This window comes from Gorilla gorilla, chromosome 12 (genome assembly GCF_029281585.2).
Source record: "Gorilla gorilla gorilla isolate KB3781 chromosome 12, NHGRI_mGorGor1-v2.1_pri, whole genome shotgun sequence".
Taxonomy (NCBI): domain Eukaryota; kingdom Metazoa; phylum Chordata; class Mammalia; order Primates; family Hominidae; genus Gorilla; species Gorilla gorilla.
This window is the reverse complement of record NC_073236.2, coordinates 129,834,590-129,904,376: the sequence shown is the minus strand read 5'-3', so window position 1 is coordinate 129,904,376 and position 69,787 is coordinate 129,834,590. Positions and strand designations below refer to the sequence as shown.

Sequence of the window (69,787 nt, the reverse complement as noted above, 5' to 3'; positions counted from 1 at the left end):
ATACAGAAAATTAGCTGGGCGTGGTGGCGGACGCCTGTAGTCCCAGCTACTTGTGAGGCTGAGGCAGGAGAATGGTGTGAACCCAGGAGGCAGAGCTTGTAGTGAGCCGAGATCGTGCCACTGCAGTCCAGCCTGGGGACAGAGCGAGACTCTGTCTCAAAAAAAAAAAATAGATACCTGAACCTCCCTCCTCCCCATCCCAGCTTTATCCTCTGGGTCTTCTCCTGTGGTGTGCTGGTAAATGTTTAACAAGCAGCTCTCGCAGGGAATTGAGGGGAGCTCATGTGAAGTGTTTGTCAACATCTGTAGTGTAAATATTCTCATCATGGCTGATTTCAAGCTACCAACATGACATGGCTGAACACGAGATTGAGAAGAAATGTGCACCATCTGTCCAGGAGCGGGTGAGCTAGATCCAGCACACCTGGGTTCTCCTCCCCTGACACGTGACAACCCTGCAGAGACTTGAGATCAGCAGCTCAGATTAGGTGATCAGAAGCATTTTGTCACAGAGACACAGAGTTCTGGGCTGGCTCTTATCTTCAGGGCATCTGGTAGGGTGGAAAGCACTTCAAGTCATGCGCCAAGCCCACGTCCTATTCCCTGGGCCCATTCCCTTCCGTTGAAGTGCTGGAGGCAGAGCTCGCAGCTGAAGACCTGCAGGCGGCTCTCCCTCGTGTCTGGGCATGAGCGGTCTGTGGAGGCAGCAGCCAGGCTGTGTCCAGGTAGCCCTGACGGCCACTGCACAAGAGCAGTGTCAGGTAGAGTCTGAGCGCCCATCGGCTCAGCCCCAGGCTCCATCGGAGGCGGTGGAACGGGCCCTGAGGATGCCTCAGTCCTGGGCCTTAGGGGGAGGCCTTCCAGGTGAAGCCCTGGGGACCAGGTAGCCCTGCTCAGCAAGCAGCCCTGGACCCTACCTCAGCAGCCCTGGACCCCACCTCGGCCGCCCCAGGAAGCCAAGGGGATGAGGGACCAACTCGGGAAATGGTGGGTGAGGCTGGTGGCTCCTGGAAACGCCGGTCACCAGGGCGGCAGCACCGGTCCTCACCCCTCCCTGCCAGGATTTCAGCAGCTCTCAGCCCCTAGGCATGATAGTTTCTTGGGTCAACCAAATAGTCATCTAGGGGTTGCTATGAAGGTGTTCTGTAAGTATGTCACATCTGCAGTCAGCTGACTGGAGTGAAAGGCCATTACTCTCAATCATGTGGCGGGGTAGGGGTGGGAAGCCTTGTGCAACCAGTGAAATGCCTTGAGAGCAGAGCTGGGGTTTCCCTGAGGACAGAGAGATTTTACCTGTGGACTATAGCATCGCCTACTGCCCGAGAGACCCAGGTGCCGCCTGCCCTATGGATTTCCACCTTGCTCAGCCAGCCCCCACCTTGTCTGAGCCAATTTTTAACAATAAATCTCTCCCTCCCTCCCTTCCTTTCTCTGTCTCATCCCCTCCATGTATATGTAATATCTCTTATGTGTCTCATAGAGAGATTTATTGCAAGGAATTGGCTATACAACACACGTACATGCATATCCACGTGTAAACATGTGCACACACACATACACACACCACACACACCACACCCCTATCCTGCAGGTTCCTTTCTCTACTGGGACCCTGCTTGCTTCACCAGGGGTGCTAAGCCCCTGTGTCACCAGTGGAGGTCTCAGCAGCACAAGTCTCCAGGCACAACCCCTCAGCGCCCTGCCCTCAGCCGTGGCTCCAGGGGTGAAGTAGGACCTCAGGGTGTGAAGGCCAGTGCCACGGTTCTTATGGGGTGTGCTGCGGGAACCCTTATCTTCACGAACATGTGAACTGTGCCCCCAGTCCTTTCTGTTTCCCTGAGGGAGGCCTTGGCTTCTGGAGCCCAGAGTCGGAAAAAGTGCCCAGACCTCCTGTGCAGGCTGCCCCACCTGGCTCTCCCTGGCTGTGGGTCCAGGACCTCCATCCTGAGTTGGGGCAGGGAGGCTTGAGACTTGGGGAGGAGAGGGGAGATGCTGGGAGCTGGAAGAGCGTGTGCCCCCAAAACCAGCTCCTGGGGCCTGTGGGCTGTGGCCCGGGAGGAAGGGCAGAGGGCTCGGGAAGGCTGGAGTGGTCCTGCAGCAGAGTTATGGGGACACCAACTGGCTGGTTTTGGGGCAGATAGATGGGACATAGGGGTGAAGTGGCAGCAAGGGGTACCTCTTTCCGTCCTGACATCTTGGCGGATGCTGAGAGGGTGTGGCTTTGAATTTCAAGAGCCCTGATGGTGAGACCCCAGCAAAGGTCTCACTGGGATCGGGGTTCTAAGGCTTAGACACTCGGGCTTCTACAGACTTTGTGACCTTGGTTGCCTGGTTCCAGGGTCCCCCACCGTGAAAGGGAGGACTCTTCCAGGCCCGGCTCTGTCCCTGGGTATCGAGACACAGGGTCTGGGCGAGGACCTCAGAGCCAGGCACTCAGTGTAGTCACAGTGTGGGGCTGCTGCTGCTGTTGCTCTATTCTTAAACATTTATTTTATTGTAGTTCTGATCCCAGGCTGCTGTTGGGCAGTGAACAAACGGCATTGGATTCAGAGTCGGACAAACCTGGGTTCAAGTCCAATCTGCCTCTCAAGCTGTGTAGCCTTTAGCAAGTCACTTCTTCCCCTTGGGCCTCAGTTTCCTCATTTGCCATCTCACCCTTCACAGCACTGATGTTTGGATTAATGGGATGAGGCAAGTGAAAGCACTGTAAATGCCACCCAGGCACGGAGCTTTCATGGGACAGTTGAAACGCAGGTGAAATGAAACTCAGTGTCCTGTTGTCCTCCGACCTTACATTATTAAAGAGAATTTGGCTGGATGCGGTGGCTCACAGCTATAATCCTAGCACTTTGGGAGGCTGAGGTGGGCAGATCACTTGAGGTCAGGAGTTCGAGACCAGTCTGGCCAATGTGGTGAAACCCTGTCTCTACTACAAATAAAAAATTAGTCGGACGTGATGGTGCATGGCTGTAATCTCAGCTATTCAGAGGCTGAGGCAGGAGAATCCCTTGAACCTGGGAGGCGGAGGTTGCAGTGAGCTGAGAATGAGCCACTGCACTCTAGACTGGGTGACAGAGCAAGACTCCGTCTTCAAAAAAATTAAAAAAAAAAAGAGAATTGGTATGTGTGTGCGTACGTGCGCTTGAGTGCACGCATAAACATGACAGGGGTGTCATGGGAACACATATGGGCTGGCTTTGACATTTGCCATTAAAAACATGATCCTGATGAACAACCCAACAAAAACAAATTGGCAAAAGAATCCATCAGACACTTCACAGAGGAAGATACTGTATACAGAAGGCCAAATCAGCACGCGAAAAGCATTGCACTTCATTGGTCATCAGGGAAATACAAATGAAACCCACAATTATAAGCCACTTCGGCCCCCCTAGGACAGTGAATATGACACCCTGGTGCAGCAACGTCATGTGCTGGGGAGGAGTGGGGCAGCCGAGGCTCTTGCACGCCGCCATCGGGAATGCAAGATGGTGGAGCTGCTGTGAAACAACAGTGTGGTGGCTTCTTCTAAAATTAAGAATGGCCCAGCAATTCCGCGCCTATATTTTACCCAAGAGAAATGAAAGCATATGTCCACACAAAAACTTGAACATGAATCTTCATGGCAGTTTTATTCCTAAACATCAAAAACTGGAAGCAACCCAAGTGTGCACAGATGAATGGATAAACAAACGCAGCACCAGGCAGGTAACAATGAGGGTGGCTCATGGGCCCACGGGAGTGTTAGAGGAGCCCCTGCTTACCAGGCCCCTGGTTTAACAAAACAGCACTGGAGTGAATGCACTGGGCGCAGTGGGTGACGCCTGTAACCCCAGCACATTGGGAGGCCGCGGCAGGAGGATTGCTTGAGCCCAGGAGTTTGAGACCAGCCCTGACAACATAGTGAGACCCCATCTCTATGCACACACAAAAATTAGCCGGGCATGGTGGCGTGCACCTGTAGTCCCAGCTACTTGAGAGGCTGAGGTGGGAGGATCGCTTGAGCCTGGACGTGGTGTGCCACTGCAATCAAGCCTGGGCGACAGAGCAAGACCCTGATTCAAAAAAAACCCAAAAAACAAAACAAAAAACTGTGGTACATCCCTACAGTACTATTCAGCAAAACCACATAAACATAAAACAAGAAAGACAGAATTACTGGTACATCCATCAACATGGATTCATCTCAAAAACATGATGCTGGGCAACGCCGCCCCCCCCCCAAAAAAAATAAACAGACACAGAAGAGTACAAATTGTGTAATTCCATTTCTATGAGCTTCTATAATGACAAAAGAGCAGATCTGTGGTTGCCAGTAATTCCAGGGGAGAATTCACTGCAAAGGGGCACAAGAAACAGGATGAAAATGTTCTGGGCCACGTCGGGCGCAGTGGCTCACGCCTGTAATCCCAGCACTTTGGGAGGCCGAGCGGGCGGATCACAAGGTCAGGAGATCGAATCCATCCTGGCTAACATGGTGAAACCCCGTCTCTACTAAAAATACAAAAACAAAATTAGCCAGGCATGGTGGTGGGCGCCTGTAGTCCCAGCTACTCGGGAGGCTGAGGCAGGAGAATGGCATGAACCCAGGAGGCAGAGCTTGCAGTGAGCCGAGATTGCACCACTGCACTCCAGCCTGGGCGACAGAGCGAGACCCCGTCTCAAAAAAAAAAAAAAGAAAAAAGAAAGTGTTCTGGGCCATGAATATGGTGGCAGCGTCACAGGTGTGGACAGCTGTCAACACTCATTGAATTGTCCACTCTAATTGAATGTAGCCTCTTGAGCATAAGTTACATCTTCGTAAAGCTGGTTTTCTAAGCATGATAGCTGAAAGGATGGTGCCAGCCTCCACTCCCTTTCCCAGTGGGAACCATAGCCTTTCCCAAGATGTGCTTATGGTTTCCCAGGGGGGTGCTCCTGTTGCTGGAAAAGAGGTTCCCGATCCAGACCCCAAGAGAGGATTGTTGGATCTTGCATAGGAAAGAATTCAAGGCAAATCACAGAGCACAGTGAAAGAAGCGAGTTTACTGGAGACGACTCTGTTACAGAGTGGGGCATCCTCGGGAAGGAGGAGGAGGAATGCACCGTCCTGTGTTGGTGTAGCTGCTTATAAGAAACTCTAAGGAGGCCAGGCGCGGTGGCTCACGCCTGTAATCCCAACACTTTGGGAGGCTGAGGCGGGTGGATAACCTGAGGTCAGGAGTTGAAGACCAGCCTGACCAACACGGTGAAACCCGTTCTCTACTAAAAATACAACAACAACAAAAAAATTAGCCGGGCATTGTGGCGCGTGCCTGTAATCCCAGCTACTCGTGAGGCTGAGGCAGGAGAATCACCTGAACCCAGGAGGTGGAGGTTGTGGTGAGCCAAGATTGCACCACTGCACTCCAGCCTGGGCGACAAGAGTGAAAATCTGTCTCAAAAAAAAAAAAAAAGAAAGAAAAAGAAACTCTAAGGAGTGGTAATGAAACTTGGAATGTGCAGATGTGCTCACTAGAGGCGGGGCTATTGGTGTTATTGATGACCATTAATCCTTCAGCCTAAGCTTGCTCATCGATGTTATCTTGAAGTAAAGAGAGCTGTATTCTCCAGACATGTGGGCATCCTGCAGGTGTGGTGGGAGACGATATTTTGCTGTTTTAATTGGTGGTTGGCTTAGAATGTGGCTATTTTCAGACCTTGAATATTCTTGTGAGTGCCTAGCTACTCACTTCAAGATGGAGTCACTCTAGTCATGTTTTATTAAACCAGGGGCCTGGTAAGCAGGGGTTCCTCTAACACCCCCATGAGCCCATGAGCCACCCTCATTGTCACCTACCTGATGCTGCCTTTGGGGAAGGCCACAGAGAAGCCTCCAAGCCCAATGAGGGAGTCCGCTGCGGATTTCAGACCTGGCCGTATCCAGAGGCTCAGGCGAGCCATTAGGTCACTGTCTCTGCTTCTCCCATAGTTTTGGCTTCAATCTCTCCTGATGCTGAGAGACTCTGGCCATGTCTGCTAGACCTACAGCCCTGGCAGGCCCAGGGACATCTCGCAGCCAGGGAAGGAAGAGGCTGTGACTCCTGCCAGCCCTAGCAGCAGTCCTGGGAGAGTCCCTGTGGGTCTGGCTATATCCCATGCCCACCCTTCAGCCACACTGTGTCCTGAGGAATGCAGAATTAGGACTGACCCACTTGGGCCACTGGTGGGAGACAGGAGTGGTCAGAGCTCAGTCCCATTTTTCCCATGAGGCCTTTTAGCCCTCAGATGAATTCGTGGATAGAAACAGATACGTGAGCGGAAGAGCTCCGTGCAGCTTCCCTGCAGCCTCCAAACCCCGAGGACCCGTGGGGAAGGGAGGAGAGCTCCAGACGCTTCCCAGCCAAGAGAGCCAGCCTTGTGTGTGGGTCTGTGTATAACGTCTTCTCAGGTCTCCGTGGATATGAAGGGCTGTGTACACAAATAAACGGGAGGAGGCCCCTGTCATAGGCAGAATTCCAAGATAATCTCATGATCTTGGACCCTGTGTAAGCCCCTCCACTTGAGCATGGGTGGGACTTGTGCCTTGCTTCTAACCAACAAGATATGCCACAGGGATGTCACTCGGTGGCCACACTGCTTAGCTGGAGCGTGTCTCCTGTGGCCTGGAAGAAGTGAGCCGAGGTTGCACTGCCCACGGAGAGGGCCATGTGGCAGACCTAGGGGTGGCCTCCAGCCCACAGCCACAGGGAAAGGACAGGTTCCTCCCAGGGGAGCTTCCAGATGAGAACACAGGCAGCGAATGGATCCACAGCCGGCTATGAGGCTTCCAGCAGCAGGCTCTAGGCCAGGCCCAGGCTCCTGCCCTGCAGAAGCTGTGAGATCAGAAATGGGTGTTGTTTTAAGCCACAGAGTTTATGACTATTTGTTACACAGCACAGAAAACCAGTGTACCTCCATTTTTCCTCGTGGAATAGCTGCCATAGGCCCAAACTGGCCCCCAACCCCAGTGTGGTGCCTGCTCAGCCCCTCGCCATGGTCCACTTCAGAAGTAGTGTCCTAAAATGCAAAGGGATTGCCCCGGTTCTCTAGCTAAAGCCCACGAGTGCCTCCTCTTGGTTCTCTGAATAAAATGCAAACTCTTTAGCAAGGCCATAGGAATGGGCCATTGCCCTACTCGCTGTCTGTGTAGGGCTGGGGTGGGAGAGGTCAACTCCCCCCAGGCCCCTCATGCTCCAGGCCCTCCTGATCCATGCATTTTTCCTCTGGATCTCTGTTCCCTCCTCCCCTCCAACACACATGCAAACACACGCCTTCTCCCCTCCCTTTCCCCTCCCTCTTTAATGCTCAGCTCAAGTGTGGCCGGGAGGCAGGGTTCCGGCCCTAGGGGCTGGATGAGGTGTCCGTCTGCCTCAGGCTCCCCTCGCCATGCAGTTCCTCTGGCCTGGCCCCATTGCCTGGTCACATGACTGCCCACCCTCGGATGGTATACTGGGGGTGGCAGCAAAACCTCAGCGTCTCCCAGGACCAGCTCGGCCCGGGGCCCTCAGTGAGGGTCTGTTGAAATGAAATCGTGAAAAGCGTAGGGGGTAGGGGTCATTTCACCCTTTCCTGTCCTCTGAATGAGGAGCGGGCGTGACACATACGCAGGGCAGTCTTGGGAACAGATGCTCCCCAGCCCCCTGGTCTGGACCACCTGGGCACCTGGAACCCAGCTGCCATTTGCTGGAACCCAGGGAGGTGGGTTGACGCCCACATGGGCTGTTTTATCTGTGCTTGCCACCCCCTTGCCAGCATACTGACAACACCCTATCATTCCAGAGAGGGAACCAAGGCTGGGGCCTGCCCCCACACACACACTGGCTGCTGAGACAATCGGCTTGGGTGTGTCCCTCTGCAGGGGAAGTGGTGGTCCTGCCCACCCTGAGGGCCAGGGAGGGGTTTTCCCCAGGGCGGGAGCTTCTTGCTCCCTGGATACTAGACAAAGCCCTTAGTGAGCCCCCGTGAAACAAGGGGCGTCCGGCAGTCCCTTTCCACCTGTCTCCACCCAGAGGAAAACGCAGGGACTGAGACACCCTCTTCCCCTCCCTTCCTGCCCCGCCGCTGGAGCTTTGTAAGCTGGAGCCAGGAAGCCGGAGTGTGGGGAACTTGAAAGGTCTGTAGCCCCTGCTGTGACACCGCTGAGCAGGAAACCGCGTGCGTCCACAAGCAGCCCCAAGGCCTTGTTGTAGGACAGTGGACAGTTTGCTCTCCCGGCTGAGGCTGCCCACCCCAGGGTTCCTGCGGCACCCCACCTGCCCCCGGACACCCCAGCCCCTGTCCCTGCCAAGCTTTCCAGGGTCCCCCCATGCTGGGGTGACAGAGGCAGTCCCCCAGGAATGAGGTACCCCAGCTGTCCCGTCCTCCTATAGGCATAAAACAACCCCCACCCCCGCCACACACACACACAAGCTGTTTCTGCTTTTGGCCCAGTCAAGCCAAAAACTCCCCTGCTCTGGGTGGGGATTGTTGACTCACTGTAAGTGCCACGTTTGTGGAGCATAATCTCTAATTCTTGAAACAACTCAGCCTGGAGCGTTTTATTATTATTATTCCCATTTTATCTTTTTTTTTCCATTTCTCCTAGCCTTGTAATTATTACTCCCATTTTATAGTTGAGGAAACTGAGGCTTCACAATGTTGCATGGCTCCCGGAGAGCTCATAAAGCCAATGAGCTAGGGCTGCAAGTGTGGGCTGGGCAATGACTCCCAGGATGCAAAAAGCCAGGCACAGTGGAATAGGTTGCCACGGAATACACTCGTGAGCAGAAAACATTCCAAACCCAAACCAGAGAGAGTGCGTGTGCATGTGTGTGTACTTTACACACCCAAGAAAGCCCAGCCCTGATCGCCTGCCTTAGGAGGTAGGAGGATGCGAGAGACTGAGTGTCCATGTCCCCCTAGACGCATATGTTGAAACCTTCATCACAGCGTTATGGTATTAGGAGGTGGGGCCTTTGGGAGGTAATTAGGTTGTGCCGGGGGAGCCCTCACGATGGAATCAGTGCCCTTACCAGAGGCCAGAGGGCTGGTGCCTCCCTGCTGTCACGTGAGGACACGATGAGAAGGCAGCCATCTGCAAGCCGGAAGACGGCCCCTGCCTGAATCCGAACATGCTGGCACCTGATCTTGGATTTCCAGCCTCCGGAACTGTGAGAAATCACTGTCGGTTGTTGAGAAGCACCCAGTTTATGGTGTTTTGAGACAGCTGACTGGACTAAGGCAGAATGAAAGAGGGGAGGACTCACTTGTTTCTTCACAGGATTAAACAGGTGAGCAGGTGGATGGAAAGAAGAAGGGGGAGGAGGGAAAAGGGGGAAGGGGAGATGGACAGGGCAAAGGAGAGGAGAAAAATGGACTTTCTTTTTACATACTTTCTGTATTTCTGCTTTCTGTAATAAGGATGAGCTGCTTTTGCAATAATAATATTATAATTTATGTAAAGCACTACATAAAAATATTAAACAAATCTTCCACTGTGCTCGTCACAAAAGCATTAGTTAAAGATCTAACTAGGGAGGCCAGGCGCAGTGGCTCACGCCTGTAATCCCAGCACTTTGGGAGGCCAAGGTGTGTGGATCACCAGAGGTCAGGAGTTTGAGACCAGCCGGCCAACATGGTGAAACCCCACCTCTACTAAAAATACAAAAATTACCCAGGCATGGTGGCGCGTACCTGTAATCCCAGCTGCTCAGGAGGCTGAGGCAGGAGAATCGCTTGAATATGAGAGGCAGAGGTTGCAGTGAGCTGAGATGGTGCCATTGTACTCCAGCCTGAGTGACAGTGAGACTCTGTCTCAAAAAAAAAAGATCTAAATAGGGGATTCCCTCCTCCCCCCACCACAGTCCACCAACACACGACGATGCAGGCCACACACTCACTGGGAGGGCAAGGCTTGGGGCAGGGGCGGCAGGGACAGCGGGCAGAGAGGTCTTTAACTGGGCCAGCTGTGTGAGCAAGACTTGGGCAAGCCCTTTAGCCCCACCCTCCACACTCAACCCCCTCTGTAAAATAGGCTGAGAATACCTACAAGTCTGTGTGAAAATTAAATGAGAGACTGGGTACGTGTGTATGCAACAGCGTCTGGCACACCGTGTTTGATAAATAGCGGCTAACATGATTAACTGTGTGTTCACATTATGTGAATATTCTTAATATTGCTCCTGGTCCTAATACTAAGAATGATAAATTAGGAGCATTTTGTTAATCAAGCCCCAAGCTTTGTTAGCCTTCACAAGCAAATTGATCCTTTACACAGTTTTTTAAGCCCCAAATTTCCAAGTATTGTTTATCGTCTTGCTGCCCCTCCCTGCCAGCTCTTGTTTTTGGTTTTTTTTTTTGAGACGGAGTCTCGCTCTATCGCCCAGGGCACGATATTGGCTCACTGAAACCTCCACCTCCCAGGTTCAAGCGATTCTCGTGCCTCGGCTAGGATTATAGGTGCCCGCCACCATGCCAAGCTAATTTTTGTATTTTTAGTAGAGACGGGGTTTCACCATATTGGCCAGGCTGGTCTCAAACTCCTGACCTCAAGTGATCTGCCTGCCTCGGCCTCCCAAAGTGCTGGGATTACAGCCGTGAGCCACCAAGCCCAGCTCCCCTACTCTTGTATTTTAATGAGCAGTTAGCAGGTGTTCCACCTGAGGGGGCCTCACCCAGGTGCCAGAGGGAGCACAAGGCCTAGGTTTGTGCAGGCACTGGCTGCAGACTGGCCACAGGGCTCTCCCATCCTAGGCCCCTCTGGGACATGCTGGGCACCCCTGAAGGTTAGCCTGCCATGAATGGCCCAGTGAGCTGGGTTTTGGAGTTCATTTTTAAGGAGCTGTTTATACTCGGTGAGACAGGAGCAGCCTGACATGCGCCCAGAACCTCCTGCCCTTGGCCCCACACCGCCCTCCCCACTCTCTCTGCCCTCTCCACACTGTGCTAGTCCCGCTGCCCACTCCTCAGAGGCTCACCCCCAGCTGCCTTTTTGTGTCTGGCCAGGTGCATTAGAGGTCCACCGTTCAGGATGCACCCCTCTACCCCCTACGCCATGTGCTGACCCCAAAATCCTGGGGTGCAGAGCCAGACAGTGGTGAAGACACGCTGGCAGCCCAGGTGTGTGCAGCCCCAGAGCTCTTCCCATCCCCCCACATGCGCGTGGATAGCATGGCTGGGACAGATGCTGGCCTCCAGCCCCACGGTGTGAGGCTCTCTCAGAATACCTGGGTCCTGGGGAGGCCTCAGCCACCATTGCCTGTGGGACTGGCCAAGCCGCTCAGCCTCTCTTAAGCCTGCACTCACCTACAGATAATGATCCCTGCCGGGTGATCATGAGGGGATGGCAAAAGAGAAAGTGCCTGGTAAATGTGTGTGTAAAAGACTGGTATAGCAGCCCAGTGTGTGCCAGGCTCCTAACCCAGGCAGCCTTAGACAGGGGAGGCCAGGCTCTGAGAGCAGATGAAACTAGGGTTCAGCGATTCCACCTGGGAGCCGGGTCAAGCTGCCCTCTGGTGCCCCATGTTCGCTGCCCGGGTCAGAGACACCCCACCTTCCCCCTCAAAAGCGCTTTCTCCAGCAGGGCAAATGCTTCCGCAGCCCCAGTGGTCATGCTACCCTGCAGCCACTGTAGCCCCTCAGGCCTCCTCCTTTTTACTTTTTTAAAAAATTGTATGATTTTTAAATTTTGTGTAGAGACAGGGTCTTGTTATATTGTCCAGACTGCTCTTGAACTCCTGGGCTCAATTGATCCTTCAGCCTTGGCCTCCCAAAGTGCTGGGATTACAAGCGTTAAGTCACCACGCCCAGCCCCAGGCCTCCTCCTGAGCCAAGAGGCTGGGGCCTCCAGGTACCAGCAGGGCCGGAGGCCTCAGGAAGGCCCTGGTAAAGGAGCTCCCAGAGCAAACAAGGTGACCAGCGTGCAGCACACAGGCGGGGAGTGGGGCTGTGGGGCAGCCCCTGGGGAGGCTGCACAGAGGAGCTGTTTCCCGCTGCCCCTTCCCAATGCCAGAGCCCATCAGGGCCGACACTGCTGCTGCCTGTGGGCAGGACAAGGTGAGGGGCACTTCCTGAGGAAGAGGGGCTTAGAGGCCCTCTCCCCGGACCCTGGGCCAGCCTCTGGGGCTGCCATCTCACAGACCCTTGATGTGGGGGCATGAGCTTCAGCGTGACTCCCTGGCAGGCGCCATGCGCTCAATGAGCTGATCTACGTGCTGAAAGGGAGATAGCAAGCCAGGCCTGAGCCCTAGCTTCAGGACTTCTGGGGCATGGCTTGGGGCAGATAACACAGGCAACTTTGGCAAGAAGTAAAGAGGGACTTCCTGGACATGGGGGCTGTTGCTCTGTACTAGAATGGGCTGCCAGGTGATGTGTTCCAGTCGGGTGGCACTGATTCTCAAGGAGAATCGCTTGAACCCAGGAGGTGGAGGCTGCAGTGAGCTGAGATTGCACCATTGCACTCTAGTCTGGGTGACAGAGTGAGACTGTGTCTCAAAAAACAAACAGGCCAGACTGGGCGGCTCATGCCTGTAATCCCAGCACTTTGGGAGGCTGAGGCGGGCAGATCACCTGAGGTTGGAAGTTCAAGACCAGCCTGACCAACAGGGTGAAACCCCGTCTCTACTAAAAATACAAAATTAGCTGGGCATGGTGGCACATGCCTGTAATCCCAGCTACTCGGGAGGCTGAGGCAGGAGAATCGCTTGAACCCGGGAGGCGGAGATTGTGGTGAGCCAAGATCGTGCCATTGCACTCCAGCCTGGGCAACAAAAGCAAAACTCCATCTCAAAAACAAACAAACAAAAATTGCAAAAATAGTACACAGTACCATGTACCCTCCACCCAGTTCCCCCTAATGTTAACGTCTCGCGTACGTAACCGTGGTACATTTGTCAAAACTATGAGATTAACATTGATTCAATACTATCACCAACTGCAGACTTTCGTTGGATTTCACCAGTTTTCCATTAATGCACTTTTACTATTTCCAGATCCAGTCCAGGGCGACCAGGGTGCATTTAGCCATCGTGCCTCCTCCGATGTGAGATGGTTTCTCAGTTCTTTCTCGGTTTTCATGACCTTGGCCCTTTTGAAAAGCAGTGACGAGGCATTTTGTGGGTGTTCCTCCATTTGGGTTTGTCAGATGTTTTTTTCATGATTAAACTGGAGTTCTGCATTTTTGGAAAGAATAACATGGCGATGAAGGGCCCTTCCCATCATGTCATATCAGGAGTAGGTAATTTCAACACAATTTATCACTGGTGATATTAACCTTGTTTCTTGATTGAAATGATGACTGCAAGGTTTCTCCACGGCAAAGCTGCTATCTCCCTTTCCATACTTTATTTGTTAGAAATGTGTCACTAAGTCCAGCCCACACTCAAGGGGAGGAAAATTAAGCTCCATTTCCTGGAGGGGAGTTCTCTCCATATATTATTTGCAATTCTTCTGTACAGAACTGTACCTTTGCTTCCATTTGCTTATTTACAATGCATTTTTGTTATCTCCTGTCCCCTCCCTCTACGCTGAGTGGCTAGGTGAGCCCCTCCCCTGGGGCATGTGCTAAGGGAGAGCTCCATCCCTGTGCTTTCTCCTTGCATTTCGTGAACTATACCATAATCATTACTTTCCTTGTGAGCTTCCTTACTAAGGGACAGTTTTTAAAAAGTCATTTATTTAGTAGTCACTGGCAGGCACCTTTGTCAAGTATTTTTCTGAGCATGATCTCATTTTACTCCCATGATGTCCTGTGGTTATAGTTTCCATCCCCATTTTACAGATGAGAAAACAGGCTCAGAGAGGTTAAGCTACTGGCCCAAGGTCACACAGGAACTGTGTCACACCCCTCTCTCCCCAGTGCCCAGCCCAGTGGCTGGCAGCATATCCGGCTTCAACAGGAACTTGCTTACTGAAGAGCAGCCCACACGTGAATGGGCATAAAAAAGCAAAACAGCAAACTCCCAGGTGGTTGTCCATCACTGCCTCTGGGAGTTGAGCCTATAGTCAGGGAGTTCAGTGAGTTCAGTCCAGGGTCTTGCCCGCTCCTGCCATGGCCCAACACCATCAAACAGTAAGAGGGGTCCTTCTTGTAGTAGAGCGACAGCTCCCACTTTTTCTTTTTCTTTTTTTCTTTTTTATTTTTTTTAAGATGGAGTCTCACTCTGTTGTCCAGGCTGGAGTGCGGTGGCATGATCTCGGCTCACTGCAGCCATCACCTCCTGGGTTCAAGCGATTCTCCCACCTCAGCCTCCCAAGTAGCTAGGATTACAAGTGCACACTACCACGCCTGGCTAATTTTACCCACTTTTTCAAGTTCCCACACAGCAGTGGTAAACTGGGGAGAGGGCAGCTAGGGTTAGGGAAAGGAATGACGATTCCGTCCAAACTGTGAGTGCCAGATGATTGCAGACAGGCTGACTGTGCTTCTCTCAGCTCCCCATGCCATGCAGAGTGACCCAGAGTGACCCAAGGAGACCCAGCACGGATCTGTGAGTGACACTGAGCCAGGAAGGTGTCCAGGGAGGGGCTGCAGACCAACCTGGGCACGAGGCCTCTTTCTAAGCCCACCCTGGTTAAGTGCTTTGCCAGTTTCTAGGTGAGGATCAGCCTCAGCCTGCACTGGGCCTACTCAGTAAAGGTTTCCACGGTCTTTGGATTTGGAGCCCCCAGTTTAGGGCAGAGACAAGTATAAACTGACCAAGCAATAGAAGAGATGCCCACATGAGGACTCCTGGGAGGGGCACTGACTGCAGCCTGGGTGGCAGCTCCTGGGCAGAGGGGGAGCTGCTGTGGCTACGGAACAGGCCAGCAGGAGGAGCCAGTGGTGATGATTGCCCTGGTGCCAGGAAAGCCCCTGGCAGAGGGCCTGGCCTGTCTGGGGAGGCTGGTGACTCCTGGTTCCAATGTGCTCAGCTCTGAGCCAGAGGCTGGCCTGCCTCAGATGGGGCATTTCCTTCAAGTGGTTAAAATTCGTTTTTGTGCTGAGTCAGGAAGCTAGCCGGCTTGGGCCTCCCCACCTCCAACGCTGAGTGGCACACAGTACCAGTCATCAGCCTAAGCAGAGACCTGGGTAAGTGCCCCCTGGCTCTGCCCAGGGGACAGGAATGACAGCAGCATCCCAACAGATTCCTGCTCAGGCCCCGCAGGGATCCACACCAAGTCACCCTGTGAGATGTTTCTCCACTGGTCACTCTGTCAGTGCCTTGAGCTCCTGGCCTGGCTGGCCCTGCTGCCCTGTCTGCACTGGTGCCAGCACTATGCTGGGTCACTGGGGAAGTCGGGCTGGCAACATACCCAGATGCAAGCAGTTGGCTGAGCAGATGGGCTGGGTAGCCACGAGGACCCTTGGAAGGCTGCCCTCCCAGGCCAGTCGGCGGTTTGTTCTGTTGCCCAGAGACATGCTGGCCTCCTGAGGCTTTCTTCTGGGGCTGCTCCTGGGGCACTCTGTCCAAGAGGTGGCAGGGTGGCACTGCAGTGTGGTTCGGGGCGGGACTCAGCGTGAGTCTGGAGGCAGGGCATCTAGTCATTCCTCTGCCCACACTTTGAGTAACTGGGACAGGCTGCTTCTGTTCTCTGTGTCTCCATTTCCCTTTCTGTAAGATGCAGAGATTGGACTAAATCAGTGGTTCTCACTGCCGCGATTCCTGGACCAGTGGTGTCAACAACATCTGGGAACTTATTAGACATGCATATTTGGCCAGGAGCAGTGGCTCACGCCTGTAATCTCAGCACTTAGGGAAGCCGAGGCCAGCAGATCACCTGAGGTCAGGAGTTCGAGACCAGCCTGGCCAACATGGCGAAATCCCATCTCTACTAAAAATACAAAAATTAGCCGGGCATGGTGGTGGGCATTTGTAATCTCAGCTACTTGGGAGGCTGAGGCGAGAAAATTGCTTGAGTCCAGGCGGTGGAGGTTGCAGTGAACTGAGATGATGCCATCGCATTCCAGCTTGGGTAACAGAGCAAGACTCCGTCTCAAAAAAAAAAAAAAAAAAAAAAAAAAAAAGACATGCAGATTCACAGACCCCACGGAGATCTGCTCAGTCAGCAGCCAGTGGGTAGGCCGGGCAATCTGTGTTTTAACGCGCCTTCTGGGCTCATGCTGGAGAACCACTGGCCTGGACAAAGGCCTAAGTTTCTTCCTAGGCTTATTTCAATTCACTGGGCACCCACCGCATAGGAGGGTGTTGTGCCAAGAGCTGGAGAACGCAAAGGCAGACGAGGTATGACGCTGGTACCAAAAGGGCACCTCTGTTTCCTGGGCGGCTACCTCCTATCTGTCCTTAACACCCAGCTCAAATGATGTCTTCTTTGGGCACTGTCCCAGACCAGCCCTCCCACCAGTTCCTCAGACACGAGTAATCGGGTCCCACCTCTTCCCCCAACGCCTGTGCCAGCACGGCTCTTGGTATATAGGATGTACCATTGTTTGTGAGTCAGTTTCCTGCTGAACAGTAGGGACGGGAAGGGCCGAGGGTGGCTCCTGTTCCTCCACGGTCCCACAGCCCTGAGCACCAAGGGGTCCCGTTCCCCAACATAGACTGTACTAGCCCAGCCTCTGGAAGGCCCCTGCCAAGTGCCCATGTCCTCAAAGAAGCTTTCAGGGCCCACTACACCCATAGCCCCATTCTGGGGCTTTCCTTTGGCAAAAGTTGCAGATTGGGCCATGTGGCCCCTCTACTCTGAGCCTAAAAGCCTAAGCCAACCTGCTTCTCCCTCTTGGGAGGTTTGAAGACGTGTCGCACAGTGAGGTTGTAGCCCAGCCTGGAGACACAGAAAGAAGGCCGAGTGCAGCCACTGAGGCAGCCAGAACCACGCAGCAGGAGGTGTGTCCAGTGCGGGGAGGGGTATGGCAGCCACAGCAGGAACAAAGTGCACTGGCCTCCTCACCCTCCCTGGAGTGATGGGACTCAGCACCCCCTTTTGTGCCTGGTGGGAACTGCCCACAGCCCCCGACTCTGGGCCAGCTTACAAGGACTCAGCACGTGCTCTTAGCAGCCCCTTTTCCAGGGGCAGGCAGTTGGGAGAAAGCAGCACTGGACCCGAGCTGGAGGGATGGATCCTGGGCCCTCCACTCACTGGCCAGCAATGACGGACAAGTGGCTTCACCTCTCGTCCCTCAGTGACTTCATCTATAAATGGGGCTGAAATCAGGGGATCAAAAGGCATGAAGAGCTAGCCCCTAGCATGATACTTGGCCTACTTTTGGTATTTAATAAACGTCTTCTGACCTGGTCCTCCTTCGTACCTCAACCACATCAGACACAGCGTCATGATGATTTTTCCCCTGAGCGAAGTGGCTTTGTGTGAAGTTGCTAGGCCTGAGTTTCCCCATCTAAAATACGCAGGTTGACCTAGATGATCTGTGCCTCAGCTACCCCTACAGACCTCTCTGCTCACCATCGTGAGTGCCCCTACCAAAGGGAGACAGGGGCCCTGGGGTGTTGGGAGGAACAGACACTCAATTTCCAGTCAGGCATTGAACAGGTCAGTGGATTAGTGGGTCTGTGATTCATTCATCCATCCATTTTGTCAACCATTTGTTAGGTCATTTGTCAACCAGACAGCCCGCCCAGTGGCTGGTCAGCTCACAGCATATTCTGGTCCTTGTACTGCCTCCAGCCCAGTAAGCTCAACCAAAGAGAAAGAGAACAGAAGAATGAGAATAAACAAACTCCAACTGCCCACAACAACACACTGAGTGAAAGAAGCCAGACCCCAAACTGAACATACTGTATGATTTTCTTTGTATTATAAAAGTGTCACACACACAAAGTGTCAGTACATCCAAAATCAACTGACGGTGTCAGAAGTCATGATAAGGATTATCCTATGCAGGGGATCAGGGAAACGGTAAGTAGTGACTGGACGGCAGCTCAGGGGCTTTTGGGATTCTGGTAATATTCTGTTTCTAAATCTGGGTGCTGGTGACACAGTGTGTTTGCCTAGTGAAAATTCACTGAATTGTACATTTAAGTTTTTACACTTTCCTGTATCTACGCTATGCTATAGTTCAATAAAAATTTACCCCAAAAAATAATAAAAGAAGAAAGAAAAGAAAAGCAAGAAAAAGCAAGGAAACGCACAGAGCAGTTAACTCAGCAATTCCAGTTCTAAGAGCTGCTTATCCTGTAGTTATCCTCCCAGGTGGGCAAATGATGGAGGGGCATGATGTTCCTGGAAAACTGGAAACCTAAACGTCTTGGTTATTCAACCAGAATGTTAAATAAACAACACATCCATATGATGGAATATTACTTAACCATTACAAAGTATGAGGTTGATCACTATGTACCAATTGCAATAAGCCCTAAGACTGAAAAGTCAGTAAGTGAGCCCAGGAGGTATAGAGCACTACCCTCTGTAGCAGCAAGCGTGCATAGCCACAGGCTCTCTCTGGAAGGACACAGGAGAAAGTGGTGGCATTCTGGCCTGCAGGCTCACGCTCTCCCCTTAGGGGATGTTATCTGTGGCCACATCCAGTCTGCCTGCCAGACCATGCTCTTCCCGAGGGTCTACGGAGCCTGGTGCCAGTGGTCTTAGCTCAGTCTCCAAGTGAATGATTCGCAATAGTCTGTAGCTTACAAATTGCCATCCCTCTGACTACGGGCAGGGCCAGAATCAGGGGTTTGGCAACGACCACAGCCTGTCTGTCCATCTGGAAGATGGGCTAGATGTGCGCAGAACAGGGGCTCATGGCTGAAGAGGGCACAGTTCCCACATGCGCCTGCTGTCCAAGGAGCAGAAACAGACCCTGGGGCAAGAGAAGCCAGAGTGCCAGTTCAGGGAGAGCTGCTGCCGCCTTCTGTCCTGCAGGAAATAAGACTTGGCAAGGTCACACCGGCAAAACAAGGATTTGTATCCAGGTCTGACTCCAAAGCCCAGGCATGCTGCCTTCTGCAGAGGCCAATCAGGGAGGGCTTCACTGGGGAGTCATATGCAGTCTTTTTTTCTTTTTTTTTCTTTTTTGAGACGGAGTTTCACTCTTGTAGTCCAGGCTAGAGTGCAATGGCATGACCTCGGCTCACTGCAACCTCTGCTTCCTGGGTTCAAGCGATTCTCCTGCCTCAGCCTCCCGAGTAGCTAGGATTACTGGCTAATTTTTTTGTATCTTCAGTAGAGACGGGGTTTCACCATGCTGGCCAGGCTGGCCTCAAACTCCTGACCTCAGGTGATCTGTCTGCCTCGGCCTCCCAAAGTGCTGGGATTACAGGCGTGAGCCACCGCGCCCGGCGGTCTCATGCAGTTTTGCAAAGTCAAAGCAGACGAGGGTTGGCATGTTCCATGCAGAAGGAATGCTGTCTAGAAACAGAAGAGAGTGGCGTGACCTTGAGAGTACAGGGTTCTGTATTGGGTCAGTGGGGGCAGGAAGGCAGCAGGGAAAGCAATTTGGGAAACTGGTCAGAAATGACGCAGGAAGTGCTGGCTGGAGCCTGGCTACAAAGACTCATGGGTTCCTGGCCATAGAGCCTGAGGTCAGTCCTATAACTGTTTGGATTCCAACTGACGGCTTGAATACAGGTTCAGCTCCACCTCTGCTTCCAGAAGATCATTCTGGCAGTGAGGTGAGGGCAGATCGTAGGGCGTCTGGCTGGAGGGAGGGAGACCTGTTGGGAGGCAGTGGCAACAATTCAGGCGAGCAGGTGGTGGCCAGGACAAGGGCTGGCGTGGGTGACATAAGAGTTTGAGAGGAACTGAGAAGGAAGAAGGGCATGTAATTGGCGGAAGACAGCAACTGTGCGAAAGGGAGGAGGTAAAGGTGACGCTCAGGTTTCTAGATCAAGGAACAGGGTCTCCAGTTGTACCCTTCACGGAGGTGAGAAATCCAGATTTGGCTGGAATCCGAGTTCAGTTTTTTGTTTGTTTTTTTGAGACTGAGTCTCTTGACGCCCAGGCTGGAGTGCAGTGGTGCGATCTCGGCTCACTGCAATCTCTGCCTCCTGGGTTCAAGCGATTCTCCTGCCTTAGCCTCCTGAGTAGCTGGGATTACAGGCGCCTGCCACCGTGCCAGGCTAATTTTTGTATTTTTAGAAGAGACGGGGTTTCATCATGTTGGCCAGGCTGGTCTTCAACTCCTGACCTCAGGTGATCCGCCCGCCTGGCCTCCCAAAGTGCTGGGATTACAGGCGTGAGCCACCGCGCCCGGCCCTGAGTTCAGTTTTTTTAAGGACACAATTAGAGGTGCTCACGGGATGTTCAAGCAGGGAGGCTGGTAGATACCTTCGATTCGCTCGTTCACCTACGTGGACGAATTAGACAGCCAGGCTCCCTGGCCTTGGTAGAGTCCTTCTGGTGGGGAGACAGATGATAAACAAATAACTGAAGTAATGGAAAAGGGGCAGTTCAAGAAAAGTGTTGTGGAGGAAGAAAACAAGAAGGCCCGCCAGAAGGGGACTGGAGGTCGGCCCCAAGGGTGCGTCCGCTAGAGGCCTCTCCAGGTGGACTGCGGGTGAGAGTAAAGGGGGCATCTGGGGGAAAAGCATTCTAGGGAACAGCAAGTTCGAGGACCTGGAGACGGCAGAGGGGCTGGTGGGACAGGCGCCCAAGAGGAGGCCCAGGCTGTCCCTCGGGGGCGTGGGGAGAGGCATGGGGCTGGGTCCCTGCAGCAGCTCACAAGCCACAGTGGGGAGCAAAAGCGTTACGCTGAGTACAGTGGGAGCCACTGAAAGGGTTAAAGACCCCTGGGGGTGCTGAGTGGGAAGGGGCTCTGGGAGCTGGAGTGGACGCAGGGAGACCAGTTATAAGGCGAATGCAGGAGTCCAGGCAAAAGAGAATATTCCAGTGTGTATCTTAAGACTTAACTTTTTACACACAGAACACCCTGCGCCCCTCTCAGAGCCTCCGGGGTCTTCATGCGAGCAGTTTATCACGGTTCTTTCGTCTTAAACCCTCTTACTGTTTCAGCAAACACCCTCTCAGCCTGGTCAACCCCTCTGCCCAACCCGAGTGGGCCCCGAAGGAGCAAGTGGGGACCAGAGTCCTGCTCATGTGAGTGGTGGGGCCCGGCCTGTTCCCCTGAGACCAGGCTTCTCTCGCTCAGAGCAAAGCCCCGGGATGCTGGGATTCTCTCTCTGCTGCCGCTCCCTGGATGGAGCTTTTAAAAAAGGAGGATTCCTCACTGCGGCCTCTGCCCCTTACACTGAGCGCCAACCCGCATCACAGCTCAGCAAACGCGCGCGCAGTGAACAGACGGAGGAGGGGTGGCTCCTCGCTGAGCTGAAGGCTGCGGCGACGCAAATAAACAGCATGGTTCCTGCTCTCCACGAACCTGGCGCTGCAGACGTGGGCAAACCACACCAAGAAACGCGAGCAACCGAAATATAGGGAGAAAAAAAAAGGTGCCCTGGACAGCGGGCTAGATGTCTCCTGCAGGCTCGAGAACTTCCCGGAGGGGGCGGCGTTTTCTCGGGGCCTGGGAAGAATGGGCGGGTTTCAGCGGGGGCCTTCTGGGTGACTGCCCGTTTCGGCTTCCCCTGACCCCGTAACAGAGCGGAAGAGGCCCAGAGACGCCAGAGGAGGGGCATCAGCGGGACACTCAGGCCGAGAAGCTCTGACTCCCGGTGTCTGCAAAAATGACCGGATGCAGAAATGTCACCTAGAACCGGCCAGCTTTCCGACCTCTCCGGTCAAGGACGCATTCCTAAGAGACGAAGGGAGAATGACAGAAGTTAAAAACAAGCAAACAAAAGCCGGGTTGAGGTCTCTAGGTGGGTCTCCGCTACCGATGGATTCAGCCGGTGGGGCTGCAGGAGGTTCCTATAAGCGTGGTCCCCTCTCCCCGCACCGAGTCCGGCCCCGGCCCTGGGATTTCCCCAGCCGCCGCCGCCGCACCACCCCCTCCGCCCCCGCCGCCCCCTCCGCCCCCTCCGCCCCCTCCGCCCCCTCCGCCCCCTCCGCCCCCTCCGCCCCCTCCGCCCCGCGCGCCCCTGGCGCCGCGGCGACCTTTCCCTTACTTTCCAGGGCCTCAGGCCCCGCCCCTCGCTCCGACCAAAACACGTGCCGCGTCCCGCCCTGCCCGATCACGCCGCGGCCAGGCTCCGATCACGCGGCCCCCCACGGCGCTCATTGGCCGGCCGGGCACGGGCCGGGCACGAATTGGCTAGTGGTGGCCGGCCCCGCCCCGGCAGGGGCGCGGTGTATTTTGGTTCGCCTCCGCGCCCCGCCCCGCCGGCCGCTCCCTCCGCGGCCGCCCCGCCCTTCCCGCGCCGCGAGGGCCGCGCCGGGGCAGAGCCGCGCGGGCGGGCGAGGCGCGTGCCGGCCGCAGGAGCTCCCGGTAGCCGCCGCCGCCGCCCGCAGCCCACGTGCGGCCGCTGCTGCGCCCGAGCTCACACCCCGCGGCCGCTTTGTTGCTCCCGGCCGGCCTGCACGATGCACACGCCGGACTTCGCGGGCCCAGACGACGCGCGCGCAGTGAGTGGTGGGGCTGCCGCGGCGGGACTACTCGTCTGAGCGAGGGGCGAGGCGGGGGAAGGGGTGCGGGACTCGCGCGCCTGTGAATGCGGGAGGTGGGGCATGCGGTGCTTCGCTGCGGCCGCGCCGGTAGGGGCCTGGGCGGGCTCCGGAGCCGGGCGGGGCGGTGGCCGCGAGGAGGGGGCGTGTTCCCCGCGCAGCTTTGTCTTGCGCTTCCTGGGCGGCCCCGCCCCGCTGGCCCCGCGGCTATTTCCAGCCATGACGTCACCCCGGTCCTGTGAGCCGGACGGCCGTTGGGCGGGGGAGCGGCTGGCGGGAACGCGGCACGCGGCCTTGGGGGCGGGGCAAGAGCTGCTGGCGGGAACGCGGCACGGTTCTGGGGGCGGGGCAAGGTTCGGGGGCGGGGCACGCGGCCGTGGGGTGGGGTAAGAGCGGCTAGCGGTAGTGCCGCTCGGCCCTGGGGGCGGGGCAAGGTCTGGGGGCCAGGGCAACGACGGGAGGCGGGAGCGCCGCACGGCCTTGGAGGCGGGGCAACGCCTGGAGGCGGGAACGCGGCACGCGAGCGTTGGGGGCCCTAAGCGTCGCGACCCGGGGGCTTCGGGGAGGTAGCCGTGGACGTGGGCAGAGCGCGGGCCTCGTGGTGTGCGGGCACTGTGGGCCGGGCGAGCCCCTTCCCGCCCGTGTGGTGAGCCGGCCTCGGCGCCCGGTTCTGCGACATCACAGGGGGTTTCGTGGCGCAGCCTGCGGGACAGAGGCCGGGGATTTGAGGTGGCCTCGTCTTGTTTGATCTCGGGGAACCCCGGCAGACGGAAAGCTTTGATGCTTTGGTGCATGGCAGATTGAGAGGAAACGTGTATCTTCGTACATTTAAAGTTTCCTTTCCTTTTTTTTTTTTTTTTTATACGGAGTCTCGCTCTATCGCCCAGGCCGGAGTGCAGTGGGCGCGCGATCTCGGCCCACTGTAACCTCTCTGAGAGGGAGGGATATTACTCTTCTCAGAGTAATATCACCCTCTCACCCCCGGATTAGTTTTCTTTTGGAAGAGATCAGCTCATTCCAGCCTCTTCCCTCCTCCCCTCCAGATTAAAGAGACGGTGAGGGGTCGGGTGCGGTGGCTCACATCTGTAATCCCAGCACTTTGGGAGACCGAGGTGGGCGGATCACCTGAGGTCGGGCGTTCGAGACCAGCTTGACCAACATGGGGAAAACCGCTCTCTACTAAAAATACAAAAATCAGCTGAGCGTGGTAGTGGGCGCCTGTAATCCCAGCTACTGGGGAGACTGAGGCAGGAGAGTCGCTTGAACCTGGGAGGCAGAGGTTGTGGTGAGCTGAGATGGTGCCACTGCACTCCAGCCTGGGCAACAGAGCAAGACTCTGTCTCAAAAAAACAAGGCCGGGCGCATGTAATCCCAGCACTTTGGGAGGTCAAGGCGGGTGGATCGCCTGAGGTCAGGAGTTGGAGACCAGCCTGGACAACATGGTGAAACCCCGTCTCTACTAAAAATACGAAATTTTCTGGGCGTGGTGGTGGACGCCTCCCAGCTACTCTGGAGGCTGAGGCAGGAGAATCGCTTGAACCCGGGAGGTCAGGAGTTCAAGGCCAGCTTGACCAACATAGCAAAACTCTCTTTCTACTAAAAACACAAAAATTACCCAAGTGTGGTGGCGGGCACTGCAGTGAGCCGAGATTGTGCCACTGCACTCCAGCCTGGGCAACTGAGACTCCATCTCAAAAAGAAAAAAAAAACTACAAAGAGATGCTCTCCGGGGTCACGGCAGGTTGGCTTCTTGTCACCACCTGCTAGCCTTGGGACAGTAACAGATGACTTCCACTCCCGAATCTGTGGCGGGAACTGGTGGAATCGCCATGGGCCCTACCTGCTTGGAATGCTGGAAGCCTAGGGGGAAGGCGCCAGAGTCCCTGAGAGCGTCTGTAGGAACACTGCTTTGGCGGCTTTGCCGCCTCAGAGAGCCATGGTCAGGGCGCCACGGCCACTGGCAGACCGACGAGATGGCCTCAGTGTTAGCTCCTCCTCCCTGGGCAGCTGCTTTACCCCAGCCACTGTTTGGCTTGAACCTCAGGAGTTAATTTTATTAATCATTTACCCAAGAAAAATATGAACTTAGTAGCCCTTTTTAAGAGTCAGGATTTTTGGTGGCAACGTTTGCCAGCTTAGTTCTGTCTTTGAAATGTTGACTTAAAAGCCGAATTGTCATGAGCATTCCTTGAATGTCTTTTACTACAGCTCGGTGTTTGTTGCTATAGACTATTGCATGTGCATTACATGCCTACTGTAGGCTTCTGATATGCATATCCACATCCCATCGTGGGTGGCCTCTATATTTCCCCTGCACTGAGAAGCCGTTGTGTTGTGTCGCCTTTAGGTTGACATCATGGACATATGTGAGTCCATCCTGGAGAGGAAGCGGCATGACAGCGAAAGGTCTACTTGCAGCATCTTGGAGCAGACAGACATGGAAGCTGTCGAGGCTCTTGTTTGTATGAGCTCCTGGGGTCAAAGATCCCAGAAAGGTGACCTGTTGCGGATAAGACCCCTCACGCCTGTCTCTGACTCTGGGGATGTCACCACCACTGTGCATATGGATGCAGCCACACCCGAACTACCAAAAGACTTCCATTCTTTATCGACTCTGGTAAGAGGAGGTGGGAGGGAGGAGCATTTTTGTGAAATGACTAGAGTAGCTGAACTCAGTGTGTTGAAGAACTTGTGAGAAGATTCCCTGGGATGCTGGCAAATAAGTTGCATATCCTCTCTGTGTGGGTCTGAAGGAGTAGAAACTCTTCCTTTGGCCAGGCATGGTGGCTCAAGCCTGTAATCCCAGCACTTTGGGAGGGCCAGGCAGGCGGATCACGAGGTCAGGAGTTCGAGACCAGCCAGACCAACACGGTGAAACCTCATCTCTACTAAAAATACAAAGTTTATCCGGGTGTGGTGGCGGGCGCCTGTAGTCCCAGCTATTCAGGGGTCTGAGGTAGGAGAATCGCTTGAACCCGGGAGGCGGAGGTTGCAGTGAGCCGAGATCGTGCCACTGCACTCCAGCCTGGGCAACAGAGCGTGAGACCCCATCTCAAAAAAAATAAAGGAACAAAAAAAGAAACTTTTCTTTCATTTCTGAAAAATGTGCTCTTTCTATGGATGGATCATACCTTGCTAGCTACGTGGTTAATGTCCGTGGGATGAAACCTACAGATTAATGTGAGAAAGTGAAATTTACTTCCCCAGGGAAATCTCGGGGTGAAGCTTAGGTTCTCCTGCTGACCCAGCCTAGTGTCAGAATATATCGGTAGCAGCTGGAGAAAGCATGTACTTTGACATCAGATTGCCTTCGTTGGGTGGCACTTCTGCCCTCCCGTGGCAGCCGACTCCTTAATGTGAGTTCTGTGAGTTGGGTGTAGTAAGTCACTCTTGCTTTTTGGTTTTTTAATTTGCTGCATCTGTGAAAGTACTTGGAAAAATTGCATCTCAGCTTGGAGAAGTTGAGAACTGTAGGTCTCTAACAGAAGTGGAAATTGTGATTGTCCTCGGCTGGAAGCTTGCTCTGAAAGAAGAGTGTAGAAAGCAGATTTGGAGAGGGATGGGAAGGGCCTGTGGGTTGTTGGGAGGGTTGCAGAAGTGGTGGGCCTGGCGGCCAGGAGCTCCTCTCAGAGTTCCCTGCATTGGGCTCTTGTGTAGTTTTGGGAGAGGTAAAACACTGTGGGAATAAGCTGAGAAAGCAAAAGTGCTCCATGCAGCCTTGAAACCCACTGGGATGTTGAAAACAGGGTTAACTGAGTGTCTAGATGATTCTGTGTAAAGGTATTGGAAGCATTGTGATGAATTAAATCCCTTTTAAAATTTAAAGCAACCTTTTCGCATGGTACTTTTTTTTTTAGTGCATAACTCCTCCTCAGAGCCCTGATCTCGTGGAGCGATCGACAAGGACACCTATTTCTCCCCAAGTAACAGATTCCAAAGCATGCACAGCCACGGATGTCCTCCAGTCCTCTGCTGTAGTGGCCAGAGCTCTGAGCAGGGGCGCGGAGAGGGGCTTGCTGGGTTTGGAGCCAGTGCCTAGCTCTCCCTGCGGGGCCAAGGGGACTAGCGTGATCCGACACACTGGGGAGAGCCCTGCTGCCTGCTTTCCCACCACCCAGACTCCAGATTGCCGGCTTTCTGACAGCAGAGAAGGAGAAGAGCAGCTTCTGGGACACTTTGAAACTTTGCAGGATACACATCTCACGGACAGTTTACTCAGCACTAACTTGGTGTCCTATCAGCCCTGCTTGCACAAGTCTGGTGGCCTGCTGCTCACTGACAAAGGCCAGCAGGCAGGGTGGCCTGTTGCAGTTCAGACTTGCTCACCAAAGAATTATGAAAATGACCTGCCTGGGAAAACCACTCCTCTGATTTCTGTCTCTGTCCCTGCTCCCCCTGTCCTTTGCCAGATGATCCCTGTGACTGGACAAAGTAGCATGTTACCAGCTTTTTTGAAGCCCCCTCCCCAGTTGTCTGTGGGGACTGTGAGACCCATCCTAGCTCAGGCTGCTCCAGCGCCTCAACCTGTGTTCGTGGGACCTCCTGTGCCTCAGGGAGCTGTGATGTTGGTCCTGCCCCAGGGAGCCCTCCCTCCGCCTGCTCCCTGTGCAGCCAATGTCATGGCTGCCGGGAATACCAAGTTGTTGCCCCTTGCCCCTGCTCCAGTGTTCATCGCCTCTAGCCAAAACTGTGTCCCTCAGGTAGACTTTTCCCGAAGGAGGAACTATGTTTGCAGCTTCCCAGGTTGCCGGAAGACCTACTTCAAAAGTTCCCACCTTAAGGCCCATCTTCGCACTCACACAGGTAAGCGCTGGGGCAGGTGGGGCATCGGGCACACCAGACCCTGTGGTTAGGAAGCACACCTTGAGCCGCCTTTGGCTGGGAGGGGATCATGAGAACCCCTGGCGAAGGTGGAAGTGTGGCTTTTTCTTTGGTTCTGAAAAGCCCACACAACCTTGTAAGGGTGGGATTGTTTGCACAGCCATCAGGAGTTTGCATACAGAGCGCTCGCCCTGGAAGATAAAATGTTACAGTATAGGTCTGTGATTGTGTCTTTTGGTAGCTTTTAGAGTGACTCACGGTGCCCCCTTCTGTTCACATTGCAGTAGACGTTTCATGCTTTTTTTTTTTTCTTTTTTAAAGAAAACATGCATTCATTCACATTTAGTAAACGTATCTTACCAGTGTGACTTATGTTTATGTGAGAAAAGGTCTGGCCAAACTATAGAAAAGTTCAAATTCTAAAATATTTTTTAAAAGAGTATAGTTTTCTTACCTCTGAGAGTAGTTTTTAATTTAAAGTAAGTCACACAAGAAACTATGCTGACCTAATGATCTCTCTGTTGTCTAACCAGCTCTGTCCAATATAATTTTCTGCAATGGTGGAAATGTTTGTTGTCTGTCCATTAGGGTAGCCACTGGCTGCTCACACTTGAAGTGTGTGGCTAGTGTGCCTGAGGAACTGAATTTTACATTTTTTAGTATTTGAAGTTTAAATAGCTCCATGGGACCTGTGGCTGCCCTGCTGCCCAGCAGTGGTCTGAGTGTTGCTGGATAGACAATCGCTTCAGTAGGTGAGGGCACCATTTCTCAGGTGTTCTGTGAGTTTGTGTTCTGTTGCTCTGATGGTGGTAGCCTCCACGTGTAGAATAAAGTGCAGTCTGGTGTTCAGACATTATAAGAGGAAGTCTACTACTCCATTCTACTGAGTGGCTGCTTGCTTTGAGGATAAGGCCAAACTTGGCCCATGAGGTACTCGCCTCTGCCCATTCAGAAACAGCCTCCCTAACATTCTATGTCTGGTTCCATATTTCCACCCTTCCCCCTTGGCCCTCTGCCCATCTCTACTTACTGAAACCCTCTGAGGGCCTTCCTAGGATTAGTTATTAGATTGTTTCTTTATCTTTCTTCTTCGACCCTAGTGGTTTATTGTAGGTCTTACTATATTCTCCCTTTGTTTTTTAGTTAGTTGTATATCTCACCTGGATATATTCCTGGTGCTTGATAAAAGGGCCTGACACTAGTCAGTAAATGAGGGTTGGTCGTTTGCATGGCAGATGGACGTGGGGCTGTGTCAGGGAACGGGTGTTTCTGAGGGGAATTGACCTGCCTGCCTCTTTTAACGGGCTTGTTGACTTGGTGAGCTCTGCATTTCACCGGGACTCTCCAGGGGAACTTTGCATTACACCAGAGCACAGCTTCCAAATTTTGGAGGTGACTGAATGAGGTTTTACCGTTTATTTGGTTTACCTTGGTAGAAGTACCGACAGAATGACCTGCAGTGATTGAAACAAGTTGGTTCCATGTTTCCTAAAGTATTTCCAATTCAATAACAGGCCTTGTACAGGGGCTCATGCCTGTTATCCCAGCACTTTGGGAGGCCAAGGTGGGCAGTTCACGAGGTCAGGAGTTTGAGACCAGCCTGGCCAACATGGTGAAACCCCGTTTCTACTAAAAATACAAAAATTAGCTGGGCCTGCTGGCGCATGCCTATAATCCTAGCTGCTCAGGAGGCTGAGGCAGGAGAATCACTTGAACCTGGGAGATGGAGGTTGCAGTGAATGGAGATTGCGCCATTACACTCCAACCTGGGCGACAGAGCGAGACTCTTATCTCAAAAAAAAAAAAAAAAAAAAAAATTGGCCAGGTACTGTGGCTCATACCTGTATTCCCAGCACTTTCGGAGGCCAAGGCAGGCAGATCACGAGGTCAAGAAATTGAGATCATCCTGGCCAACATGGTGAAACCCCGTCTCTACTAAAAATACAAAAATTAGTTGGGCTTGGTGGCACGCTCCTGTAGTCCCAGCTACTTGGGAGGCTGAGGCAGGAGAATCGCTTGAGCCTGGGAGGCGGAGGTTGCAGTGAGCCGAGATTACGCCACTGCACTCCAGCCTGGTGACAGAGTGACACTCCGTCTCAAAAAATAAAAATAAATAACTGTAAGAGTTCTGAAGAATCCCCTTGTGCCATTTTGTAAACTTGGAGTTTTCATGAGAAGTAGAAACTGGGTAAGTTTGCCTTGGATAAGATCACTTTTTATATATATTTCTGCCAACCTGAAAAATATTTAAATTGGAGTAAGGTAGAGTGAATAGATACTACCTTTTTTTTTTTTTTTTTTTTGAGATGGAGTCTTGCTCTGTCGCCCAGGCTGGAGTGCAGTGGCGCGATCTCGGCTCACTGCAAGCTCTGCCTCCCGGGTTCACGCCATTCTCCTCTCCTGCCTCAGCCTCCTGAGTAGCTGGGATTACAGGTGCCAGCTACCATGCCTGGCTAATTTTTTTGGTATTTTTAGTAGAGACGGGGTTTCACCATGTTAGTCAGGATGGTCTCCATCTCCTGACCTCATGATCCGTCTGTCTCAGCCTCCCAAAGTGCTGGGATTACAGGTGTGAGCCACCATGCCCGGCCGGTGCTACTTTTTTTTTCTTTTTTGGACAGTCTCACTCTCGCCCAGGCTGGAATGCAATGGCGCGATCTCCGCTCATTGCACCCTCCGCCTCCCAGGTTCAAGTGATTGTCCTGCCTCAGTCTCCGGAATAGTTGAGATTACAGGCACCCACCACCACACCCAGCTAATTTTTGTATTTTTAGTAGAGACAGTTTTGCCGTGTTGGTCAGGCTGGTCTCGAGCTTCTGACCTCAGGTGGTCTGCCCGCCTCGGCCTCCCAAAATGCTGGGATTACAGGCGTGAGCCACCGTGCCCAGCTGGATGCTACATTTTTTATTTTTATTTTTTTGAGATGGAGTCTCCCTGTGTCGCCCAGGCTGGAGTGCAGTGGCGCAATCTCGGCTCACTGCAAGCTCTGCCTCCCGGGTTCACGCCATTCTCCTGCCTTAGCCTCCCAAGTAGCTGGGACTACAGGTGCCCGCCACCACACCCGGCTAATTCTTTGTATTTTTAGTAGAGACGGGGTTTCACCGTGTTAGCCAAGATGGTCTCGGTCTTCTGACTTTGTGATCCGCCCGCCTCGGCCTCCCAAAGTGCTGGGATTACAGGCGTGAGCCACTGCGCCTGGCTGGATGCTACATTTTTAATTAATTTATTTTTGTTTTTTGGTAAAGATTGGGTTTTACTTTGTTGCCCAGGCTAGTCTGGAACTCCTGTGCTCAACTGATCGTTTCCAGCCTCCCAAAGTGCTGCGATTATAGGTTTGAGCCGCTGTACTTGTACTTCGCCTGATTTATTTTTAAACATATTTTGAAAGATTAGCTTGAAATCTTTGGGTGCTAACATAACTGCATCTTAAGTGTGGGAGGAATAAATGCCTTTTGGAGGATTTCTTGACCCAAATCATCCAATTCCAGAGTAATAAGATACCACTTTCTTCTGAGTTTGATGAACACGATTTTAAAATGACATGAATTAACCCCTTGAATAAGGTGCTTAGCGTTTCCTTTCTCTTTAATATGTATTTTCTCACCTCACAGGGGAGAAGCCTTTCAACTGCAGCTGGGATGGCTGTGATAAAAAGTTTGCTCGTTCGGATGAGCTGTCACGCCACCGCAGAACTCACACAGGGGAGAAGAAGTTTGTGTGCCCGGTGTGTGACCGACGTTTCATGCGCAGTGACCACCTGACGAAGCATGCCCGGCGCCACATGACGACCAAAAAGATCCCAGGCTGGCAGGCAGAGGTTGGCAAGCTGAACAGAATCGCCTCTGCAGAGAGCCCGGGGAGCCCACTGGTGAGCATGTCAGCCTCTGCCTGAAAGGTCCACTAGGACATCACTCATGGGGTTTTTAAAAAGCCTCTTTCCAGGAATGGAACTGATGGATTCCTCTCCCACTGCCTCACCCAAAAAAAACGGTCTTGGTGGCCTAGGGGAAGATCGGGGAGCTGATTTTGATGAAAGTATGTTAATTTTTCTTTTTCACTTGGGACCCTGTTCAGTATCTTTTGTAGTTTCGGAAGTTTTTTTGTTTTGGTTTTTTTTTTAAAGAAATGGTAGAAAATTTGATAATCTGAATCACCAGCATTCAAACAAATATTTAGGCAATAAAGTTTACAAAATCTGGATTTTTACAACCTTTTCTATTGATGTTTTGTAGAAATAAGACAGGGTACTAATTTTTATACTGGTTTTTAGAAAAATATTTATATTGTTGGTGCTCAAATCACCAATTTCTAGCTAGATCATTTTGCAGCCTTCTTTTCAGTGTTTAATAACAAAGTTTTTTCTAATGGCCCTTCTTTTAGTAAACTCGACATGTTATTCCACCACAAAAATCACAAGTTATCTGGCCTTTTAGATCTTTTTGGAATCGGACCTGCTTGAATAAGGACCTCTTAAAAGGGAAAAATAAATTTTGCAGTCAGCTTCTTCATAACGTTTTCAAGGAAATTCTAGGCAATCATTCCTGTCACCAAAGAACTAGAATTTTGGTTGACTGGAACTAGTGAGCTGTGTCCATGGTGTGTCATGAAGGATGTACCCCAGAGAGTACCATGAGCCACTGGGCAGATCCCAGGGACCAGTACTTGCTGCAGGATCTAGTCTGTAATAGTCTTGGCCATGGCTCTGCTGAAAGCAAACCATTCAGTTTCTTGTTTGTACCTAAAACGCCAAAAAAGAAACACTCAAATCCAGCCGCTTTGTCAATTGTCAGTTCTGACTCCTTTTGCTGTGGCCTTATCCATACTATATTGTGGGTAGAGTAACTTCTCAGAAAAAAAGGAAATGTCTGTATTGGTTGGATGAAACTCCACCAGAGCACAGCTTAGCTGGGGCGAGATGCATGTGAAGGCAGGCAGTGCCAAGATTCCGCTTCCTTTGTTTGCCAAATACTAGAAACGCAAGGAAATGCAAGTTACGCTAAACGGCAGTAATACTACCCAACTGCCTTTCTGTTCATTTTGTTTGAAGGAAATTGTTTTGACCAAACAGAAAATTACTTGGAATGGTGTGTTTTACAGTCTACCTAGAAAATAGATGGACAACATTTTTCAACTGTATGAGCACATAGATAACCGAGAGAATGTGGCTGCCTGTGTTCAAGAAGCCACTGACACTGGTTTTTGTTAAACATTGGAAGTTCAGGCAATGGAATAAATGTAGGAACATACAGAATGTTGCACTAATTTGGTAGCCTGGGAATTTTTTTTATTGTGCAGTATGTATTTAAATTTTGTCTATGTTAATTGCCAGCATTTACCTTTATTTAAATGATGGTAAGGTGGAATATTGAATAAAATTAGGTTTTGTGTTTTGTTCTTTGTAGTCTGATAAAATCTCCACCTGGTCATTCATTGTGTGTGACTTGATACCCGTTAACTTGCCCCTTAGTATCAGCTGTTACTTGACACAAATGTGTGTGTTTTTCAGAGGTTTTCAGTCTGGACACTCACTCCATAGGTGAGTGTCGTGTCGTGTCGTCATGAGACAGCACAGTTGTCTCATGTTGTGCACAGTTGGTGTTTCCTCACCACCCAGTCCTTTCTCCTGCTCATCAAAATCAGCATACACATTTTTGACTGTACACACTATAAATGGCATCCAATGTGGATATTTTTCTTAATTGTGACATGCAAAGTAGTGTGAGTCCTGCCAGTATGCTGGTGGATAAGGTCTTTTGAGTATTTGGTTGATTGTCACAGCATTCTCCAAGCAGTGATACTTCTAAAGAAGAGATACATGTTGAAAATGGTTTTAATTTACACTTCCATTTCCTGATTACATTTGGAAATACTTTGTGTAAACCATCCCCCTTCCGCCTCCATTTGTCTGTTGAAAGATTTTAAGTTGGAAACAGTTCCCGTCTGAAAACTCTTCTGAGAACCACAAACCTTGTGTATGGATTTGGCATGGAGCCCTCAGCTGGCGGCTCTGGGTGCTGACGGCCGCTGGAGAGGGGCTCCCCTCGTGCACTTTATTGCCTGGGCAGTTTTGCTTGATCTTTTGTGACTTTGAGCCTTTTAAGTAGTTTGAATGAAAAGACTTAAAATGTTTCATAATTACGTTTTATGTAACAGACTTTGACATTATTTAAATGAGTATGTGTAATGTAACTTTTCTCTTTGAATCATATAAAACTTGATTTTAAATTGGATGTGTGTCCTGTGTCATTTAACTGTGCCTGGTGGCCTAAGTATACCTAGAGACTTTTTGGAAGAGTCTATAAAATTCATTGTGTATTGGCCCAAACTAAACTCTCCTCTTGTTTTCTGGAGTTTTATTCTGTTTCTTTGGGTTCTTTGGAGGGTTCTTTCTGAAAAAAATGTGTGAAGCGAGCTGGGTATGGTGGCTCATACCTGTAATCCCAGCACTTTGGGGAGTTGAGGCAGGAGGATTCCTTGAGCCCAGGAATTCGAGGTGGCTGTGAGCTATGATCACACCACTGCACCCTAGCCTGGGCAACAGAGCAAGACCCTGTCTCAAAAAGCCAACATGTGAAGTGGCCACTCTGGCAGTGGGTGTGGTCCAGACAGACCCAGTAGTGTGCCGGGTGACCCTGTGGCCGTCAGTGCTCGTGCCCTTCCTGTGCCAGGGGGTGGCTGCAAAGAGGTAGAATTGAAAGTGGTTTTCCAGCTACTCTGGAAGAAGTGCTTGGAAGTCTCTTCCATTATTTCCTTCCACCCCCGGCCCAGGATTGCAAAGTACATCATGGAGCCACAGGCTTCACTCTTCCTTCTTTTCCTTCCCAACTCTTAAAACTAAAGGCTGCCATATATCCTCAGAAAACACAGCCCCTGCCCACCTCAGAAAGTCTGATTTGTCCCCAGGGGGTCCAGACCCTCACCGCACAAAAGGTCTGATTACGGAGCCTCCTTCTAGAGGGAAGTATTAGAGCCGCAAGTGTGATTATCCCTCTCGTGGCAACTGACAAGACTTTTCTCCTGCCTTGTTATTGCCAGAAAGGAAAAAGGAAAAAAAAAAAGCCACGGATTCTCTCTTCCGTGAGGCACTTGGCTACGCTTCTTCGACAGCTTTACGCTCTCCCATGTGCTCACACGTGCACGAGCGTGCCCCACTCCTGGGAACAGAGAATGCTCTCACGGATCCACCAATCAATGTCAGCAGCAGGTGTCCAGGCAACGTGTGTGAGTGGGGACAAGGGGCCCTAGGTCTTTGGAACAGCAGAGGAAAGTGTCTTAGAAAGGGCTGTCTCAGGGAGGCGCAGGGAGCCTGAACCAACAGCAGCCGAGGGAGGAGGTCCCTGCCTGGGTGAGGCTAGGAGCCCACGGGCCCGCGAAGAGAGACTTGGGAACACACATGTCAGGAGGAGGGCAACAGCAGGACTCTGCTCCTTCCCTAAGAAAACACACCCAGCATTTCTCAGAGCCAGGGCTGGACAGTGTTTCCTCAGTTCCTGCGGCTTTGTAGCATCTTCGAGGAACTCTCATACTACAGAAGCCAGAGACACATGGCCGGGTGTGGTGTCTCACGCCTGTATTCCCAGCACTTTGGGAGGCAGAGGCGGGCGGATCACAAGGTCAGGAGTTCGAGGCCAGCCTGGCCAATATGGTGAAACCCCCGTCTCTACTAAAAATACAAAAAAATTAGCCAGGTGTGGTGGCACATGCCTGTAATCCCAGCTACTCGGGAGGCTGAGGCAGGAGAATTGCTTGAACCTGGGAGGCGGAGGGTGCAGTGAGCCGAGATCGCGCCACTGCACTCCAGCCTGGGCAATAGAGTGAGACTCTGTCTCAAGAAAACAAAAAAAGAAACCGGGAGACACATTTGTGGTCACTTAAGATTTTTCCAGACAACAACGTGTGTCATTTTTGCCTTTGAGGTGTGTTTCTTTCTGCCTCCATTCCAGCCACAGTCCTATCCTGGCAGTGAGCAAATCCCACACGCAGTTCTGAGCAGGACGCTGAGGCTCAGCTGCAACATGGGGCAGCCAAGAAGATGCCTGAGGAGGTGCCAGGCACACAGGAGGCACTGGGACAGACTCAGGCCGGGCTGCAGCGACGCCCACCCCTCTACTTCCAGGCACAGCCCCTCCGTCTCACAGGACAGAGACAGGGCCGGCTCAGTGGCTGGTACACACTGCTTTATTTGTTCTTTTTATTATTATTTTTAAGTTCACCTACAGCTGCAGTACACACACACCTCTTTATTTGGCTAGCTGCTATTCAGAAGACACTTCCTGAATTCAGGAAAAATTTTTTTAAAAACCTGAGAACAATTCCTGTGACTTCTTAGCTTTGATGAAGTACATTTACTTTGACATTGATATAGCTTGTAACTACTTTTGGAATTTTTTTCCCCTAACACTTTGATCTCATTAAGGGTATCACACCTTTTCCACCAGAAAATACAGAGGTATCATCTTTCTTGGAAACCAATTGAAAGCGTCCCATTTTAACAAAATGACATAAAATTACAAACATTTACATGATTAAATTCAAAGCCTGATCCATCTGGTGCTAAGAAATAAAATGTTAACTTATTTTAAAAGATGTATTTTGCATTATTAAAATATAGTAACGACTTCCATCTTTACATCAAAAGAAACGGGCTTGCATGAGCAATGGCTCCCAGCTCTGGGGAGGTTTTGAGCCACGCCCTTGCGGGGGCCGCTCCAAGCTCCGACTTCAAAAGTTGGAGTTTCCCAGCTGCGAACAGCTGGTCAAAGGCACTCTCAAAAGTTCAAGGAAATGCCCGTTTGCGGATGGCCGCAGCAGGCCTGTGGGTCTGGGGACAGCGCCAAGGAGCTGGCCGTTGGTTCCTGAGATGCTCCTGCTCTGCGGTGTTCTAAGGACATGCGAGCTGGAGCTCTTCTCCGGAAAAAGAAAACGCTGGGGAGGCCTCCGTGTGGGCGGGTCAAGCCAGATAACCAGGCTTGTACTGGCTTCAGCAGAAGCCGCGCTGTTTCCTCCTTCCCCCTCTATCTCCTTCTTTCCCTTCTGTCTCCTCCTTCCCCCTCTGTCCTGATGCCCTGCAGGCTGCTGGGGAGGAGCCTGCCGCCTGCCTCCTGCCTCCCTAGACCGCTGTTCTCCCCACAGCTCTCCCCCGGAGCTGTCCCCCAGCAGGCCACACCTGGGCCCAGGCTCCAGACCTGCCCGCCCACACAGGAGTCCCCTCTAGCCGGAGCTCCGCCCCCTGTTCCCAGGGCGTCCTGGACAGGTCAGTTTTCCCATCTGTCAACCAGGAACATTCCAAGGCTCTTCCTGCCTCACTGCTGTGGTTTCCCACCTTCCACCCAGGCAGGAAGAGAATTTAAAAGCCCCGCAGGCACTGGCCAGGCTGCCTGTGAGAGGGAGAACTGGAAAGCCAGTATCAGGCAGACCCTCTCCCGGTTGGACCTGGGCGCTGGCTCCCCGCAGGGAAGGCAGTGCTGTGCCTGGGGCAGGGGAACAGCAGTGGCAGCAGTTCCAGACTGTCAGAGCTGGGGAGGGCCTCCAAGAGCTGCCAGAGCTGATTTTCCAGAGAGGGAAACTGAGGCCCAGAGAGGCAGTGACGAGCTCTACCTCCCACTGCAAGGCAGATCAGAGCTGGGCTTCTCGCTCCTCAAAGTGCAGTTTGGGCTTCGGAGCTCGGGCCTGGGCTGGGAGCTGGTTAGACGTACAGAACCTCAGGCCCTGCAAGTCAACAGCACCCCCAGGCTGCTCATTAGGGAGTTAAAGTTGAGAAGCACTAAGCTGACCCGGCCACCCCTGGAGAGATGGGCCCGAGACTGAGGGAGCAGCGCGGGTGCACCTTCCACAGCAGAACCTTCCGGAAGTGTTGTGGCGCGGATGCCAGGAGGGGCTCGCTTGTGTCGCCTAGTCCTCGTGAGCCCTCCCCACTGAGGAGAGCGGGCAACCAAGAGGGGCACGCATTTCAGGCTCCAGAAGAACTGGGCAGGCTCCCCGCGTTGGGGAGGAGGCGCCGGCGGCCCAGGCCCACGCACCTGTGGGTCTACACAGCTAATCGCCCTCACCAGCAACCATGACCGCCAGTGGCTGGCCCAGGTCAGCACGGTCTGAAAGTGGATTTGAAAGGTCAGCTTTGAATATCCGAGAGCGACTGCGTTTTGGAGGTGGTTCAGCTCCTGCTAGAGCTCTGGGCAAGCAGAGCCTCCGAGGCCTGGCGGGGGTGGAGCATGCTGTCCTCAGCGGCAGTACTCCCGCTCGATGCTCGTCATCAGCCCCTCTTCCGAGTGGTCGTAGGAGATGGCTGCCGGCCTCTCGGGCTTCTTGCGTCCGCTGCCTGGGGCTCTGTGGGTCAGAAATGGGACAGGGCTGTCAGGAGGCAGGATGGTGCGTTCACACTCATTTCCCCTGGCCACCACAATGGCTCCTAGTGGGCCCATCCTGAAACCCAAACCGAAGTCTTTGCCCTGGGACACCCTGTGGCTCTCTCGCCCAGCACATATCCACCAGCAGGCTTCTACTGCGTCCGCTTCATCTCCCACAACGCTGAGCCCTCGCAGAGTGGAAGCCAGCACCTGCCCTGGTTGAGGGAGGACGGGCTCTGGGGTGGGAAGACTGAGCTTGAATCCCAGCTCTGCGGCTCACCCGCGCGCCTCAGGCAAGGCCAGTGCGACTCCGAGCCTCGGTGTTTTTTCTCAAGCACATAACTCTATTCATGAGTCGTTCTGAGGCATAAGATAATGCATGGGCAGCATGTGATGTGGAATCGAGCACACCACAGCCTTAATCAATGGGAATCACGGCCAGGCGCAGTGGCTCATGCCTGTAATCTTGGCACTTTGGGAGGCCCAGGTGGGCAGATCACTTGAGGTCAGGAATTCGAGACCAGCCTGGCCAACGTGGTGAAATCTCATCTCTACTAAAAATACAAAAATTATCCGGGTGGGGTGACGGGTGCCTATAATCCCAGCTACTCAGGAGGCTGAGGCAGAATGGCTTGAACCCAGGAAGTGGAGGTTGCAGTGAGCCGAGAATGAGCCTCTGCGCTCCAGCCTGAGTGACAAAGTAAGACTGTCTCAAAAAAAATAAATAAAAAATAAAAGGGAATTACTGTCATGTTGGCTGCTTGCCGACATCGGTCCGTGCTTGTACCCTCTGGGGTCTCACAGGAGCTGCTCATTTTGGGGAACCACACGTTCAGAATCCCGCCAGTCCCTCAGCCCACCTGGCAGCCCAGCTGAGAGGGACCGAGACCAGAGCTCCTGCTGCCTGGGTTCCAGAAAGCGGCTGCGCCAGCCTGGACCCTGCTGGCTTGTCCTGCTCTCCCAGACCTTCTGGACTTTGTGTGGACACCTGGGTGGTGCTGACTGCCCCCGGACCTGCCACGGTTGTGTCGAAATGTGCAGACCTTTGCAGGAGGCAGTCCCGGGAGCCCAGGGCAGGGCATGAAGCCTCGGTCAGGCTGGGTGCTGCCTCCTGGAGATGCTGTCTCGGAAGGGGGTGTGCAGGTCTGCAGCTGACAGGGTCCAGGAGAGGCAGGCCAGCTGCCCACAGCCAGGTGTTGGACACTGCCCTCCCAGTGGCCAGCCAGGGACTCTGGGCAATGGGAACACCGCCAACTGCTTTGCCACTTGCCAGACATTAGGGCGAGCCGCCCCCCATTTCCTGGCCTGGTTCCCCCTCTGCGAGCTTGGGGGGCTGGGCTGGATGGACTTAAATGTCCCTCTGACTACTCCCACTGATGCTCAGAGCACAGCCTCCGGGTCCCCGTCTAGCTCTCTGGGAACTCAGGGCAAGAGCTGGGCTCCTGGCACAGCCACTTGACTTCATCCCTCAGGAAGGATCGGCATCTAGCAGAGGGCCTCCAGGCGTCCAGGGGACACACTCCTCCCATGTCCTGGAGACGTCATGCCCCTATTGACCAGCTGGCTCCAGGGACTGTACTTATTAGCACCGCCCGCGGCCAGTGCGCAGAAACAGCTGCGTGGTCACTGTTGATGCCTGCAGGGCTCTTGGCACACTGCCTGTCTGTGAAAGCACTGAAGGCAATATGTGTTCCTTGCAGCCCTGAGACACAATGGAAATGCAGATGTTCTGGAGCCAGGCAGATCTCACCTGGCTCTGCCACGCAGTCGCTATGTGGCTGTGGGCAAGGCATGTACCAGGCCTCACGCCCCTGTGGATAAAACCCAGCAGCTACTCCACGAGTCCAGCCTGAGGGCTGGACCAGGCGCCATCTGCGGTGTGTCTACCACAGAGCTGGGCGCTAAGGAAGCACTCAACAGAAGTCGCTGCAATGCTGTTAGTTTCACAGTGGCTCATGCCTGGCCTGGCGCAGTGGCTCATGCCTATAATCCCCAGCACTTTGGGAGGCCGAGGCAGGTGGATTGCTTTGAGCTCAGGAGTTCGAGACCAGCCTGGCCAACATGGTGAAACCCCATCTCTACAAAGAGTACAAAAATTAGCCAGACATGGTGGCACGCGCCTGTAGTCCCAGCTACTCAGGAGGCTGAGGCTGGAGAATCACTTGAGCCTGGGAAGTGGAGTTTGCAATGAGCTGAAATTGCGCCACTGCACTCCAGCCTGGACGACAGAACAAGACCCTATCTCAAAAAAGAAAAACCAAACAAACAAAAAAACAGAGTAAGGGACCAGCAAAGCACCCAGTACAGAGGAGAGACCCGGCCACTGCCCTTCCTGTTTCCCACCATCCTCCTGGGCTCATCTCCCCTGAGGATTGTTGGGAAGAAGAGGAATGGGCACGGGATGCCCAGACACCCTCAAGGGCAACAGGATCTCCTGGCCAACAGGAATCCCAAGCAGCACTTCTGGACCTGGGGACCCCCACAGGAATAAAAGCCCCTCTGGGCTCACCAGGCAGCCCCCTGCTTGCCTGTGGATGTGAAGCTGAGCCCTGGGGGAGGTGGCCGTCCAGATTCACACAGCCATTCTCCTCACTCGTCCTGTCTCACTCAGCACCCGACATGCCCTGTAGGTGGAATCTTGGGGAGAAAGGAGAGCAGGGACTGGCGCAAGGGAAGCTGACAGGCAGCCCTGGGGCTGGGGTGGGTAGGACGCAAGGGAAGCTGACAGGCAGCCCTGGGGCTGGGGTGGGTAGGACGGTAGGCAGTCCTGGGTCTGTGAGAGGTCAGGCTCCACTGGGCTCCACAGCCACCCCTGCCCTGTCTGCCTGGCAACACTCCACCAACACCGTGGGGCAACTTGTGGGGCTTAGAGAGCCAGGTGGAGCCATAAGCTCTTTCTTTCCCCTGCTTGGGTGGGAGCACACAGATAAAAGGGAAAAATTGATCCTAAAGGGATTCTTGGGAAGTCTCACCACTCTTGAGGGAGTCAAGAAATGAATTTTCGTTTAAATTCTCATTCACTGTCAGGTTTTCCATCAGCAGGGACTCCTAAAGTCATGCTTTTTTTTTTTAGACAGGATCTTGCTTTGTCACCCAGGCTGAAATGCAGTGGCAGGATCACAGCTCACCATAGCCTCCACTTCTCAGGCTCAAGCCATCCTCCCACCTCAGTCTCCTGAGCAGCTGGGACCCCAGGCATGTGCCACCACGCCTGGCTAATTTTGGTACTTTTGTGGAGACGAGGTCTCCCTATGTTACCGAGGCTGAAAGTCACAAATTTCTTAAAAAGAAAAAGACCTTTCCAAGGAGAATCACTCCAAGAAAAGAAACCAATACGCTTCTCCAGAGAGAACAAATCCATTGTAATTGGGCCTCAGAAACCCACGTTAAATGAGGCAAGAACATTTGTGTTATTCTTTTGGGTCTAGAATTTTCTCTTTTTTTCTTTTTTTTTGAGATGGAGTTTTGCTCTGTCACCCAGGCTGGAGTGCAGTGGCGCACTCCGTGATCTCGGCTCATTGCAACCTCCCCATCATGGGTTCAAGGGATTCTCCTGTCTCAGCCTCCCAAGTACCTGGGAATACAGGCAAGTGCCACCACTCCCGACTAATTTTTATGTATTTTTAGTAGAGATGGGGTTTCGCCATGTTGGCCAGGCTGCTCTTGAACTCTTGACCTCAGGTGATATGCCCACCTCAGCCTCCCAAAGTGCTGGGATTATAGGTATGAGCCACTGCGCCTGGCTGGGTCTAGAATTTTCTAGAATCTGCCGCCTCTCCAACGTGGGGAAATACTGCCTTGGATCTCAGTTTACTCACTAGGAAAATGGGGAGGAGTAACCTCTCTCACCAATACCGTAATGTGTCTGGCCCAAGGCCTGGCTTACAGTGGGTATTCAACAAGCATTTGCAGAATGAACAATAAGTGAATTTCAGCAGCAGTTGCAGACAGAAGTTTCTAGAACCCCTATGTTCCCCTCCATGAGCCCCTGGGCTTCCACTAGCCCTTCCTTACAGACTTCAGGTCAGGATGGCCCAGCCAAAAGCTCAGGGAGGCAGCGACTTCCTCCGGCACGGCTGCTTCCCTCTGCTGCTTCCGCAGGGCCCTCCCGGGGGAAGGACCTGGCGTTGTCAGGATGGTCAGGACTGGGGTCAAGGCCCACATGCCCCAGGCTGACATTAAACAATCCTGTCAATAAGCGTCTGTGAAATGCTACCATGTGCCTGGAGCTATGAGGGCCCAGAGGCGAATCTGATTCCTTCTGTGATGAGGCCTGGAGAGAAGAGAGGGGACAGGGCAGGACCACATCACGTGGACCTACTACAGGAGAGGCCACATGTGGGAGGGGCTGGGAAGTTGCACCATGCGGGAGGAGGGACACTAGTTTCACCAGGAAGGGGATAGAGTATGAGGGGCAGATGTTTAAACTGTGCTTTGAAGGGTTTCTTCTTCGATATTTTATTATGAAAAATTTCAAACATACTGAAAAGTTAAAATTTATAGATTCAACAATTAAGTTCAACTTTGCTATATTTACTTTATCACATACTTATTTACTTCTTCATCTGATTTTCTGATGCATCCCAGAGTCAGCTGCAGACATTAGCACCTCCACCCTGAAACACCGTTGGAAGGACCCTGCCTGGGAGGGCGAGGGTGACACTGGAGGGAGGAGATTGAAGGGCGGGACACTGTTGCAGCCACAGGGTGAGGCACTGGTACCCAAGAGCTGCACGCTGGGGGGCTGAGACTGGCCTGCAGGGTCCACGGCTGCCACGGGAGTCAGGTGTGAGCCGTGGGCAGCAAGAAGCACAGTGGGTACAGGGCAGATGCTGCCAGCCCTGACCCTGGGGCAGGACTGCTGGGACCTGGGGCTTCCTTCCTGGTGGGAGCACGGTGCTGGAGGGGCTGACAGAGCCCTGGGCACTCCTATGCCCAGCACAGCACTCAGGGAGGCTCCCATTAAAGTATACTGAATGAAAAGGCTGGGTGCAGTGGCTCACGCCCATAATCCCAGCACTTTGGGAGGCCAAGGTGGGCGGATCACCTGAGGCCAGGAGTTTGAGACCAGCCTGGCCAACTTGGCGAAACCCTGTCTCTACAAAAAATACAAAAATTAGCCGGGCAGGGTGGCTCGTGCCTGTAATCCCAGCTACTTGGGAGGCTGAGGCAGGAGAATCGCTTGAACCCGGGTGGTGGAGACTGCGGTGAGCCGAGATCGTACCAGTGCACTCCAGCCTCGATGACAAGAGCAAAACTCTACCTCAAAAAAATAAAAAATAAAATAAAAATAAATAAATAAATAAGTATACTGAATGAGTGACGTACCACTGGTGAGTGGTAGTAACGGAAATGTCGGGGGTGTCCTGGAATGTGCATGTGTAGAAGTCAGAAGAAGTAATAGCTAATTAGTTCATGGTAGGATTTAATCCTAAATTCCTTGGGCTGATGGAAACTCTAAAGTCCCTGCTGACAGTGCAGGGGCAGAGCTGCGTGGGCATCATCCTCACTCCTCACTACCTCCCCATCTGCAGCGGCTTCTGACATTGCCCAGAGCCGGCCACAGCATTCTACTGGGAAGCAATGGCCAGCTGTTTCCACTCGGCATTCAAGGCGCTCCCAACACTTTAATCCTCCGTCCCCAATTCCCTCCTACCACCCCCACCTGTCCACACAGTGTCCCAGGAGGCTCTTTCCTTCCTCTCTCCTCGGCGAACTCCTGTACGTCCTTCAAGCTGTATTATTTTTATATTTTTATTTATTTATTTATTTTTTTCTGAGACAGAGTCTCCCTCTGTCACCCAGGCTGGAGTGAAGTGGCGCGATCTTGGCTCACTGCAACCTCCACCTCCCGGGTTCAAGTGATTCTCCTGCCTTAGCCCCCGGAGTAGCTGGGATTACAGGTGCGCACCACCGTGCCCGGCTAATTTTTGTTTTTGTTTTTGTTTTTTTGGTATTTTTTTAGTAGAGATAGGGTTTCACCATGTTGGCCAGGCTGCTCTTGAACTCCTGACCTCAAGTGATCCGCCTGCCTAGGCCTCCCAAATTGCTGGGATTATAGGCGTGAGCCACTAGGTCCGGCCCCTTCAAGCCATCTTAAACACCAGTTCTGACCTCCCCTGGAGCTCGCTGCTTGCATTTCCCGAGACCATGCCCCTCCCTGGCAGGGCCTCAGACCCAGCCCCTGCACTGCAGCCCTCAGCACCGCTGTGGGGCTCAGGGTAGGACCTCCCAGTGTCTGTTAAATAAGCGAGTTCAGCAGGGTTCCTGTCCTGAAATCATTTGTAATTAAGGACAATGGCTAACATTTCCAACCTTTTTCACTCCCACAATCTTACCTGACAATCACCCACTCCCAGTGACCCGTTACCACATTAGCTGGAGGTCAGCAAGCCAAGGGGGTGACCGGCCTGGGGTGGAAGGACATCCCTGGAGCAGACAGACAAGGCCTGGGCTCTGGGGTTGGGGGATTTTAAAGGAGGAAATGAGACCAGGCTCCTCGCCTGCTACCTTCAAGGGTGTTCAGCGTGGTTCCCTGGTAACATGCTGCGGAGCTGCAGGTGGGCCCGCTGCTGGCCCTGGGCTGCGAGTTCCTTAAGGGCTGTGTCTTGTTCCTAGATCTGGCCACAGCGCACAGCATGGCACCTGAATATTTTTGAATGAGTTACGGCACAAATAGGAAATGGGTTGGGCATGCCCTGGTCTGATCTAGGTCACGACCTTTTTTAGGAGGAAGAGCAAAGCTGCAGTGAGATGGTGAGCCTTCTGCAATCTCCTTGACAGGACCTTCCCTTGAGGGCTAGGGCTTTGCATTTAGAGGGAGCTGCTTCTGGAAACCTCGTGAGGACCTGGAGGAAAGTGGGGGATAGGAGGGCTCTGAGGCTGGCTGGAGTCAACAAAAAGAACCTGTGGCTTCTGGGAGAGATGTGCCTCCCTGGTACTTACTCAGAGACACTGCCGCTCCCCGGGTGGCCCTCTGTGCTCTGCTCTGCGCACACCTTGAGAAAGATGAAATGAAGAGACATTCAAAGATTGTCAACAGTGCAGCCTGCCTAAGGCTTTGGCTTTGTGTGGACAGACGATGGCCACCACTTTCAACCCAGGATCCATAAGCTTCGGAGCGGAAAGGCTCTCGAGCTGTCAAGTTCCATCCACTCATTGCACAGGCAAGAAAACGGAGGCTGCAAAAACAAAGCGACTTGGAAAGCTCACACACAGAGCAAGTGGCAGAGCCAGGGCCAGACTTGCTGCCTCCCAGACGGCCACCCATGTGAGGGTTGTCTCTCACCCCCAGGGGTCATGTGACCTACTGCCACCTAGCACAAGGACACCCCGTGTGTCACCTCCAGGGATCTTGGGACCCACCGCCACCTAGCACGAGGGCACCCCGTGTGTCACCTCCAGGGATCTTGGGACCCACCGCCACCTAGCACGAGGACACCCCATGTGTCACCTCCAGGGATCTTGGGACCCACTGCCACCTAGCACGAGGTCACCCCGTGTGTCACCTCCAGAGATCTTGGGACCCACTGCCACCTAGCACGAGCACACCCTGTGTGTCACCTCCAGGAACCACGCGACCCCGACCCCACTCTAAACATTGCCCAGAACCCTCTCCCTCCCCCACTGAAGTGCTTTCTCTTCATAAGGCAAGGACGTGTCTACACAGCATGTGGCTGCCGTGGATTCTATGGTCCGACAGTCCACTTGCCTACCCGTGCAGTGCCAGAACCACCCTGTCTCATTCCTGGCATCAGGCAAGCCTGGCTGTCCGCTAAAGCATGTCTTCCCAGCTTCTTTCTTTTTCCAAGAGAGTCTTGGTGATTCTTGGCTATTGGCACTTCCACGTACAGGTGCTCCTCGGCTTACAATGGGGTTATGGCCCGAAGAATATATTGCAAAGTGGAAAAATCCTGTGTTGAATCATCAAAATCAGGGACCATCTATACATGTATTATAATCAGCTTGTCATATTTGGGGGAAAAAACCTTGGGGATTTTTCTAGGGTTGTATTAAACTATAGATCATTTTAGGGGGACTTATAGCTTTACAATAATGAGTCTTCAAATTTATAAATAGGGAATATCTATTCATTTAGGACTCCTTTAGTGTCTTCTAAGAAGTTATCATTTTCCCTATAGAGATACCATGGATATCTCTTTTTATTTTATTTATTTATTTTTGAGACAGAGTTTTGCTCTTGTTGCCCAGGCTGGAGTGCAATGGTGCGATCTCAGCTCACTGCAACCTCTGCCTCCCGGATTCAAGTGATTCTCCTGCCTCAGCCTCCTGAGTAGCTGGGATTACAGGTGCCTGCCACCACACCCAGCTAATTTTTGTATTTTTAGTAGAGATGGGGTTTTCCCATGTTGGCCAGGCTGGTCTTGAACTCCTCACCTCTCAGGTGATCTGCCCACCTCGGCCTCCCAAAGTGCTGGGATTACAGGCGTGAGCCACCGTGCCCAGCCAGCAATGTTATCTTTTTAAAATAAAATTTTCTACCTGCTTGATGCTTCAGAAATGACTGAGATATATACATTTAAAAAAAATTCTTTTCTTTTTTTTTTTTTTTGAGACAGGGTCTTGCTCTGTTGCCCAGACTGGAGTGCAGTGGCCTGATCACGCATCCCTGGTCTGAAACCACTTCAAATTAAATCTATACTTTGAAGTATTTTGGACCACCCAGGTGATGAGAATTTAGGCTGCAAACATAAGAGGTGCCTGGGTTGAGCTTACAACTTCCTAGAGTTTGCAAGATCTTTCTGTTCAAAGGAAAAAACTTTTGGGTAAATAGGTGTACACGACTACAAACAAACCCACTCCAACTGCATGTGCTAGTCAACCAGTTTTTGGTTCATAAATATAAATGGTCATAAAACGACTCACAAACATTTAAAGGGGGAGGGCACATGAAAGAATAATCAAGATGAACCAGCTAGGCGTGGTGGCTCACGCCTGTAATCCCAACACTTTGGGAGGCCGAGGCGGGTGGATCGCCTGAGGTCAGGAGTTCCAGACCAGCCTGGCCAATGTGGTGAAACCCCATCTCTACTAAAAACACAAAAACTAGCAGGGCGTGGTGGCGGGCACCTCTAATCCCAGCTACTGGGGAGGCTGAGGCAGGAGAATTGCTTGAACCCTGGAAGCAGAGGTTGCAGTGAGCTGAGACTGCACCACTGCACTCCAGCCTGGGTGACAGAGCAAGGCTGTGTCTCAGAAAAAAAAAAAAAATTAAATTTTAAAAAATTAAATAAATAAAAGTCTCCAGGAAGGGATGAGCAGGCGGAGACAGGCCACCTACAAGAAACCAAGAGTCAGGTGGCCTCACCTGTTCATCAGTGACACTGGAAGCCACCGTTATAATGGCTGCAAAGGTATAAGGGAAAGCTGTTTTGAACTCGGAATTTTAATTCCAAATAAACTATTAATCAGGTATTAAGAAAATGAAGATATTTTCAGACATACAAAGACTTAGAGTTTATCTCCTATTACGCTTTCTGGAGGAAAAAAAAATTATTTTTATTTTGTTGTTGTTGTTGTTGTTGTTGTTGTTGTTGTTTTTTGAGACGGAGTCTTGCTCTGTCACCAGGCTGGAGTGCAGTGGCACAATCTTGGCTGACTGCAACCTCAGCCTCCTGAGTTCAAGCGATTCTCCTGCCTCAGCCTCCCGAGTAGCTGGGACTACAGGCGCGTGCCACCACGCCCAGCCAATTTTTGTATTTTTAGTAGAGACAGGGTTTCACCATGTTGGCCAGGATGGTCTCGATCTCTTGACCTCATGATCCACCCGCCTCAGCCTCCCAAAGTGCTGGGATAACAGGTGTGAGCCACTGTGCCTGGCTGAAAAAAATATTTCAAAAAAAATTTTTTTTAAATCATAGAAGATAGAGGTTTCATGAGCCTAATGGAATTAACCCAGGAATGCAAGGCAGGGGAAACTTCGGATAATGTGTAATAAGGCCAGAAAGCAACCTGTCAATGTCCAAAGTTCCCATGACATAAATTGAGTGATCAGAGTAGCTGCTCCAAATATCTGAAGAGCTCATGTGTAAATAGGCCACACTTCTTCTGCCTGTCCCGGGGCTCAGTGTGTGCCCACTAAAGGGAGGTGGGTTGTGTTCAACACAGAGGACTAAGTCAGAGCTGCCTGTGATGAAGAGGCTGCCCCAGGAGGCAGTGAGATGCCTGTCACTGAAGCCAGACAGAGGCTGGGTGATCCAACAGCTCATGCCCCCTTATTAGAATTCAAAATCAAGGCCAAACACACACCCTGAAGTCACGCACTTCTATTTCTAGGGTCACTATGAACGCTCAGCAGGTGAGGAGGGGGAGGGCAAGGGTAAGAAGGGATCGCGACAACAGCGTCTTCGCGCTCCCATCTCCTCACCTTCCGGGCCTTGGTGTACTTGGTTCAATGCCAAGGAGCTCCCCAGGGTTCTCCCAGCCCAGCCCAGTACCCTCTGACGGGTGTGGCTTTGCCTTGACCTCTATCGCTGCAGTCCCCGTGCTGAGATGGAGAACCTGTTTTTTTTTTTTTACTTTTTTTGAGATGGAGTCTTGCTCTGTCATCCAGGCTGGAGTGCAGTGGCGTGATCTTGGCTCACTGCAACCTCTGCCTCCAGGGTTCAAGTGATTCTCCTGTCTCAGCCTCCAGAGTAGCTGGGATTACAGACGTGTGCCACCACACCTGGCTAATTTTTGTATTTTTAGTAGAGGTGGGGTTTTGCCATGTTGGCCAGGCTGGTCTTGAACTTCTGACCTCAAGTGATCCACTCGCTTCAGCCTCCCAAAGTGCTGGGATTACAGGTGTGAGCCACTGCGCCTGGCCTATTTATTTATTTATTCGAGACAGGGTCTTGTTCTGTTGCCCAGGCTGGAGTGCGGTGGCCTGATCATAGCTCGCTGCAGCCTCAACTCCTGGGCTCAAGCAACCATCCCATCTCAGCCTCTTGAGTAACTGGAACTACAGGCACATGCCACCACACAAGGCTAATCCTTGTACTTTTTGTAGAGACGAAGTCTCCCTATGTTGCCCAGGCTGGTCTTGTACTCCTGAGCTCAAGCGATCCCCCTACCTCAGCCTCCTAAAAAGTGCTGGGATTACAGGCATGGTGAGCCACCACGCCCAGACTGAGAACCTTTTTTGTTTGTTTGTTTGTTTTGTTTTGAGATGGAGTCTCGCTCTGTCATCCAGGCTGGAGTGCAGTGGCGTGATTCGGCTTACTGCAACCTCTGCCTCCCAGGTTCAAGCGATTCTCCTGCCTCAGCCTCCTGAGTAGCTGGGATTACAGGTGCCTGCCACCACACCCAGCTAATTTTTTGTATGTTTAGTAGATACAGGGTTTCACTATGTTGGCCACGCTAGTCTCGAACTTTTGACCTCAGGCCGTCCACCTGCCTTGGCCTCCCAAAGTGCTGGGATTACAGGCGTGAGCCACCGTGCCCGGCTCTGAGAACCTCTTAAAGCTAAGGCAGGACATCCAGCCAAGCCCAGGGCCTGTCAGGGTGGACACTGAGCTGCCTGCTGCTGCCCTTCTGAAAGGGCAGCGGGACCCTTGCAGCAGGGGGCTTGGAATGCCTGGCGTAGGGACCTGACTTTGCGGTGCTCACTAACATGAAGACACTGCAGCTTCAGGGCAGCCTTAAGGATGGAATGCCATCCAGTGCGTGAACGGCCCCCAGAGCGGATGCAGGAGGAAGCAATTTCCCTGATGGCTCAGCCTTGCTGTTTCTGTTGTTTTCACCTGTGTTTTTCTCTGTGCCTGAGATTTTATTGCGTGGCCCTTTATCTGTCCAATTTGTTTAAGCCTTGAACTTACTTTCTCAGATGGAAAAAGCATGAGACTCCCAGAATACACAAGCTTGCTGAAGCAGCGAGGAGGAGCTGGTATGAAAAGCAAAGACACAGCAGCCCCGATGGTGGCTCCAGCCTCCTGCAGACAGGGGCTCCTCCAGGGGGCTGCCTCCACCTGCAGATCACTGAGACACCTGGACGGACGTCGGGAACCGGCAGCGCCTGGGCTGGGGCCCTGGGAACTGAGCTGAGTTCAGGACCAGTGCGTGTGTGTGCACCTGTTTGTATGTGTATGTTTGTGTGCGTGCGAGGGGTGTGTGTCATCCCTTGAGATTCTAGGGGGGCTTTGGAAAGACCAAACCACAGCTAAACAAGAAGCAGAAAACATATGAGACTGAAGCGAGTAAGATCATCTCTTAAAGTTTTTGACTCTTAAAACCAAAGTTTTTGTGAAAATTAAAGTTTCAAAGGTTACTTTTTTTTTTTTTTTGAGACAGAGTTTCACTCTTGTCGCCCAGGCTGGAGTGCAATGGTGCGATCTCAGCTCACTGCAACCTCTGCTCCTGGGTTCAAGTGATTCTCCTGCCTCAGCCCCCTGAGTAGCTGGGATTACAGGCATCCGCCACCACACCTGGCTCATTTTTGTATTTTTAGTAGGGCTGGGGTTTCACCATGTTGGCCAGGTTGGTCTCGAACTCCTGACCTCAGGTGATCCACCTGCCTCGGCCTCCCAAAGTGCTGGGATTATAGGCGTGAGCCACCGTGCCCGGCCCAAAGGTTACTTTTTAGAAAATCCACTGCATATTTACCAAAAATAAAATATACAGTGGATTTCTTCTCCTGAAAGAGTTCTTCCATTAACTCTCAATTTTTAGCAGCTTAATATGTATGTATGTACACATACCAGTTATATGTGTAATTGGCAGAACAATTCCATTCCTTTTATTCCATCGTATGGATACACTTCCCCCTTCCTCTTTAAGAATTATCCTTCTTTGAAGCCCAGGTTTGGTTTGTTTGGCTTTTCGGTTTTCTTAAGGAAACTTGAACATGTACAGTAGAGAAACTCCTACAACGGCTCTCCTGGACCTGACCCAGCTTTCACAATTTTGCTTGTCTCGTTCCGTTGCTCACCACCAGAGGGCACTGTTCTCCCCACACAGAGGCCAAGATCCCAGTGCCCTGGGGAAGCTCCACCGCAGGGCTTTGCAGGCAGCAGAAGCTGAGCAGTGCAGGTGGAGGAGCGGTGGGGGAGCGGGGCAGGCAGGCTGTGAGTCGGAGAGTGGTGCGGGTGGGCTCTGCGTAGGGGGGGATGGCGCAGGTGGGGTCTGCGCGGGGGAGCAGTGCAGATGTGTGGGAGCAGTGCAGATGTGTGGGAGCAGTGCAGGTGGGCTCTGCATGGGGGGCGGTGCAGGCTGGCTGTGTGGGAGTGGTGCAGGTGGGCTCTGCGATGAGACCTGTCTTGCATGGCTAACATGACAAGGATGTGACAAGGGGCTCTGGGAAACCCCCCCAGCTGTGGGCTGCCAGTCCGGGGCCCGTCTCCACTGGGAAGGCCTTGCCTTGAAGGAGGTGTTTCCAAAGCCACAGGGAAAAAGGCAAGGGAGACCCAGAGAGGCTGTCACTGGACTCAGGGTCTGAGAGACTTGTCCGTGCTAGCAGGGTGTGGATTGCGGTTGGCCTGACCTGCAAACAGGCACCCTCCCACTCCTTGCTGGGCCCCAAAGTCCTCTGATGTAAATAAGAAGGTGGGACTGAACCATCTGTGAGGTCCCTTAAGCTCAAGTCATCTCGGAGTTCAGCAATAGAAAGAAATGACAGCAGTCTGGCCATTTACTATCAAGAAACAGAGCTTGGTGGGAATCGGAATGGGTGGCCTTGGGCAGGGGGCTGCTTTCCCTGCTGGGTAATGGGCTCACGGCATTTAGGGGCAGAAGGGCCTGTGTTGTGCACAAACCACTGCTCTGACCCTCCTTCCCAGAGTCTAGTTAGGGTCTGCCCCAGCCCTATGGGACTCAAAGCTCCAAGGTTAAGAGCTCTTGGTCAGCATCTCTCGAAGAGTGCATGAGCCGACATCGTCCTTTCCACCGCATTTCTACACCCTGCCGTGCCCAGTACTCAGCAGCAGCCACCACAGCCTCTCATCAGGGCAGGAAACGTGAGGCTGTACTCCTGACCGTGATGCAGCCAGGCTTCTAATCACCTACAGCAGCCAGCAGCCAGGGACCATGAAGGGAGAGAGCCTCTGAGGCTGCCCGCTCCTCCCCCGGGTCGAGGCACTGGGCTTCTAACATCTTTTAATCCTACTCTTTTTATAGAACTCCAGAGAGGACAATTATTCCTTCAGTTTTTGATGTTCATGTTCTAGGCTTGGCATCCTTCCCCACCCATCCACACGCTCTCCCTCAGCAACTGTACCCTGGTATGGCATCAGCCACTATCCAAATGCTGATGTCCACGAAATGACAGCTCCAGCTCCAACCACTTTTTGCAGTTGACAGGAATTTCGGACAGCCCACGGAAATTATCCACCTAGGACTCAAAACTCAACTTGTACAAAACTAGGCCCATCCCGTTAATAGCATTCTGAATCTTCTCAACTACACAAGCAGGGAATCTTGGAGTCTTTCTAGAAACTCGCTTTCCCTTGCTTGTCAAACTCAGTGGCTCACCTCACCTCCTCCTCCACCTCTCACCTGGATTCCTCCCTTACCTGGGCTCCTGCCCCCATGCAGTCTCCCCCAGTACAACCTCCCCCGCCACTGTGGATCCTTCTATTACACAGGCTGGGAAGACACACAAGAAACTGAGAAGCTGCTTGTCTCTGGAGAGGGGAGCTGGGGAAAGAGCTGGGAGGAAGGGAAATTTTCTTTGCAATGCATGTTTTCAATGTCCCCTCGTGTGCCTGTGTATTACCTCTTCTAATTTTTAAAATAAACATTTAAAAATGATGAAACACAGAAAACTTCGCCTAGCTCCCCACTGCCTACATGACAGTTCAACCTCTTAGCCTGGAATCCTGTGAAAATGTGACCCAAACCCGTCTCGTTGGTTTCTGCTCTCCGACATCGCCTGGCTGAATGGCACATAAACTCCAGGCTGTTCAAAAGCGCTTCTGGGCTGGGTGCGGTCGCTCATGCCTGTAATCCCAGCACTTTGGGAGGCTGAGGTGGATGGATCACTTGAGGTCAGGAGTTCGAGACCAGCCTGGCCAACATGGCGAAACCCCGTCTCTACTAAAAATACAAAAATTACCTGGGCATGGTGGCACATGCCTGTAGTCCCAGCTACTCAGGAGGCTGAGACAGGAGAATTGCTGGAACCCGGGAGGCGGAGGCTGCAGTGAGCCGAGACTGCGCCACTGCACTCCAGCCTGGGCAAGATAGAGTGAGACTCCATCTCAAAAAAAAAAAAAAATCGCTTCTGGACCTCTGGAGTTTTCTACACATTGTTTCCTCTTTATGGAAAGCTCCACCCTTTGTCAACCGCTGGAACACATTAGTGATCCTTTAGAACCAACTCAGACACCAGATCCACTTGAAGACTTCTGCCTCGGGTGGGATTCCCACGCCTCCACATGTGCAGACTCACTGGAACATGCCTTTACAACATGCTTCCACGGGAACTTGCAAACGTGCATTTACGCACCCCTTCCTAACACGGTTATGAGCTTTTTGGGGGTCCGCACCATCCTTTCTTCTTGTCCCCTGGATCAATTGAAATATCACTCATTGCCATTTAAATTTGTGTTCTTTGCTACAGACTTGAACGCAGGCAGATAGTCACCGTCTTCAGGACAGTGACTTTGTTTTGCCGCAAGTCCATTAAGTTACCCATCACCTTGACGTCCTTCTGTGGAGGTGCCGTCCCGCCAGGCACTCACTGTGACTGCTCTCTTTACACCGTGAGTTCCGTAGCAGCTGCATGCCAAGATTACTGTAAAGTCCTGGCTGGGGTAACAGGCAAGAAAGAATTATCCGGATGCTCCATGGCTACAGCAAATGGAACCTTTCCAAAAATGGTGGATGACAGAGTCCCTCAGCCTAAGGAGAGGACACTATTGCCTGAGACTTTCTTGCAAAACAGAAAAATTCTCAGATAACGTACTTCCCTTGACCTTGAGTGACCCAGGTTTATAGGCAGAGGGAGGAAAACAATCTGAATTACCACTGGCTAATAAAAATACTGAATCTGGCTAGGCACAGTGACTCACGCCTGTAATCCCAGCACTTTGGGAGGCCAAGGCAGGGGGACCACCTGAGGTCAGGAGTTCAAGAACAGCCTAACCAATATAGTGAAACCCCATCTCTACTAAAAATACAAAAAAATTAGCCAGGCGTGGTGGCATGCTCCTGTATGTAGTCCCAGCTACTCGGGATGCTGTGACAGGAGAATTGCTTGAATCCTGGAGGCAGAGGTTGCAGTGAGCCGATGCACTCCAGCCTGGGCGACAGAGCAAGATTCCATCTCAAAAATAAAATAAAATAAAATTAAAATTAAAATACTGAATCTATGTCTACTTGATTAAACCAAAATTTCTTCTCCAAGGGTTCCTTCAAATTTCACGAGGGCATCTAATGCTCAAAACCTCCTCTTATCCAGCCCATTCTGGGACTAAGATTTTCTGGTGAATTCCATGTCCAGCAGCGCCATCCCTACCGCCATCCACTACTGCTACGCTGTAAAAAGAGCCTTCCTACAAGAGCTGACTGCACCGCACTCCTTGTGTCCTATTCTCCATGAATTCCAGCCCAAGGCGCCTCCCACCACTCTCCGACCCATCTCTCACCAGGGACCTTGAGACCTTCGAGTGGCTCAATTCGACCACCAACTCTCAGGCTTCCCACATATATCCCACCAAGCAGCACGTCCAGCAGCTGAGCACGCCCTCCGTCCTAAGCACCTTCCTCCCTTGGCTTCCGGATGTTCTCTTGGTTTTCTCCCCTTTACTGGCTGTTCTTTAGGATGCCTCTATCTCCTCAACCTTTGAACAGCGTGCTCAACTCCTGGCCTCGTCCCACGTTAGTTCACATACACGAAGCTCCCAGGACAGAGCCCGGTGCCCATCCATGCTTCCTAAGCACATGCTGGTAGCATCATCACTGGTGATCCCATCTAATCTCATGGGTTTAAATCCTCCCATGTTCTAATGGCTTCTAAACGAACTCCAAACCTGACCTCTCCCCTGAATGCCAAACTCTTAACAAAGATCTACTCACTTGACATTTCTGTTTGGATGTCTGACAGGCATCTCAAATTTAACATACTGAAAACCAGTTTCCTGGTTAATGACACCCCAAACCTGCCCCTTCCACATTTTCTGTGTCTGTTCACGGCAGCTACATCCCTCCAGCTGCTCTGGCCAAGAACTCCTGGTTCACCTTTGATTCCTTTCTTCCTCACACATCCCAGTCACCCCACTAGCGAGTCCATAAGCCAACTGCCCCTCACCACCGCCCGCCAACCTGGTCCAAATGACCCCACATCTCACTTGGATGACTGCAGAAGCTCCCCTCCCCCAGCACAACCCCAGCTTCTGTGCCTGCCACCACCTCACTCCCCCTTTCTTCACTCCAGCGAGACTCTGTCTCAAAAAACAAAAACAAAAACAAAACATAATATTCAGAATGATGATTCAGGGATAAACAGACCGTCTCTAAGACATTCCCAGTCAACAGTGGTCAAAATTTTTAAATGTGAGTGCTTAAAAGAATAACTTTCACTTGAGTTTGATGTTCTTTTATGAAGAATATGTCTCTCCTCCAAAATGCTAGACAGTTATGAAGCTATTAAAGGTTTCTTTTCCTCCTTTCTTCCTAAAGAAACTAAAAGTAGTGTTATTGGCTGGGTGCAGTGGCTCACACCTGTAATCCCAGCACTTTGGGAAGCCAAGGCGGGTGAATCACCTGAGGTCAGGAGTTCAAGACCAGCCTGGCCAACATGGTGAAACCCCGTTTCTGCTAAAAATACAAAAATTAGCTGGGCTTGGTGGTGCGCATCTGTAGTATGCAGGCGTTACCTGAAAATAATGAATTGGACCCAAGGGCTCCCTTCCGTCTCGAATAATCTGTGATTCTAGGATTCATTCATTTATTCAAGAAACATTTATGGTGCAGAAAATACATACAGTCGGCTGGGTGAGGTGGCTCACGCCTATAATCCCAGCACTTTCGGAGACCAAGGTGGGCGGGTCACCTGAGGTCAGGAGTTTGAAACCAGCCTGGCCATCATGGCAAAACCCGGTCTCTTCTAAAAATACAAAAACTGGGCGTGGTGGCAGGCGCCTGTAATCCCAGATACTCAGGAGGCTGAGGCAAGAGAATCGCTTGAACCTGGGAGGCACAGGTTGCAGTGAGCCGGGATCACACCACTGGACTCTAGCCTGGGCAACAGAGTGAAACTCCCTTTCAAAAAAAAAAAAAGAAAGAAAAAAGATACACACAGTTCACACCCAGAAGGGCAACTGCAGCTGGCTGACCTCCTCAACAATTCCTGAAACCATCTCCTCTGCAAGCCTCTCACCGCCACTGCCTCGGTTCAGGACTCGGCCACCTGGACCATTGCAGACTCCCCCACCCGCTCACACAGGTGGTCATGTTATCCCTAGTCTGACTCTGTCCAGTTCATCCTCCCCACAGTTGTCGGTGTGACGTTCCTAAAACACAAACTGTCAATCCTTACTTTTCAGATACCCAGAACTTTCATAGTAATCCAAACTCGCTAACATGGAATACCCCTGGCATGGCGCGCTGCAGCCTGGCATACTCTCCTAAGACCTCTCTGACCCATGCCCTGGGCACCAGCTGCCCCAGCCACCAGTGACATTAGGCATGAGGTTCTCTCTGCACAGAACTTGCTGCCTGGATCACGTCCACAGACCCTTCCAGATTCAGGACAACTTCCAAATTCATCCCTTCGGGAATGCCTACCTGCCTCCCTTGGGATTAGCCGCTTTCTCCTGTGGCCTTTTGATACGGATCTCTCATCGCCCTGCTTTCTACTTTCCCCCATCGAGCTGCAGACTTCTTTAGGGCAAGGGCTATGCCGTGTGGCCTCATCCCTAGCACCCACAGCGGGACCGGTGCTCAAAGGATAGCTGGAAAATGACTTAAAGAGCGAGCAGTCACCATGATGAATAATATCAGCAAATCAGAGGGCACAACATTCACTCTTGCTATTTGCCTCTCATTTTCACCTCCGAGTTTCCAAAGCACTTGAAAATGAACACTAAAATTAACTGCCTCCTTGCTATGTGTGAATTCCTCCCAAATTTCTCAGCTATTTGTCCAGGCAGTGTTATATAACTGCAGGCTGATGTGGTATTAAAGGAATCTTGTTATATAATTCAGCCCTACTCACTGCAGCTCGCTTTTCCTTTTTAAAGACCGTAAGGGAGAGTAGCAGGGAACCAGGGCCAGAGGGAGAGAGCTCTGTGCACTGTCGCCTGGGGCTGTCCCTCTCCCCCACCCTCCCTGTGGCCTTTTCAGGATTCCTTGGTGCGGTGGCCACCCAGGAAGGCATCTTCCTCGGCTCCCAGCAGCTGCTAAGCAAAGCCTCCGGGACCCCAGGGAGGAGGACGAGGCCCTTGGCATCCTCCCTGAGCCCGGGAGCGGATGTTAAAGATCTTGTTCATTCAGCTCTGCTGGAGCGAAGACGGTTGCCAAACCAGAGTGCTTGTTTTATTGTTTTTTTTAGAACAGCAGGACTATTATTACGAGTATTCAGGGAGAGAGAATAGGAAGCGCAAAAGAGATTCCGCAGCATCTTAAAAATAGCAGTAACATGAGAATTGCCTGCCCAGCAAGGCAAGGATCTGGACCGGTGGGCGCGGCAGGGCGCTTCTGAGCCACCGTCTGGCTGCCGTGCCACCACAGCCGGCGCCCCGCTCCAGGGCGGCCCGGGAAGGCCAGGCGGGGCCGCGGGCCCGAGGGGAGCCGGGAGCCCGGCGCGCTCCGCCTAGGGGTGTCCTTCCTCGGCCGCTCCCAGCGCGATCGCCCCCAGGCCTGGACACAGACCCGGAGACGGGGCAGAGAGGGAGGAAACCTGGGGGCCCAGGGGCGGGGAGGCCGGGGCAGCGGGGAGCACGCAGATCGGAGGCTGGAAGGGGGCGCAGCGCGACCGGCGCCCAGGGCTGGGGCGGGGACGCGCGGCCGGTGAGTGGGGTCCCCGCCGTCCCCCGAGGCCCTGCGGCTCCCACACTCACCGCGCTCCCCGCGACCGCGGTGGGTCGGGGCCGGGCTGGGCGGCGCGGGGCGGGCTCCGGGGGGCCCCAGGCCGCCGACTCGGCCAGCAGCTCGTCCAGCAGGCGCAGCGTCTCGTCCCTGCCGTCGGGGGGCGCCAGGGGGCTGGGGTCGCGGCCGGGCGCCTCCTCCGCGGCTGCCCCCGGGTCCTCGGCCGCCGCCACCGGCACCCGCCGGCGGGTCCCGCCCTCCAGGGCTGCCGCTCCGGGCCCCGCGGGGAGGCTCTCGGGGCTGCGCCGCCGCCTCAGAGTCCGGCTGCTCCGGCTGCTGCCGCTGCCCATGGCGCGCCCGCCGCCTCCCGGACCGCCGAGGGGGCCCCCGTGAGGGGGCGCGGCCGGGGGCGGGGACGCTAGGGGGTGCGGCCGGGGCGGGCTGCAGAGGGAGGCGCGGGGCGAGGCCCGGGAAGCGGCCGCGGCCAGGGGCTAGGGTTCCCGGGCGGGGGTCGCGGCCCGAGGACCTGGGTGCGAGCCGGAGCCTGGGGAGGGGCGGGCGAGGCAGGGGCTGCATGGGCGTCCCGAGGGGGCGCACACCGGCCCAAGGGAGGGGCGGGCCCGAGACCCCGGCGAGGAGCACCGGGTGCGGGCGCGGCCTCCCCTCCCGGGTCTCCCCCTACAGTCCCCCCACTCCCGCCCACGGGTCCCCTCGCTCCCCGCCGTCGGGTCAGCCCTGTCCCGGCCGCCTGGAATTGCTGAACACGCGGGGGGCCCGGCTGGGTTTGTTCATTTATGGAAACGCTCCCCAGACGACGCTCGCCGGGCCCGTGGGAGGCGGCGGGAGCTTGGGGGGACTTCCCAGCGCCTGAGCCCCCTAGCGATGCGCGGGGTGGGCGGGGGAAGACCCTGAGGGCTGCGCGCGCTGCGTTCGCGAGGTCCGGCCGTCAGTGCGCCCCGACCTTTCAGTGTCCGCCAGGCCTAAGACGCCCCGGGAGGGAAGGGGCGATCCTCCGGGCACCAACAGCCCCCTCCGGCCTTCTTCCCTCTGTTGCCCCAGCGGAGACTGGATGTGTGAAGGTTGAGCCTCATCAAAACCTCCAAATAGTCACTACTTTTGGGAAAGAAAAACTTTGAAAATGAAGGAGAAAGGCAAAGCAACCCCCACCCCGCCCTCCCCCCGCCACAGGAAAGAAGCAAAAGGAAATACCTAGGTGGTAGTCAAACGTCTAGCTTTTGGTCTCGGAATTTTTTTTTTTTTTTCCTTAACCGCTTTTCTTTTTAAGTGAACTAACCACAACCCAGAGTAGAAAACACTCCAAAGCTGCCGAATTCAAACCCAGCGAGCCTTCCTGTTGGTTGGTTCTGTGTTTTACTTAAATGTGATTACTTCCTTCCCTTGCCCACCTCCCGCAACTTTAAATTCCAGCCTTTCCAAGACAGGGCAATTCAAAAGTCCTGGGTTTAACTCACCTATCTTGACTTGACGTTAACTTTTATCCTGATTGATTGGATTCCAGAATAATTGTGAAAATGGAATTTCGGCTAAACTTTCCCAACCACAGACTTGAAATTTTACTATTTTATCACTTCAGGAGTAGACATTAAAAAACATATGCCTAAGAAAATGGAATAAAAATGGGACTCAGATTCACATCCATTTATTTTTATTATTAAGAGAGAACAAGAAGCCGGGCGCGGTGGCTCACGCCCGTAATCCCAGCACTTTGGGAAGCCGAGGCAGGTGGATCACGAGGTCAAGAGATCGAGACCATTCTGGCTAGCACGGTGAAACACCGTCTCTACTAAAAATACAAAAAATTAGCCGGGCGTGGTGGCGGGCGCCTGTAGTCCCAGCTACTCAGGAGACTGAGGTAGGAGAATGGCGTGAACCCGGGAGGTGGAGGTTGCAGTGAGCCGAGATCGCGCCACTGCACTCCAGCCTGGGCGACAGAGTGAGGCTCGTGTCAAAAAAAAAAAAAAAAAAGAACAAGAAAGTATTTATAATCTAGCTGGACGTGGTGGCTCATGCCTGTAATCCCAACACTTTCAGAGGTTGAGGCGAGCAGATCACTTCAGGTGAGGAGTTTGAGACCAGCCTGGCCAACATGGTGAAACTGTCTCTACTAAAAATACAAAAATTAGCTGGGCATGCTCACTTGAACCCAGGAGGTGGAGGTTGCAGTGAGCCGAGATCACGCCACTGCACTCCAGCCTGGGCAACAGAGCTGGACTCTGTCTCAAAAAAAAAAAAAAAAAGAAAAGAAAAGAAAAGAGAGAGAGAAGAGAGGAGAGACAGAGAGGGAAAAGAAAAAGAAGAGAAAAAAAATGAGGCTGTAATCCCAGCACTTTGGGAGGCTGATGTGAGCGGATCACTTCAGGTCAGGAGTTCGAGACCAGCCTGGCCAATATGATGAAACCCTGTCTCTACTACAAATACAAAAATTAGCCGGGCATGGTGAAGGGCACCTGTAGTCCTAGCTGCTCGGGAGCCTGAGGCAGGAGAGTCACTTGAACCCGGTAGGCGGAGGTTGCAGTGAGCCGAGATCACACCACTGTACTCTAGCCTGGGCAACCAAAGAGACTCCGTCTCAAAAACAAAACAAAACAAACAACAACAACAACAACAAAAAATAAAATAAAAAAATAAAGAAAAAGCAAAAAGAAAAGAAAAAAAAATTTTTTAAAGAAAGTATTTATGATCCCCCCTGCCTTTTTTTTTTGAGACAGAGTCTCGCTCTGTTGCACAGGCTGTAGTGCAGTGGACGGATCTCTGCTCACTGCAACCTCCGCCTCCCGGGTTCAAGTGATTCTTCTGCTTCAGGCTCCTGAGCAGCTGGGATTACAGGCGCGCACCACCACATCCGGCTAATTTTTGTATTTTTAGTAGAGACAGGGTTTCACCATGTTCGCCAGGCTGGTTTTGAACTCCTGACCTCAGGTAATCCACCTGCCTTGGCCTCCCTAAGTGCTGGGATTACAGGTGTAAGCTACCGTGCCTGGCCTCTCCCCCCCTTTTTTCTGATGTGCCATCTTAACCATCCAGGTGTAGGATGTGGGGCCAAACACAGATGTCATTTGGGTGCGCTAAGTCCACAGATGTGTCTCGTTTGGAAGCTATTGATATAAGTTTTTAAGAAAACAAATCTCATCTTGAAACTCTTTAAACCCCAAAGAACAACAACATTTAGAGGCAAACAAGATTTTTCTTGAGTTCACTCAGTTTAATCATTTAAAGGAAAACGTGTTTTGCTTCTGCCTAAATAGAAGCTAGTCATGTGACTCACGTTTAAATACATCCACAGCTCCCTGCGTTCACCTCCCAGGGCAACCAATTTTTCTGGCCACTCTTGATTCCAACGCTGTTTCCCAAAACTTGTCATTAGCTCCGCTTCAGCGGGAGGAATGCCAGAGCCAGCATTCTTTCCACTTTGAGAGAACATTTTAAAATCTGCTACATTTGTAGACCTGGCTTCCATCAAATATGCTGAAAACCCAGATTGATTTTATTAGAAGCTTCCCATAATAAGCAAACAACCTAAAAGCTTTCTGCATGACTAATGTCCCTAAGATCGTCTCTAGAAATAAATAAGAATTTTTGTCCGAAAGAGTTAGCAACGTCTCAGGAATATTGGAGAATTGAAGTGGGGTGTAATCCTTCTTAAGAAAATAGCTGGCAAGTCACACCTTCAGCTGAAGGATTCTTTTATGCGGTGATAGTGCTCGTGGGTGCTGGTGATGGTGGGTGGAAGGTGAAGCCCAGTTTGGGAACTCTCTGCTTAACTCTGGGAAAATAGAACTTCCTTTCCTTAAACAAATTAAACCCTGGAAGAGGACTACAGTTGGTGATACTTTTCGGAAGGACTTGGGCGCCCGAATGATGTTTTCCTTGGTTTCAGGAGTAGCCAGGCATCTACTGCAGATGAAGCCAGTTCCTCCCACCACGACTCGTGGACCAGTCATTACAATAGCCTGCCAAACCAACCCACCTTTCAAAACCCCACTCCAGGGTCCCTGCTTCAGGACTCGCAGATCTAGTCTCCCTGCTCAGATATCCTGCAGTTTCCCACCAATCGTGGCACTCCCAAGCCATTACGTAAGAAAGATGTGTTGTGCAGGTGCTGGTTCTTATGAATATGCAGACAGATAATATTTGCATTTGGGTGATAAATGAGACGGCATTTGAAACATAAGCAAGCCATGTTTCTATTTTTAATGCTTAATCGGTAACTTGAGAGAGCCACAGTGCTATTAACGAATGCTGATATGTTTGGACAGCAGCAGTCCACATAATTGCTATTGTCTTTTACCAAAGTGTCCAAGCTTCTGCATTTGGTTTCATGGTTTCGGCGTCAAGAGGGGAAAACAAAATATAAGGGCGAATCACCATTATTCATTAAGGACAATTAATGAGTTACAGAACTCTTTTCAATATTTACTCAGAAATAAGATACGTGAGGTCCTCAGGGTTGGCAGGTCCAGGTCATGGCTGATTTGGCGCGTTCTATAACACTGTAAAAAATTCTGACAGTAAAATGACAATGACTTGTACCCCATCTAAACAAAAGGTTTAGCACTGGAATTTACGATGCATACTTTCCATGACTAGAGCAGTTCTCGTTTAGAGGCATCTCATGGCTTCTGGCTTAAAACAGCAGATCGGGTGCAGAGTTGTCTTCTCTTGGTACTTGCGACTTTGCTGGAATTAAGATAAAAGAAAAAGGGATACAGGAGGAGTTGTAAGAAGGAGGGAAATCACAAAGGAGAGGTTTCAACGCATTTCTGAAAGATGGAAAACTGACAGTAGAGAGCTGCCAGATGACACAGGCTGAGCAATTGCAGTCTATGCCATGATGACAGACGCTGGAGAGGAAACGGGGTCAATGGACTGACAGATGAGACTCCGGGACACAGTCAGCGGGTATAAAAGGAGATGGGAGTGAGAAGTGGGCATCGGACCTAAGGAGCGATTAAGATCTTTACGTGGGACAAGGGCATCATCCCCCACTGACTCCTGCTTATATTTAAGAAAAAAAAATGACCAGGTAGCTGATGTGGTTTCACTCCGCTGCCATGTGTATAAGACTCTTTTCCCATTGGATTTTTACTCCGGCTAGGAATTTAGACCGGGGGGCGGGGGGTGGTGGGTTTGTGGGGTGGGGTGGGGTGGACAGGCTTCGATTAGCTGAGCAGGCAGGAAGCTGGCCGCCTTGAACTGGAGCTACTTGAGGTTCAGGTGCCCATCCCTGGCCCACTGAGTAGGATGATGTTTGTGTGGGACCGTCCTGTCTCCAGGGGCAATGCACACAGCAGCTGAGAAAGGTCCAGTACAGTGTCCACAGCTGCTGGCCTCAGTGAACGTAAGCTTCCTTCTCCTTGCAAATCTGCTACACAAAGTGATCTGTGAGCTGACTCCCCTGTCCATGAACCCACAGTTTTGAGAGTGAGATTTGGAGGCCACTCAAAACATACTCGGACCCTAGGCTTTGGTGGGGTCATTTATCATCCTGAGGACAAGGTTTGAGGGGAGAGGGAGGGCAGTGCTGGGAAAGGGAATTGAGTCTGTGTAAATTTGACCATTAACATGTAATATTTATTACAGAGGTTAACCTTTAAATACTGTTGGCTAAAAAGAGTGTGCAACAAACATAAAATGTCCAACTTTAAGCTCAACCCCCCCACTGTGAATATCAACTTCTCTAATGTGGAAGCTGCCCGGTGGGGGTGGTCACCTCTGCACACGAACATCCCATGGTCCCAGACACCTGGGAAGATGCTTAAGTTCCTTCTTCTCATTAGAGAGCTGAGAACCAACCAGTCAATTAATCAGCTCAGAGGAATAGAGTGCTGTAGTCAAGGCCCAGGTTAAATATTAAAAGCGTCTCTTAGCTCTTTAATTTGTAGCTGTTTAACTTGGTAAGTGGAGTTGAAGTCCCAGCCTGCTCATGGCGATTACTGATTAATGCCTGTGCACATTTGTACAAGTCTCCCTGGCTGCACGATCGCCTGTCCTCTGGAGTGCAACTTTCCTTCACCGCACAGTCAACCTCCACCCAACGGGGACAGCTGACACTTCGAGAGGCCCTGCCCTGACCCTTTACCGACTGTGGCTCGTTAAATGAGCCTCACGGTAACCTTGTAAGATAGATATTTTCTGCCTCTATTTTACAGATGGCAAAACTGAGGCTCCGAAGAGTGGGGAGCTGGCCTAAGGTCTTGAAGCCAGTGACAGCCAGAGCTGGGACTCAAGCCACTCTCTCTCCAGACCCCATGGTTCTTTCATGATGCTATCTGTACCCAAATAAATGACAAACCTAGCAGAATAGACCAGCCGAGCTCTGAATATATGCAACTATTACCGTTACCCTGGGCCACCATGTAGGTGGGGTGACTGATATGGTTTGGATTTGTGTCCCTGCCCAAATCTCATGTTGAAGTGTATTCCCTGCAGTGCTGGAGGAGAGACCTGGTGGGAGGTGATTGGATCATGGGGGTGGACATCCCCCTTGGTGTTCTCGTGATAGTGAGTGAGTTCTCGTGAGATCTGGTTGTTTAAAGTGTGTCCCCCTGCCTACTTCTTCCTGCTCTAGCCATGTAGGATGTGCTGGCTTCTGCTTCGCCTTCTGCCATGGTTGTTTCCTGAGGCCTCTGCAGCCATGCTTCCTGTACAGCCTGCAGGACCGTGAGCCGATTAAACCTCTTTTCTTTATAAATTACCCAGTCTCGGGTAGTTCTTTTTTTTTTTTTTGAGATGGAGTCTCGCTCTGTCAACCAGGCTGGAGTGCAGTGGTGCGATCTCAGCTCACTGCAAGCTCCGCCCCCCAGGTTCACGCCATTCTCCTGCCTCAGCCTCCTGAGTAGCTGGGACTACAGGCACCCACCACCATGCCTGGCTAATTTTTTTGTGTTTTTAGTAGAGATGGGGTTTCACCATGTTAGCCAGGATGGTCTCGATCTCTTGACCTCATGATCTGCCTTCCTTGGCCTCCCAAAGTCAGGTAGTTCTTTATAGCAATGTGAGAACAGACTAATACAGTGACCACCTATTTCTGTTTCCCCAGAACTCAGAATATTCCAGGTCATGGTGGTCAACCAGATTAGTTGGTCACCCTACACGTAGGGTTGTACAGGTTGTTCACTAAACAAGAGTGCCTGACCAAGAAGCAAATAGAGGCCACAAGCCAGCCATGTTCCATTCACCAAGCTGTCCTCATGGAGCAGGGCTGTATCCCCCTAGAGGAAGGTACAATATGGGCTAGCTAAGGCCCTACTAGTCCCTCTGACACTATGAACCCGGAAGTTTGAGCAGCTCAGTGATTTGGGTAATGATCTCATCGTAAACCAACCTCTCTCTTGCCAGGGAATTTCTCCCTCTCCCCTAAACACACACACACATTCCTAATCACGTTCTTATAAACTGTTCAAGTCGTGGGAAATGAGGCTGGAGAAATAGGAGAGATCCAAAATGCCATGTCTGATAGCCCTGAATGCTGTTCTCCAAACATCTCCTCCTGGATGCACAGCAGGAAGGCACTCCCCGCCCCGTGTGATCAGATGTCACTTCTGGCCTGGAGCATTCAATCCTGGTGAAAGATGCCATCCAAATTCTCCTTCTCTTGGCTGCAGCAACTGGTACCGCTCGCTATGGTGGCAGCTCCATCAGCCGGGTCCTGGAAGGGGAGTCGTGGAGCAGATCCCCTGGCTGGCTGGTGATGGACGTGTAGCCTGGCTGACAGCCAAACCTTTGCTGTCAGAAGCCATTTCTGCTGGGGGCCGTTTCTTGCTGTGGCACAGCCCAGCTGTCCTCACTGAGACTCCAAAGTAAGAAAACGTGCACTTGATTCTATGAGCTGCACAGCTCCCCTGGAGAGTAATGGAGTCAGCTTTGCAGTTTTCTTCTTCTTTTAAAGAAACAGAGGCTCACTCTGTTGCGCAGGCTGGAGTGCAGTGGTATGATCACAGCTCATTGCAGCGTTGAACTCCTGGGCTCAAGTGATCCTCCTGCCTTAGCCTCCTGAATAGCTGGGACTACGGGTGCGTGGCACCACACCCAGCTATTTTTTTTTTCTTTTTTTTTGTAGGGTTAGGGGTCTCACTATGTTACCCAGGCTGATCTTGAACTCCTAGACCCAAGTGATCCTATTGCCTTGGCCTCTCCGAGTGCTGGGATTACAGTCCTAAGACCCTGTTTCCTGTACCTGGTGTAGGTTTGCACTTGTCAAAGATCAACCTTCTGTATCTCTTCGGGGGTTTTAAACATGAGTAAGTTTGCTAGTGAACTTAGTCTTAAATACATTCTTAGAAACTAAGATTTTAATCATTGTGATTATACTTTTTTTTGGTAAAAGTTACTTTAATGGTAGTCACATAAAATCTCTCTGGGTAATAAGCAAATTCTCATTCCTACATATTTTTAAAATTTGACATTTCTAGTTGGTTGTCTTGGGCTTTCTCTGTCATGGAGCCGGCCCATGCTTCTGTGTAGCTTTGCGGCCTTCCCAACTGTAAAGCAAATCCCCACATCTCAGCCCATTCCCTTCATGGCCCCTCAGAACTCAAAGTCAGTGGGCACTGGGTAAAACAGGGTGTTAGTGAAAGCCAGATAGGCCATTGAAGGCACCAGGGACAAAGAGAGGGGATGTCTACCCAGGTGGGAGGTGAGTCATCCTTTCTACCATCCAGACACACACATCTGACATCTTTTTTTTTTTTTTTTGAGATGGAGTTTCCCTCTTGTTGTCCAGGCTGGAGTGCAATGGCGTGATCTTGGCTCACTGCAACCTCCGCCCCCTGGGTTCAAGCGATTCTCCTGCCTCAGCCTCCGGAGTAGCTGGGACTGCAGGCGTGCACCACCATGCCTGACTAATTTTGTATTTTTAGTAGAGACGGGGTTTTGCCATGTTGGCCAGGTTGATCTCGAACTCCTGACGTCAGGTGACCTGCCCGCCTCGGCCTCCCAAAGTACTGGGATTACAGGCATGAGCTAGTGCTGCCGGCCTCATCTGACATCTTTCCAGTCCTGAGAGGTGTGTTTTTTTCACTCATAATTTGGTCATGGCTGGGAGCTGTGGCTCGCACCTATAATCCCAGCACTTTGGGAGGCTGAGGCAAGCAGATCACTTGAGGCCAGGAGTTTGAGACCAGCCTGGCCAACATGACGAAACCTCATCTCTACTAAAATACAAAAGCTAGCTGGGCGTGGTGGCTCACCCCCATAATCCCAGCTACTCTAGAGGGTGAGGCATGAGAATCGCTTGAACCCAGGAGGCAGAGATTGCAATGAGCCAAGATTGCACCACTGCACTCCAGCCTGGGCAACACAGTGAGACTCTATCTCAAAACAAACAAACAGAAAATAATAATAATTTGGTCCCTGTGCCATATGGACCTTACAACTTTGGTGGACATCTCTTCCTTTTATATAAGCATGCTGTGTGTTACAGACCAAAGGTTTGTGTTCCTCCAAAATTCACAGGTTGAAATCCTAACCCCCAGTGTGTTGGCATTAGGAGGTGGGGTCCTTGGGAAGTAATTAGGTCATGAGGTGGAGCCCAAGTGACTGGGATTAGTGTCCATATAAGAAGAGACCCGAGAGCTTGCCCCTTTCTTCTCTCTGCATCATGCGAGCACACAGCAAGAAGAAGGCTGTCTGCAAACCGGGAAGACAGCCCTCACAGGACACTGGATCTATTGGTGCCTTGATCTTGGACTTCCCAGCCTCCAGAACTGTGAGAAAGAAACATTTATTCTTTCAGCCATCCAGTCTGTGGTATTCTGTTAGAGCATCCTGAGCTAGGATGGTGTGTTTAAGAGAATGGGAATACTTAGACCTGAAAATGGGGTGTTGCATTCAGGGGTCAGCAGTCTGTAGCCACCAAGCCAAATTTAACTTCCAACTGTTGCTGTAAATAAAGTTTTATTGCAACACAGCTACACGCCTGTTTGTTTGCATGTTTCTCTGGCTGATTTTGCATCACTATGGCTGAGAAATAGTCACCATCTGGCCCTTACAGAAAAAGTTTGCCAATCCCTGGTTTAGTTAATAGTTCTCTGCGTTTCACCCATTAATCCCAGGTGATATGGTTTATTCACGAAAGAAAAGGCAGTTAATATTAACCACCTAAGATCTTTAGTTACTTATTTCTGCCTTCATAGCTAACTCACTGTTCTCACCTGGGGCCTCAGGGAAGATTGTTGAGTTATGAAACCCAAAGTAAAAAGGGGAAATAAATTAGTCTCCCTCATGTTTAAATTCCTCCTTTTGGAAGAACAAAAAACTAGATCTGAAAATCATTTTTCCTTTTCTGCTTCTTCTAAATTTCTTTATTCCTAACAGATAAATGTGTTTTTGTTTTCCAGCTGTGACTCCAGACAGGATCCAGAGAGGGGTTCACAGTCTTCTCTGGGTTTTATGGAGACTTACTTTGCCCTTCTGTGTTAGCCTCTTAAGGTGCTGTGTTAACCTTAGGCACAGGAAGGCAGGAGAATCGCTTGAACCTGGGAGGCGGAGGTTGCAGTGATCCAAGATCACGCCATTGCACTCCAGCCTGGGTGACAAAGACTCCATCTCAAAAAAAAAAAAAAAAAAAAAGGCACAGGAAAGGGGGCAGATAAAATGTTAAAAGCATTTCCACTCCCTTGTTTTCTTCTTCAGACTCTAATAAAAGGATAAAATCTTTTAGATTTCCAGTTTTGCAGCATCGGCACTAGAAATCAATTAAAATCTATTTTTAGTCCACTCAAGAATACTTATCCAAAAAAAAAGAATAGCTATCCAAATGTTTTGACTACTTAAACTGAAAGCAAACTTACACCAAAATGAAATTATCAGAAAAGAAGCTCAGTCTGTTTGCACAAGTGTACACCTCACATGTTCCATTTGATTCAACTCTACAAATGTTTGTAGAGCACCTACCGTGTGATACATTCAGGGATATAGACATGAATAATCCATAATCCCTACCCTCAAGATGCTCAGGGGCCAGTGGAATAGTTAAAGTAACTGGAGAAACATGTAATAACAGGTACAAAATACAAAGGAAGGGCCGTGCACAGTGGCTCATGCCTGGAATCCCAGCACTTTGGGAGGCCAAGGCAGGCGGACTGCTTGAGCCCAGGAGTTCAAGACCAGCTTAACCAACTTAGTAAGACTTTATCTTTACAAAAAATAAAAAATAAAAAATTAGCCAGGCATGGTGGTACACACCTGTATGTAGTCCCAGCTACTCAAGAGGCTGAGGTGGGAGGATCCCTTGAGCCCAGAGGGTGGAGGCTGCAGTGAACTGTGATCACACCACTGCACTCCAGTCTGTGCAACAACGTGAGACCCTGTCTCAAAAAAAGAAAGAAGTAGGAGTTTCTCCAAGCAGAAGAAAAATGAGAAGGGAAGGTACTGAGGTAGTGAGAGGTGACAGCGTGCTGGCAGCCCTCGCAGCCCTCGCTCACTCTCGGTGCCTCCTTGGCCTCGGAGCCCATTCTGGCCACGCTTGAGGAGCTCTTCAGCCCGCTGCTGCACTGTGGGAACCCCTTCCTGGGACGGCCGAGGCCGGAACCGGCTCCCTCAGCCTGTGGGGAGGTGTGGAGGGAGAGGCAGGGGCGGGAACTGGGGCTGCGCATGGCGCTTGCAGGCCAGCTAGAGTTCCGGGTCAGCTAGAGTTCCGGATGGGCGTGGGCTTCGTGGGCCCACACTCGGAGCGGCCGGCCGGTCCATCATCCCCAGGCAGTAAGGGGCTTAGCACCCGGGCCAGCAGCTGCGGAGGGTGCATCGGGTCCCCCAGCAGTGCCGGCCCACCGGCGCTGCGCTTGATTTCTCGCCGGGCCTTAGCTGCCTTGCCGCGGGGCAGGGCTCGGGACCTGCAGCCCTACATGCCTGAGTCTCCCCCACCCGCCGTGGGCTCCTGCGCCAACTGAGCCTCCTGGACGAGTGTCACCCCCTGCTCCACGGTGCCTGGTCCCATCGACCGCCCAAGGGCTGAGAAGTGTGGGCGCACCGCACGGAACTGGCAGGCAGCTCCACCTGCAGCCCCGGTGCGAGATCCACTGGGTGAAGCCAGCTGTGTGCCTGAGTCTAGTGGGGACTTGCAGAACCTTTAGGTCTAGCTAGAGGACTGTAAATAAACCAATCAGCACTCTGTATCTAGCTCAAGGTTTGTAAACATACCAATCAGCACCCTGTGTCTAGCTCAGGGTTTGTGGATGCACCAATCAGCACTCTGTATCTAGCTCAAGGTT

General features: G+C 52.1%; 2 protein-coding genes and 1 pseudogene across 2 annotated transcripts; 1 reads left to right on the top strand and 2 right to left on the bottom strand.

Annotated features, from left to right (window-relative positions):
- Nucleotides 1-22,156: 22,156 nt before the first annotated feature.
- Nucleotides 22,157-33,474, top strand: KLF11 (KLF transcription factor 11). The gene is made up of 4 exons (XM_031008139.3): nt 22,157-22,386; nt 24,773-25,042; nt 26,283-27,228; nt 30,858-33,474. The coding sequence occupies exons 1-4, from the start codon at nt 22,345-22,347 to the stop codon at nt 31,136-31,138; spliced, it is 1,539 nt and encodes a 512-aa protein (XP_030863999.2). The 5' UTR covers nt 22,157-22,344; the 3' UTR covers nt 31,139-33,474.
- On the bottom strand, nt 32,784-58,257 carry CYS1 (cystin 1). Its single transcript, XM_031008140.3, has 3 exons — nt 57,590-58,257; nt 44,538-44,590; nt 32,784-37,572 (listed from the first exon to the last, which is right to left on the bottom strand). The coding sequence occupies exons 1-3, from the start codon at nt 57,905-57,907 to the stop codon at nt 37,467-37,469; spliced, it is 477 nt and encodes a 158-aa protein (XP_030864000.2). The 5' UTR covers nt 57,908-58,257; the 3' UTR covers nt 32,784-37,466.
- A 9,656-nt stretch (nt 58,258-67,913) lies between these two features.
- LOC115933641 (uncharacterized) lies at nt 67,914-68,028 on the bottom strand (annotated as a pseudogene).
- Nucleotides 68,029-69,787: the final 1,759 nt, after the last annotated feature.

What these genes read in the sequence shown, in the direction of transcription:
- CYS1 (XM_031008140.3), bottom strand. Translation starts at nt 57,907, where the DNA reads ATGGGCAGCGGCAGCAGCCGGAGCAGCCGGACTCTGAGGCGGCGGCGC. An exon ending in CCGCGGTCGCGGGGAGCGCG is followed by an intron (nt 44,591 to 57,589) that starts GTGAGTGTGGGA and finishes ATCTTTCTCAAG; the next exon opens with GTGTGCGCAGAGCAGAGCAC. An exon ending in GGGAGCGGCAGTGTCTCTGA is followed by an intron (nt 37,573 to 44,537) that starts GTAAGTACCAGG and finishes TCTGACCCACAG; the next exon opens with AGCCCCAGGCAGCGGACGCA.
- KLF11 (XM_031008139.3), top strand. Translation starts at nt 22,345, where the DNA reads ATGCACACGCCGGACTTCGCGGGCCCAGACGACGCGCGCGCA. An exon ending in TCCATTCTTTATCGACTCTG is followed by an intron (nt 25,043 to 26,282) that starts GTAAGAGGAGGT and finishes TTTTTTTTTTAG; the next exon opens with TGCATAACTCCTCCTCAGAG. An exon ending in CCATCTTCGCACTCACACAG is followed by an intron (nt 27,229 to 30,857) that starts GTAAGCGCTGGG and finishes CTCACCTCACAG; the next exon opens with GGGAGAAGCCTTTCAACTGC.